This window comes from Apodemus sylvaticus, chromosome 1 (assembly GCF_947179515.1).
Source record: "Apodemus sylvaticus chromosome 1, mApoSyl1.1, whole genome shotgun sequence".
Taxonomy (NCBI): domain Eukaryota; kingdom Metazoa; phylum Chordata; class Mammalia; order Rodentia; family Muridae; genus Apodemus; species Apodemus sylvaticus.
In genome coordinates this window covers 181,567,759-181,639,153 of record NC_067472.1, presented here as the reverse complement: position 1 = coordinate 181,639,153, position 71,395 = coordinate 181,567,759, and the positions used below count along the sequence as shown (strand labels likewise).

The following is a 71,395-nucleotide window of genomic DNA, read 5'->3' as shown; positions in this document are numbered from 1 at the left end:
ACACACTGTGATACGCTGTATCTGCCACAAAGTGTGTACTGTGTGACACACTGTGATATGCTGTAGCTGCCACAAAGTGTGTACTGTGTGACACACTGTGATACGCTGTAGCTGCCACAAAGTGTGTACTGTGTGACACACTGTGATACGCTGTAGCTGCCACAAAGTGTGTACTGTGTGACACACTGTGATACACTGTAGCTGCCACAGTGAGCTTTTTTTTTTCTTTTGGGGGGAAGGTTGCAAGGGGATAGAATGGCTAATATAGAGGGATGGGAAGATGAGTGGGATTAGGTGCATAATGTGAAATTCACAATCAGTAAAAAGTTTTTAAAAAATTAAACTAGGGGCTGGAGAGATGGCTCAGTGATTAAGAGCACTGCCTGCTCTTCCGGAGGTCCTGAGTTCAGTTCCCAGCAACCACATCTGTAATGGGATCTGATGCCCTCTTCTGCTGTGTCTGAAGACAGAAGCAGTGTATTCCTATAAATAAAATAAATATTAAAAAAACCATTAAACTAGTAAATGATACATTACCTACAAATGTTTCACAAAGAGGAAGGGTCTTAGTAGACTAAACATCAAACATGGATAATAACAGAAAAGATAACAACACTGATATATAAATCCTGAATTTCAAGAAAGAGAAAATAGAATAGTAAGTAAAAAACAAACAAACAAACAAAAACAAAACAAAACAAAACAAAACAAAAGAAAACTTCCCTCTGTGAGGTGGTGGCACGCACCCAGCATTTAGGAAGCAGAAGCAGGTGGATCTCTGAGTTCAAGGCCAGCCTGGTCTACAGAGAGAGTTCCAGGATAGCCAGGGCTACACGGAGAAACCCTGTCTCAAAAAACCAAAATAGAAAAGAAGAAGGAGGAGGAAGTGGAGAAGGAGGGGGAAGATGAAGAGGAGGAAGAAGAGGAAAAAAGAAAGAAAGAAGGAAGGAGGGAAGAAAAGGAGGAGGAAGAAAAGGAGGAGGAAGAAAAGGAGGAGAAAGAGGAGGAGGAGGAGGAGGAGGAGGAGGAAGAGGAGGAGGAGGAGGAGGAGGAGAAGGAGGAGGAGGAGGAGATGGAGGAGATATTTCCCAGAACTGAGCATGAGCAGAGGAGTCATGGAGAACACTCAGCACAATTGAGAAGCTGTAGGAATTATAATATTTGAGAGCGTTCAGTCTGATTCCAGATGGTAGTTGAAAGGACATCGGAAACTCTGGGAAGAGGAGAAAAAAAGAAAAAGAAAAAGAGAAAGAAAGAAAGAAAGAAAGAAAGAAAGAAAGAAAGAAAAGAAAGAAAATATCTATTTAACTTAGACTTCCAGGCATCTACCAAGCAAGTGCAATTAGCCATTTGGGGGCAGATTACCTGTGAGCATTTTTCCCAGGAGGTTTCTGGAAGATATTTCTTCCACCAAAAAAAGGTGAGTGAACCAATGTGGCCAGAGGCTGCCTGAAAAACGACACAGCTGATTTGGAGACCATGCAGGCTGGCTGAGTGGAACCTTGTAATCGTGGACAGGGGGAGGGCCGCAGGCGGACAGCCAACATTACCTCAGCCTGTCTTTAGTCCCCTTAATGGCCAGGCATTTCCGACCTCCACATCTGACCTAACATCTTTGAGCTCTAGGTGATGCATTTAGGAATGTTACCACCCAGCGGACCACTAGCTTCCAGTCCCTAACACTAAGAATGGCAAAGACAGCGTCTGACACCTGTGGGAAAAATTGGTCCCTTCCTGGTGTCACCTGCTATCTTCAAGGTCCCACCAATATGTTTGGTGCAGGAATTGCTTCATCTTCTGTGGCTCTTAAAGTTTATATGACTACTTCTACCACGTCTATCATGCAGTGCCCCATTCGGGGTTGCGGCACAGTGGGTTCTGCTCCTGCCCTGGGGTATCAGGCACAGAAGGAAGGAGCGAAGCTTATCCGCATGGGTTTGCAGGATCTCAACCGGCTTGAGTGCCAGGGAGAAAAAGCCTTCTCGGAGAGGTCCTCAGTGAAGCAGCAATCCTTTATTGGGGATAATAAGAGGTAAATAAACTTTGGGGAGTGGATAAGGGTTTTGGGGGGTAAGCGTATATTATGGGCTGGTGCCGAGGTGCTGAGAATGCATGAAGGGGAGCTTCAGGTGTTTGCTGGACATGTCCTCACAGGGAGAGAGGAAATTAAACCTGTAATTTAGCCAGCAGGCTACGTGATTACTACCTCAGGGGTGGCAGAGGTGGGGGTCACACAGGCTACGTGCATCGGAGCACGCAGGCCCAGAACAGGGAAGGGGCTTTCCTTACTCCTGCTGGTCTCAAGATGAGATTTTTCGGGGTTTGGACATGTCTCAACCGTACCCAGAGCTCCATGTCCGCTCCCTCAGTCTCAAGGCCTTCTGGTTCCACACGGGGTAGCCGGCATCTGTGTTCCTGGACCACGGTCACCCGCATTTGGCTCAGAACAAATGATCATTTTTTTTTTCCTGTTTTGACTTTCCTTAGGCATGTGTTGTGTGTGTCTGTGCGTCTCTGCCAAGTGCAAGAAGATGCCCTCGGATGACAAGAGGGCGTTGGATCCTCCGGAGGTGGATTTACAGGCAGTTGTGAGCCACTTAATGTGGTGTTGGGAAGGAAACTCAATTCCTCTGAGAGCAGCAATCACTCCTAACCACTGTCCAGCTCCCTCTTTTTACGTTAAAAATAAAATTAGTATTGTGAGCCACTGTTGGACGTAACCCTGTGGCCATCAGTCACGTAGGGCCGCGCCCCAGGCCCCTAGTGTTCTGGCTGGACTCCACCCCCACAGTCACCTGGTTACAGCCAGTTTGCCCCGCCCCACAGTAGCCCGGCCCACTATAAAGGGGCTTCTTGGCCACTCCCTGCTCTCTTGCCCCTTTCTCTTGTCCTCGTTCCCCCTTGTCTCTTGCCCCACCCCACCCCCACTCCCCCTCTCTCCCCACTTTCTTTCCCTCTTTCCACGTGGTTGTGGCTAGCTCTCACCCCTCTATTTCTTCTTTCTCTCTTTACTTTTCTATCTCTTTTCTTTTCTCCTGTCCTTCTATAATAAAGCTTTAACAGTATGGGCGATCTCCTCTTATCTAAACCCTCCGTGTTGGAGAAATGGAACAGGCCTCACAGTGCTTCCAGCTGCCCGACCGGACCAAGGGCTCCCCCTCCTGGCCACACGGGCCGTCCCGGCCCATCACGCCACAGTGCAGGTGCGGGAGCCAGAGGGCGACTGTCCAGTTGGTCCTCTTCTTCCTTCCTTACGGGGGTCCTGGGGCTTGAACTCCGGTTCCCAGGCTCGCTCAGCAAGTCCTCTTACAGCAAGCTGCCTCACCAGCTCTGCAGGAATTACCGCTACTCCCTCTGGAGCAAGACTTTTTTGACTTGATCCCATGTGACAGAAGTGGAGGATGATGCGACATGGTCGTAGTGGGACATCGCAGTGCTCCATGGAGGAGAGGATGAGCGGAGATACCAGAGCTGCAGGCAAGAGGAGACGCTAGGAAGGTGCACGAGGACCCTCGTCATGATACAGCAGCTGAAAGTTAATTCAATAAGAAGTGGAGGGTATCAACTGGGGAGGGTGGTTGGAGGAAAGACGCCATGGTCCGAATGTTCCCTGTCTGTTGTCATAGCCCTGGGGGGATGGAGAAAGGGGTGGATCCCAGAGCCTCACGGGGCAGCCAGTCTAGTCAAAATGCCAAACTCCAGCCAGGCCTCGTGGTGCATGCCTTTAATTTTAGTGTTTGGGAGGCAGAAGCAGGTGGATTTGTGTGAGTTCCAGGCCAGCCTCGTGCTGGAGTTCCAGGTCTACACTGAGCTTTTTACAGAGTTCCTGGGATCCAAGTTCTGGTTCTGGTGCTTATACAATAGGCACTTCATTAACTGAGCCATATTTCAATCCTCCAAAATGTTTATTTTCCCCCCTTTCTATTGTTGTTGGGGCAGACTTGCTCTGTATAGCCCTGGCTGTCCTGGAACTCACTCTGTAGAACAAACAGGCTGGCCTCGAACTCAGAGATCCACCTGCCTCTGCCTCCTGAGTGCTGGGATCAAAGGCGTGCACTATCATCAGGGGTAAGTATAAACATTCTGTCTCACATAATAAGAACAATAAATAATAATCTCATCACATTCCAGACTAGGAAAGGCTGCTCTTCGGGGGCAGATGCTCAGGAATTGGAAATTTTTTAAAAAATTAATTACTTTAAATTTTATTTTCTTGAGGTATGGTCTTACTACACAGGTCCAGTTGTCTTGGAACTTGCTGTGTAAGACCAGGCTGGCCTGGAACTGAACTCTCTGCCTGGCTCTGCCTCCCAAGTTGTGCCGATTAAAGACGTCCATCACCATGCCTGGCTGAATTAATTCTGAAGGTTAGCACCCAAAGCGATAGGTTTTATTTTTGCATTTTCATAATATGTCTGCTCTATTATAATTTGTTTTTAATCATTCCCTCCCTTCTTGCACACCCCCGTCATCCCTATACCCCCTTTCTGGTTCCCGTTCTCCTCCCAAATCATTCCCCTTTCTCCTTTAGAATGACGTGATTTTAAACACGACAGGGGCTGAGGCTGGGAGTTGAAGGAGTGGAGACTCAGACAGAGTGATCTCAGTACTCCATGCTGGTCCTGAGGTCATTGTGACCCTTCCTTCCGCTTCACCTCCCCACATGCATGGCCACGTTTGACTTTGAATCAGGAGAAATAAATATTAAAAAAATAACATGTATATCTATTTGTGCATATGTTTATACATACGGGTACTGGCAGAGGGCAGAAGAGGGAGTTGGACCATCTGGAACTGGGGCTACAGTCAGTAATGAGCTGCCGTGTGGGTGCCGGGATCTGAATCCAAGTCTTCTACAAGAGCAGTAAGCGTTCTTAACTACTAAGCCATCTCTTCTGGCCAGAAACAGGAATTTCTAAAAACTCCGGCCCCTCTCACACATAGTCGAGGTTGAGAGTCACTGAATTCAGGTGTTCTTTTGTGTGCGCAGGGAATGCCTGAGAGTCGATGCATATCCATGCATATCCTTGCATATCCATCCATATTGAAGGTCTGGAATCAGGACCCCGAGGCTCTGCTTCTGGCACCTGCCTCTCAGCAGCAGAAAGGGAGGCACTAGCGGCAACAGGGATCGTGGTTCTTGCGCCCTCTAGTGGTTAGAATAGCCCTAGCAGCTCCTGGCGGAAACGCTAATTCAAGCCGCTCTGGGCAGTGCTCTTTGGAGCCTTTGAAGAGTTCTCCTTCCCTGCTCCTCCCCCGAGCCCAGCTAGACCACAACTTGACATTGGCCTTATAATAACTTGAGCAGAGCTCATCCAAGCTGTTCCAATTAAAAAAGTTATTTACATGTATGTGCGAGTGCCTGCCGTGTGTGTGTGTGTGTGTGTGTGTGTGTGTGTGTGTCTACACATACCCAGGGAGGACCAGAAGGGGGTACTGATTCCCCCGGAGCTGGAGTTACAGATGGCTGTGGGCCATCATACGGGCCGCAGAGAAACAAACCCAGGTCCACAGAAGGAGAAGCAAGTGCTCTTAGCTACTGAGCCATCTCTCCAGCTGGCCCATCCCAGTGCTCGACCCCAGCTTGTCACCTGGGTCTGTACTAGTACAGTCTGAAGTTCTAAGACCCTCGGCCCTTTCCTCCCCGCCTCTAGCGTCTCACAAGCGTCTGTGTGTTTCATTTCATTTTTATAGTTTTTGGAGCCATTTAAACTCCCAGTTTATTTTTACAAAAGAAAATCGAATTACAGTTGCAAGACAAAACAACAACTAACCTTCCAAAAAAGTTGTTGAATGCTAAGTGAGTGTTGTTTTCCCAAGATTATCTTCTGAACTTTGTAGGCATACATAGCATGCATTTGCTCTCTCTGTGTCTCTCTGTCTCTGTCTCTCTCTCACTCACCCTCTCACACACAAAGACAGAAATAAATGCATTAGTAACTAAATAGATAAGTGAAGTGAATGGGTGCTGTCTTAATCAGCTATATGTACGGTGATCTATTACATAGCCATAAGACATGGTCTTGTAGGCATCTCTGTCACAGGCCAACTGAGAATGGAAGCATGTCACAGTCGTGGCCAGTGACTCAAAGTGACCGCGGTCGGCCAAGGCCTGCTCTGGCCCCGGCATCCGGCGTCTGCGGGAGGATGTAATGAAGTTTTATGAGGACTGTCCCTACCACCTCCTCTCTCCGTGGCGCACCCCTCTTCGCTGTGTGGTGTTTACCGTCACGGCCTCCCACAAACCGCGAGATGGGGACTGGGTCCCGAGTGTCCCACCCCTGCCTCAGGTTGTATTTTCCCAGAGATGAATATTTTATAGGAAGGTCTCCCTGCCTGGTCTTCTTCCTTGAGAGTTGGGCCAGCCCTAGAAAGGTGAGTTCGCCTTAAGATAATGTGCTTTTCCTCCCCCAAAGAAATACAAAATGTACAGTTTAAAGAGAAAACAAAAAGAAACCAATAAATTTAATACAGCATCCAAGCTGGCCTCAGCTGGAAGAGAGACAGAGATGAGGGCAGTTAAGGACAGGCCCTGTGTTTCTTGTTAGGTGGCTGGTCACAGCAATCACAAAAACAGGTACTGCACAGAGACCCGGCTCACAAGGCCAAAGTGATGTCGAGTCCAGGAGATGAAGGGCCGTCATTTGCTCCTCCATCGCCCAGACCTCCACCAGTTGTCAGGTCTGTGTTCAGCTCAGATCCAGCTACACGCGTGTTTCTGTGAGGAGCAAGCTCGCTCCTGCCGAGGACTCGTTCGGTTCCCAGCACGCACACTGGGAGGCTTGCAAATAAAACAGCTCCTGGCCTCTGCGGATGAACACACACATGTGTATATACACGCACAGATCATTTCCTTAAAAAATAATAAAGCAGGCAGGTGAGATGGCTCAGAGGTAAGGACGACTGTCATCAAGCCTGAATAGCTGAGGGGATCCCTAGCATCCACGTGGTGGGAGAACAAAACCAATTCTTCCAAGACCTTCACACAGGTGTTCTGTCACACACACACACACACACACACACACACACACACACAGACACACGGACACACGCAGAATAAATAACTCTAATAATAGTTTCTAAATAGGAAATAAGACAAAAGTGGAGCTGTATTATGCAAACATTTATTCATTTCCAATGTGTCTCCTTGCTCAGTTATTACATTTACTTTTTGGCTATGTTTTTGAGACAGGGTTTGTCTTAGTCGGTATTCTATTGCTGAGGAGGGATACCACAACCACACAACATTGATAACGTGGGGCTTGCTTACACGTTCAGAGGTTTAGTTTATTATCGTCCGTGCGGGCAGATGTGGGGCTGGAGAGGTAGCTGAGGACTCTACATCTGGATCCACAGGCAACAGGAAGGGAGCCTCTGAACCTGGCTTGGGCTCTTGAAACTTCAAAGCCCACCTCCAGTGACACACTTCTTCCGGCAAAGCCACGCCTCCTAATCCCTCTCAAGGAGCTCCACTCCCTGACAAGCAAACATTCAGTTATGTGTGCTCATCGGGGCCATTCTTATTCAAACTACCAGATGGCCTCACTACATAGCCCCGGCTGGCCGCAAGCCCGCACCAGTGCCCCGACTTCAGCCTCCCAGATGCACTGCACCACCACATGCAGCTTAGTGGCCATTGCATCTCTCATTTTTATAAGTACGCTGCATGTCACGCCAGGGAAATGCTGGTTGCTGCCCTCCCACAGAGTTGGTGATGAAGATGTGGCCTCATGTGCATCCCTCCCTAAGGTACTCTAGGGCCCGGTAGTGTGGTCTGCGTGCTCTGAATTTCATGCACTAGCTTCGGGAGAGAGCATTCCCAACCGTCTTCAGTATGTCTGACTGTAGCGTGAGCTGAGATCCGTATCTCCGAGCACTGGTCAGTGCTTGCTGTCTGATTGGTAGTGGCCAAGGAGCCATCTTCCCTGGTTCAGCACGTATGGCACAGGTGTTCCTGGGTATAAGATCTCCTGAGGCCAGGGGTGTCCATGATTGATACAGAAGCGCCGGGTCAAGCATGCCTCCCACAGGCTCATATGCTCGACCCTTAGACCCCAGGTACCAAACAGTTGGTACAAGAGTTGGTAGAAAAGGATTGGGAGGTGTGGCCTTGATGGAAGAGGCGGTTCCCTGGGGATGGGCTTTGAGGATTCAGAAGCCCATACCACGCCCAGTGTGCTCGCTCTCTGACTTATACTTGCGGATGCGATGTACGCTCTCAGTTACAGCTCAGTTACAGCTCATAGCTATGCCTGCCTGCCTGCTGGCTACCATGCTTCCCGCCATGAAGGTCAGGGGCTCTAACCCTCTGGAATTGCAAGCCCCCAAATCAAAGGCTTTCTTCTATAAGTCTCTTTGGTCACGGCAGTGGAAAAGCAACTAAGACGTGGCGAGTGACGGCAGTGACTAGGAAAGAGTGTTGCGGATCAGTAGGAAAGGGGCCTGTCCTGACTGCACACATGCTGCGCTCCTTTGGAGGTGGCCAAGCAGGAGCCAGAGATTGCTGGAATCCTTAGGCCCTTCCATCTATTGTTCCATAACTAGGGGGTCCCAGGCTGAGCAAGGACCCTAAGGCTGTAGGCTACTGCTGGTTTCGCATGCCGAGTGTTTCAATGCCACTGCACTTCTTTCTGAGGTTCTCCATAGATGGAGCTCTGAGGTGGAGACGACCATTCCCCAGCGCCATATACGAATGAGGCATGGTGATGCACGCCTGTAATCCCAGCACTAGTGAGGTGGGGATGGGGAGGAGGAAGAGGAGGAGGATTGGAACATTAAGATTATCCTCGGTTACACAGCAAGTATGAGGTCAGCCTGGGCTACATCAAACCTTGTCTCAAAGAAAGAACAGTAATGCTCACTGTTGGGAACCAGAGAGCTTAGCTCAACGCCCCCAGCTGAGCTGTTTGCACAGGTTTCTTGAGAGCAAAACATCCCGTGGCTTAGCTTGATTTCTGCCTTCCTGCCCGGTGTGGTACGGACTTCCCAGGTGCCTGACCTATGGCTATCATTGTGTTTTCCTGTTCCCTTCCCTGGCCTCTAGTATAGATATTGCTGGCCTCTCAGCAAAGCTTGGGCATTCTCCTTGCAGAATGACCCGTGTCTGTGTTTTCTGTTAATCCCCCAGGCCTACGCTCGATACTCGGTACCGTGGCAGCGCGGGCGCTGTCAGCTCACCCTCCACAAACAACCCTACATACCCCTTCTTTTTGCAAAGTACTCAGAAGTGCCTAAAGGGACTTCAGAGTCCCAGGGAAAGGCACAGCTCTCACCATTACAAAAGAAGAAACAAATGTCACCAATAAGCTATTTTAAGGAGCCAGGCTCTGTGACATGCATTTGAAATCCCAGTGCTGGGGAGGCAGAGGCAGGAGAATGCTCAGAGCTTAGTGACTCATTGTTGAGCTCCGGCCAATGAGAGACCTTGTCACAAAGGAGGTGGAAGATGTTCCTGAGACTAACAGCTGAAGTTGACCTCTCACCCCTGATACCTATATCTACACACACACACACACACACACACACACACACACACACACACACACACTTTTTCCAATCAGTCCTTTAACTTAATACACATTTATATGTGCTCAAGTGTGGCATGCTTGTGTGTATGTGTGTGTGCACGTGTGTCTGTGCACAGGTAAAGATGCACTCTCTATTTTATTTTCTGTAAATCTGACACAAGTTAGAGTTATCTGAGAAGAGGGACCCTCAACTGAGAAACTGCCTCCATCACATTGGCCTGTAGGCAAGTCTGTGGGAGCATTTTCTTGAGAATTTACATGGGAGGGCTCAGGCCACTGTGGGTGGTACCACCCCTAGGGCCGGTGATCCTGGGTATATAAGAAAAGTAGCTGAACAAGCCATGGGGAGGAAAACAGTTAGCAGCACTCCTCAATGGCCTCTGCTTCAATCCTTCCCCCTGATCCTTGCCCTGATGGTTCCTCTAATGATGGATGACATATAACCTATAACCCAGTTACATCCTTTCTGTCCCATGTTGGTTTTGGTCATGGTCTTTATCACAGCCATGGACATAACACTAAGACATGAAATAGTCTCCCAAAAGATATCTGTGAGGAGGTAGATCGGGTGTTCAAGACTTAACTCTCAGCATTTGACCGTGTAGTTGGTTTCTGCTCTTTCCAACTGGTCTTGTTGTTAAGGTCTGGTCAGCCATCTCTCTAAGGCTTCTCTTCCTTTGTGCTGCAGGGGTCCCATAGCATGTCACACACAGGCTTGTTCTGTGACATCCGCATAATACATAAGAATTGGGTAGTCTAATAGATGGGAGAAAAGTCGACCAAATTTGTTCAGTGCCATCAAGTATGTTAAAATTCTGGACTTGCCAAACAATTACACGTATATATGTATACACATGAATGCGTGAATACATCTTTGGCATGGCATATGGCTTCCTGTCTCCTAGGTAGACCCTTGGAAGATTTTTGAATAGCTCCTTGGGGTCTGATGGAAAGTGACTCTTACCCTGGAGATGTCCTGTCAGGAGAGAGTACCAGGCCCTTGGAATTGGAGTTACAAATGGTTGTGAACTTCCATTTGGGTTCTGAGAGTTGAACCTGGGTCCTCTTAGCTGCTGAGCCATCTCTCCAGTCCCCAGTGTTTAATTCTAATAATCACCAAATTGTCAGGTTTCTCTTTTACACCTTCTGCTTTCAATGTCCTATCTGAAAAAACGACTCCCAAGTCCAATATCACTTTGGGTCTTTCATTTTCTTGAAGGTCACATGGTTTTGTTTTACATTTAGATTTTTATCCATTTGAGTTAATTTTTGTGAAGAGAAAAGGTTGACTATTTAAAAAATTGAGTTTAATTTTCTACTACGTATGTGTCTGTATGGATTTGCGCACGAGTGCACTTCCTGCAGAGACCAGAAGAGGGCAGAAGAGCCCTGGAGCTGGGGTTGCAGATGGTTGTGAGCCTTCTGACTTTGATTCTCAGAACCACTCAGGCCCTCTGGGAGAGCAGATAGTGCTCTTGTCTGCTGTTTATTCCACTTCTTCCACCTCTGTCCTCATCCCTCCACCTCCACTCCCATTCCCTCCCCGTCCTACCTCCTCCTCCATCTTCACCCCTGCCCCTCCATCCTCAGCCCTTGCCAGCATTTTCCCCAATGTACACTGTGCAACCTCTAAGAACACTCTGTTCACTTTTATCATTGTTTCTCTGTGTCTTTCTGTTTTGTTCTATTTGGTATTCAGTTCTTTTGAAAGGACGACATGAGCCCCATTTGTCTCCATTTTAGGACCATCCCCATTTTAAAAAGGAAAACCACCAGTCCCAGGAACTAGGCCACAGATTATCAGCTCCAGGAACAGACCATAAATTCCAGGAACAAATTCATACCCTGCCTCCAAGAAGCCTGGAGATGACCACAAGAATGGGAAAATATCTTGTCTCAGGATGGGTCATCTGTGCCGGGCAGCCCTACCTCATCCTGTGGTTAAAGGTTCATGATGTAGGAATGCAGACCCCTGACCACCTGGCAGAAGGCAAACAGAAGCTGACCCTGTGATCTCCCCAGCACCCACCAATCAAATTTTAGATTACCTAATGCACTCTCTAAATATAGAAGAACTAACATAATAGCCAATCAAAATTGTACTAATGTTACTGCTTTGGCTCCTAGAGATTTCCCAATCCTTCTAGAAAATTCCCCCAGCCCTGCATAAAAAGGGGCCTGCAATCTCCTTGGTCATCACCGTTTTGGTGAATTGAGTCTTTTGAAAGATATCCTCTGTGAGCACACCACCCAACCCATAGACACAATAAACAAATAAATAGATTAGAGTTATGCACGGGATTGAAAAAAAAAAAACCCTAATTCAAACCAAGCAACTGGAAGAAAAGACTGAACATAATATAGTAGAGAGGAGCCTGAGAGAAAGAACCAATGTGTCAAGAGCTAAGTAAAGTCAACTGTAGGTCAAGAGGCTGAGCAAACAGCAGGTTGATGGTGAATGAACATAAAGAAAGAGAAAGGAGGGTCTTTGAGTTGGAAGTTACTGAAGACAGCATGAAGAAGGACAAAGAGCCTCTTGCTTCTGGGGCCTTGGTGGAGCCCCACTCCTGGAACCAACTCACTGTTTAATCTTGTTTTAGTTAGAATTCCTCTGATAAAACACCACTACCAAAACAACTTGAATTAGCTTAGCTAGCTTACACTTCCATATCACAGTTCATCATCAACAGAAGTCAGGACAGGAACTCAAACAGGGCAGGAACCTGGAGCTAATGCAGAGGCCATGGAAGGGTGCTGTTTATCTGATTGCTCCTCATGTTTTTTTTTTTTTTTATTGAAAAGGGAAGTAAAAACACTTTATGATAAAATTAAAGATTTGCATGGAAAGTATTTGAGATAAAATAGAAGAGATACATAGAAAAACACGTTAAAATTGACAATTTTCATGGAAAATTAAAGAGTAAAGTGGTAGACATGTAAAACATTGCTAAATTCATTGAAATATGAAATAGAAACATTTTATGATAGAATTGAAGATTTACATGGAAAATATTTCTGATAAAATTGTAGAAAAATTGTATGTGTTAAAAATTTTAAACGTGTTAGAATTGAAGATTATCATAGAAAATTTTATATAGATGTACTAATGGTAGGCATAAAAATATTCCTAAGTTGATTGAAAGTGGAATTATAAACATTTTCTGATAAACTTGAAGATTTACATGGAAAATATTTCTGATAAATTGAAGAAATATATAGAAAAACATGTTAAAATAAAAGCTTATCATGGAAATTATACAGATAAAGTGATAGGCATAAAGATCATTCTAAGTTGATTGAAGGTGGAATTATAAACAGTTTCAGATAAAATTGAAGATTTACATGGAAAATATTTTTGGTAAAATTCAAGAAATATGTAGAAAAACATGTTAAAATTGACTATTTCATGGAAAATTTTACATATAAAATGGAAGATATAAAAACTCTTTCTAAGTTGGGCAGTGGTAGTGCACGCCTTTAATCCCAGCACTTGGGAGGCAGAGGCAGGCGGATTTCTGAGTTCGAGGCCAGCCTGATCTACAGAGTGAGTTCCAGGACAGCCAGGGCTACACAGAGAAACCCTGTCTCAAAAAAACAAAAACAAAAACAAATAAACAAAAAACCCTCTTTCTAAATTACTTGAAGGTGGAATTAGAAACATTTGTGATAAAAAGATTTACTTTGAAAACATTTCTGATAAAATAGAGGAGATATATAGAAAGACATATTAAAATTGAAGGTTATCATGAAAAATAATGCAGACAAAATGGTAGACATAAAAACATTACTAAATTAATTAAAAGGGAAATTACAAACATTTTCTGATAAAATTGAAGATTTACAGGAGAAATATTTCTGTTAGTTTATGTCTTTTTATTGGGGAGTTGAGTCCATTGTTGTTAAGAGATCTTAAGGGATAGTGATTTTTTGCTTCCTGTGATTTTTGATATTATTTATATGTTTGTGTGGGTATCTTCTTTTGGGTTTGTTGGAAGAAGATTACTTTCTTGCTTTTTCTAGGGTGTAGTTTCACTCCTTGTGTTGGCATTTTCCATCAATTATCCTTTGTAGGGTTGGTTTGTGGACAGATACTGTGTAAATTTGGTTGTATCATGGAATATCTTGGTTTCTCCATCTATGATGACTAAGAGTTTTGCTGGGATTAGTAGCCTGGGCTGGCATCTGTGTTCTCTTAGGGTCTGTATTAGGTCTGCTCAGGATCTTCTAGCTTTCATTGTCTCTGGTGAGAAGTCTGGTGTGATTCTGATAGGTCTGCCTTTATAAGTTCCTTGCCCTTTTCCCTTACTGCTTTTAATATTCCTTCTTTGTTTAGTGGATTTGGTGTTTTGATTATTATGTGCCGGGAGAACTTTCTGTTCTGGTCCAGTCTGTTTGGAGTTCTGCAGGCTTCTTGTATGTTCACGGGCATCTCTTTCTCTAGGTTAGGGAAGTTTTCTTCTATAATTTTGTTGAAGATATTCACTGGCCCTTTAAGTTGGAAATCTTTGCTCTCGCCTATACCTATAATCCTTAGGTTTGGTCTTCTCATTGTGTCCTAGAGTTCCTGGATGTTTTGGGTTACCAGATTTATGCATTTTGCATTTTCTTTGACTGTTGAATCAATGTTTTCTATGGTATCTTCAGCACCTGAGGTTCTTTCTTCTACCTCTTCTATCCTGAATTCATTCCAAGGTTTTCTATCTCCAGAGATGTCTCACTTCTACTTTTAGATCCTGGATGGTTTTGTTCAGTTCCTTCACTTGATTGTTTGTGCTTTCCTATAATTCTTTAAGGGATTCTTTTTTAAGGGCTTCTTCCTGTTGAACCATGATCTCCTGTATTTCTTTAAGGGATTTTTGTGTTTCCTCTTTAAGGGCTTTTACCTGTTGACTGATGTTCTCCTGTATTTCTTTTTTTTTTTTTTTTAAGATTTTATTTATTTTACATCATATATATATATATATATATATATATATATATATATGATGAGTACTCTGTAGCTGTCTTCAGACACACCAGAAGAGGCGTCAGATCTCATTAGGGATGGTTGTGAGCCACCATGTGGTTGCTGGGATTTGAACTCAGGACCTTCGGAAGAGCAGTCAGTGCTCTTAACCGCTGAGCCATCTCTCTAGCCCCTCTCCTGTATTTCTTTAAGGGAGTTATTTAAGTCTTTCTTGAAGCCCTCTATCAGCATCATGAGATACAATTTTTAAATCCAACTCTTGCTTTTCTGGTGTGTTGGGGTATCCAGGGCTTGCTGTGGTGGGAGAACTGGGTTCTGATGTTGCCATGTGGCCTTGGTTTCTGTTGGTAGGGTTCTTGTGCTTGCTTTTTTACCATTTTTTATCTCTGGTGCTAGTTGGTATTATTGTCTCTGGCTGGAGCTTGTTCCTCCTGTGGGCCTGTAAGCCTGTGTCCTTCCTCCTCTGAACTCAGAAGTGAAAGCAATGGTGGGAGATCACTCTCTCCTGGTGGGCTGTGCACAGAAGGCTTGGAGTCTCCCAACTCCCTGGTACAAATAGCTAGAACTTCATAACCAGGCCCTATCTAAAAAAAAAGTTGTTGTTGTTGTTGTTTTACTTCATTCTGTAGGAAAGAATCAGGGCTATTTTCATATTTCTTCTTCAGAATCCATTTTCCATTCTTCATATCATTCTTCCCAGTCAGGCTGTGGGTTGACTGAGTTAAATCAATTTAACTTAGAAGAACTGTCATTTTTACAAAACAGTAAGTCTCTTCATTAGTTCAAGTTCAGTTTTTGCTCTCTGGTAGGATTCTGCAGTTTTCTTCATATAATTCCTAATTTTTTCTTATTAGAGTTATTATTTGCTTTATGTTCTTGTTGCTACTGGGAATGGGATCTCCCGACATGGCTTTTACTGCCTGCTTTCTTATAGAACCCAGGACTACCAGCCCAAGGCTGCCTCCACCTACAGTGGGCCGGGCCCAGGCCCATCAATCACTAATTGAGACAGTGCCCCACAGGTGGCAGGCCTGTCAGCATGTACTTTTATTATTGACCAGCATTGCATCCTGAGTTTTGACCCAACTGACCTGGAGCAGAGCTACCTCTCTTCAGTGATAGATTCCTAAGAAGGAAGATCCAAGGGATTAAAGAAGATAGAACAGGTGGGCTCAAGAGGTCTTGCATTCGTTGTGTCTTGTGCCAAGCAGGCTTATTAAGAAGCACAGCATCTTTTTTTTTTTTTTTTTTTGGTTTGTGTGGAATTTTTTTTTATTCGATATAATTTATTTACATTTCAAATGATTTCCCCTTTTCTAGCCCCCCCACTCCCCGATAGTCCCGTAAGCCCCCTTCTCTTCCCCTGTCCTCCCTCCCACCCCTTCCCACTTCCCCGTTCTGGTTTTGCCGAATACTGTTTCACTGAGTCTTTCCAGAACCAGGGGCCACTCCTCCTTTCTTCTTGTATTTCATTTGATGTGTGGATTATGTTTTGGGTATTCCAGTTTTCTAGGTTAATATCCACTTATTAGTGAGCGCATACCATGATTCACCTTTTGAGTCTGGGTTACCTCACTTAGTATGATGTTCTCTAGCTCCATCCATTTGCCTAAGAATTTCATGAATTCATTGTTTCTAATGGCTGAATAGTACTCCATTGTGTAGATATACCACATTTTTTGCATCCACTCTTCTGTTGAGGGATACCTGGGTTCTTTCCAGCATCTGGCAATTATAAATAGGGCTGCTATGAACATAGTAGAGCATGTATCCTTATTACATGGTGGGGAATCCTCTGGATATATGCCCAGGAGTGGTATAGCAGGATCTTCTGGAAGTGAGGTGCCCAGTTTTCGGAGGAACCGCCAGACTGATTTCCAGAGTGGTTGTACCAATTTGCAACCCCACCAGCAGTGGAGGAGTGTTCCTCTTTCTCCACACCCTCTCCAACACCTGCTGTCTCCTGAATTTTTAATCTTAGCCATTCTGACTGGTGTAAGGTGAAATCTCAGGGTTGTTTTGATTTGCATTTCCCTAATGACTAATGAAGTTGAGCATTTTTTAAGATGAGAAGCACAGCATCTTCTATGCTATCTTCAGGGGAGAAACGGGACAAAGTCAGCAGAAACTATCATACAATGGGATCAAGTTACCAGGAAGCCATCAAAATGCTGATGCTTAGGGAGAACACCAGGTATTTCAAGAACAGACTGAGTACACACGACCTTGGTTCTGATAACCATAGCCTTGAATAGTGGCAAGAGTTGGGTTCTCACGACCCAGCATCACAGCTCCCCCTGCGCCCTGGTTTCAGGCCATTATCGGCTCTGCTGAGCATATTCTGGTTTAGAGAAGGGACTGTGTTTCTTCCCCATACATCAGGTCCTCAGGAAAAGTCCTGCCCTCAGCACTCAATCTTCCAGTTATAACTTCTAGTTGGAGAATGAGATCACTAACATTTAGACTTATTATAGAAAGATGTGTATTAATTCCTACTATTTTATCGATTCTGGAGTATTTGGTGTTTTCTCAATACTAGTTTGTTTAGTGCTATGGTAGCATCTTTGTTTATTAATCTCTCAAACCAAAAACTTTCTTCCAATATCTTCTTTAGAACTGGCTTAGTGATCAAAACTCCTTAAGTCCAATTTTAGCATGGAAAAACTTGTATTTCTCCATCAATTTAGACAGTTTTCTGGGTACATTAGCTTAAATTGGCAATTGTCTTTCAGAAATTTCTCTAAGCCCATGTGGCTTTTAAAGTGTCATCGGGTATTACTCTCATGGATCTGCCTTGGTTGTGAGAGCAGACACGGACTATTTTGACATGGGTTCAAGCCAATAGAAAGCCCTGGCCAGCACCTACCCTGGGTGGTCAGGACCTCAGGGCCGTCCTGCTCCTTTCTCAGGGTGCACTTTTAAACTCAAAAATCCTATCTTGGGTTGACACACTTCAGCAAGCACAGTCAGCCACAAGGGGAGTGACAGAAGCAGAAAAGCAACATTAGTGCATTTAGAGACTTTCCAAGAACTTTGTACGCCGATGGGTTAGGTCTTTGTTCTCATTTTGGCAGGTGCCACTGCCGACATGCGGGGCTGCAAGGCTCACATGGTGCTTCTGTCATGGCGTCAGCTGTGCTAAGCTCTGGAGGCCTATTAAGGCCCGGAAGCCAGTAATACCTTTATATATAACTTGATGTTTGTCTCTCATACCTCTCAATACATCCTCTTTGTTCTATATGTTCTGTATTTGTCTTAGATAGGCTTTCTATTGCTGTGATGAAACACCGTGACCAAAGCAACTTCGGGAGGAAAGGATTATTTCTCTCACAGTTTCATAAAACAACAGTTCATCATCAAAAGCATTGAAGGTAGGATCTCAAGTAGGGCAGGAACATGGAAGCAGGAACAGAAGCCATGGAGGGCGCTGCTTGCTGGCTTGTTCCTCATGGCTTGCTCAGCCTCCTTCCTTCCTTCCTTCCTTCCTTCCTTCCTTCCTTCCTTCCTTCCTTCCTTCCTTCCTTCCTTCCTTCTCTTTCTTTCTTTTCTTTTTTTTTTTTGGATTTTTTTTTCTTTTTTTTTTTGAGACAAGGTTTCTCTGTGTAGCCCTGGCTGTCCTGGAACTCACTCTGTAGACCAGGCTGGCCTTGAACTCAGAAATCCGCTTGCCTCTGCCTCTCAGAGTACTAGGATTACAGGTGTGTGCCACTACCCTCCGGCCTGCTTTCTTATAGAACCCAGGACCACCAGTGAGGGGTGGTCACACTCACAATGGACTGGGCACTCCCCCATCAATCACTAATGCAAAAAAAATGGCCTATAGATTCTTTTATCTTTTTTAATTGTTATTTTTATGAATTAAATTATTTATTTACTTTACATCCAATCACAGCTTCCACTTCCTCCTCTCTTCTCAGTCCCTCCCACCCACCCGTGCCCCCCCCCCCCCACTTCAGGCAGATTGTTTTGGAGGAATTTTCTCAACTGAGATTCCCTCCTTTCCAGTGACTCTATCTTGTATCAAGTTGACTTAAAACTAGCCATACAAATAAAACATGTGAGCTCTCTGGAACATCTTGAAAAACACCAATTCTGAGAACAGAAAAGAAGTACTCCACACTAAGAGCATATGAGATATTTTCAATAAAATCATGGCAGAAAATTTCCAGAATCCATAGAATGAGAGGCCTATATAAGTACAAGAGACATACAGGACACCAAAAGGGCAGGAACACAAAAGAAACCCATGTCATAGTCAGGGTCAGGGTCAGGGATCAGGGACCAGGGATCAGGGATCAGGGGGTCAGGGATCAGGGATCAGGAGTCAGGGATCAGGGTTGGGGTCAGGGATCAGGGATCAGGGGGGTCAGGGTCAGGGATCAGGGATCAGGGATCAGGGATCAGGGTTAGGGATCAGGGATCAGGGGTCAGGGTCGGGGTCAGTATTTTCAGGTTCTTAGCTTTTTAGCTAAAGAGTTGCACATAAGGGCTCACACAGATTTTAAAGAAAAAGTAGCAAGACAATTTTAATTCAGAGTACAGATTAAAAGAGGGACATACTGTCAAGACTAATAGTGAGCCGTGTGGGTAAGGGTACTCAGGGGCCCCAATTCCTGTTGAATAATTTATCTTATGGGGCTCAAGAGGAGGAGAAGGAAGTTTTTGCTAAGGGATGCAGTCCACTAAAGGGCAGGTCTCTATTTTTATGGGCAGATTAGGTCATATGTCCATTTTTGATTGCAACGTTGAGAAGGAACCACACCACGATGTGGTCTTTTCCCTCTGTCTAGGGCAGCAGCTCTATCCTCAGCTATACAGTAACAATCACAACCCAGGGGAAGACACACCATGAAAACATGGTGAAATGAAAATCTTAGTTATACAACAATCACCCCTTTAAAGAGAGTAAAGGAACAAGGGCAGCACTGGGTGTGTATATTACATTACATTAGTATTTGTGGGCATAAGTGAAGAGGGCACAGTGAGTCTAGTGGTTAGCGTTGGCACAGTAGATAAAAGGAAGAGGAGGAGAAAACCACGGACAAAAGCATCCAGGGCAAAGATAGGCTATGCCTGACAGCCTGACTCTCAGGAGGCTGAGGCACAGGGATGCTGCAATAGAGGCCAAACCGTGTTCTTTGTGAGAAAAAAAGAAAGCAGAAGACAAGATTAAGGAGAAAAGAGAAGAAAGAAGAAATGAGAGGTCAAGAACCAAAACCAACGGCTTTGGTGTTGAGCAGAGAGGCTGGGTGGAGATGCAGGATATGACAACTGACAGGCCTGTTGCCTGATGACATCTCTACCCTATGATGTCCCCTTGCCAGTGCTAGGAGGCCCCCCCTAGGGAACAGTCCATTCGTCACTAATCAGTCTTGAAGAAGTTAAAAATTTCATGCCGTCAATTAAAAATGAGACACAGCAAAGGTAGTTAGTTATGGGGGAAGTTTATTACTTGTGTGTTTGCATTTTAGAGTCAGAGAACAAAAAAATGATGGTGCACACCAAGAACCTATGGGGGGGGGCAGTAAGCATCCATGACAGCTGTGCTCTGAATCAGCAGGTGGGAAGGCTTAGTGAAGCTGTGCAAGAAATTTGGTTAGCCAAACTAGCCAAAAAAAGAGAAACATCAAACTGATAAAACTTAGAGACCAAATGTAGATGTTGTAACTAACACCAATAAAATTCAGGGGATCATTAGGGAATGCTTTGGAAAACTGAATTAAACAAGCCCAAGCTTTCCCACCTTCCCATATCATTGGAGCGCTACGGGCTTATGGTGTTGCGATTGGCTTGGACAACACCTCACAGCACCTGGCAAGTGGAGAGGTGCCTCTTGAAGGGGATCTTGGGCCTGGTGGATCCCACAAACGGAGTGTAGTGATTGAAACAGAGAGGAGAGTGCCGGCGGCAGACGATGTGTACTGCCCTGCCACCATTACCTCAGACCCTTCAGAAGTGCAGGCCACTTGGGAAATTGTCCTTGGAGCACCTCTACAGGCTCCTTAAAGTATTCTTAAAAATACTTGTACTCTCTGTGTGAGGGAAGTCTCACCAGATAGCTGTGGTCCAAAGACCCCAAAAGGATAAAATGTTGGAATTAAGCACATTCTTGCAAGCTAGTGTGGACCTGAATAGCTATGTCTATCCTTACCCGCAGGGATGATCAAAGGTATTATGCATTAAACTGTGTTCCCCTTAAACATAGGTTATATGGTCATTTTTTTTTTTTTTTTTGGTGGATGGTCTTTACACAGAATATTCAAGTTTAAATGAGGTAATTGGTATTGATCAAAAAGGGGGAGAGGTGTTTTAGGACTTGGAGAAAGACAATCAGAGGGAGATAGTCTAAGGATAGCCAGAGAGAAGTCTCCCAAGTGTCAGGAACGTCCCTTCTACAGGCATGTTTTACAGGGTACATGAAGTATATTCTGGGTACCGCTGGGATTTAGATACAACAACAACAACAGTAACAACAAACCAAACAACAACAGCAACAGCAACAGCAGCAACAACAACAACAATAACAACAACATTAACAACAAACCAAACTCAAAAAAAGTAAAAAAAAAAAAAAAAAAACCCAAAAAAACTCATCAGGCAATGTTGGCTCACACCTTTAATCTCAACACACTTGGTAGGCAGAGGTAGGTCGATCTCTATGAGTTTGAGGTCAGCCTGGTCTACAGAGTGAGTTTCAGGTCAGTCAAGGCTACACAGGGAAACCCAGTCTCGAAAAACAAAACTAAAACAAAAAGAAAAGGAAAAAAAAAAAAATCAAAACCTAATAGAACTCAACCGATGCGAACCGAAACAAAAGAAAAAACTGCATTTCCCAGAAGGCAGAGCCACAAGCTGGGAAATGACGCACTGCGTAGTGGGCGTTCCGGGGGCGGGGTGGGGTGGGGAAACACCCTGGGGGCGGGACTTCTGGCGTTCTGTCTGTCATTCTTGATTCACAGACCAGTCTCCCAGTGGTTCACCTCGCTGGCAGAAACAAGCCCCTATGAGTCGAAGAGAGCAAACAAGAAGGACCTCGAGGACAGAGGTCCCACTCTTACCTTCCGCGTGAGCCGTGCTCTCCTTCGCTGCCTAGCAGCGCTCCCCGCCGCACACTTTTCGGGGCCGCAGCACCAGTGGTTCCCATGGCGACGCGGTCCCTGGGGAGTGGAGGTTCCCTGCTCTCCGGCCATCTGCAGGGGGCGGGGGTGGTCCTGGGTCCTGGAACTAACTCTTCTAGATTAGTGTCCTGGGATCTGGAAACAGCCGGTTCCTCCTGTGTCGGCCTCTAACCTTGGGCTCCCGCTCTTCACCGCTCTTAGCCTCTCTCCCTGGGTCTGTAAAGGAACGCCCCGCTATAATTTCCTCTTGAGAGAACTGACCCGGTAAGCGCGTGGCTTGGGGCTTGTGCTCAGTAGGACCCAGACAGCATCACTGTGGGCGGCTTCAGGGGTTTGGGGGTTGCGGGGAGGACGCTACCACCGGTGTGCTAATCTGGTTCCTCGGGTCTTTGCTTGCTTCCCTGCCTCAGTTCCAGGGCAGAAAGTTCCATTTCAGAAAGTCCTTCCCCAATCGCTTTGTCTAAAGTTTCTCCCAGTTTTCCACATATCACCCCATTTTGTTTAGGAACCCTAAAAACTATGTCACTTAATTTAGCACTTATATTGAAATGCAACATCTGCTGTAGTGCTGAAGGTCTCAGACCTTCAAGGCAAGTGCTCTGTCACTGTGCTGTGTCCCCAGCTGGCTGCTTCCATATTGTTACAGGTCTGTAACTTTAATTTTTTTAAAGCCTATTTTTAATGATGGTTCTTAAACATTTTTAGCCTCCTTCCTTTAGCCCTCTACCCACCAGAGGTATAGAAAAGAAAGAATAGGGGGAAATGGACCTGTTTAGAAAGGTTCTTTGGAGCAGCTGCCATCTGTGTTGTCTGGAAAGCAGCAGTTCAGTTCACGGTCAGCATCAGCATCTTGATTCACTCGAAAACACGTCACAAGTATTTCAGCAGTCTAGTTTGGTGAGTCAGGATAGCAAACATGAATCAGCAGTGGTGGCATTACCTAGCAGAGACAGCCAGGCCTTAGCCTCAGCGTGAGTCAGCACGAGGGACCAGGAGGAATGCCTAGAGGAGGGCCTCTCTCAGGGAAGGGAAGATCAGCTGACCAACAAGCGTTGCACCACTAGCTCTATAAACAAGCCAAACTTAGTCTCCATCACTGTCCATTGAGTTCTATTTCTTCTCTTTCCAAACATCACATGTCCTCCACGGATCTTGTCTCTGCACATGCATCTCAGCGGACATCACTTTGTCCCTCAGCCTGAGTTCTCAGAAGCTGCAAGAAACTGCAGCACACCACCAGAAGTTTTTTGATGTCTTTTTCTTTATGGAGTCCCAACAAATGCAGCCAAACTGCGCAATGTAAGGCGGAGTAATACATGTGTGTTGTTAGCAAAGAATCCTGTATCAGGTGTCCTCTTGTGTGTTTTAGCAGAGCATCTTTTCTCCTATGTCTGATTCAGCTAAACATTCCTTTACGTGTTTGCCCAGCAAAATACCTTCCAACACAACTGACTTTCCAAAGAACCCTTAAGTTTCCATTTCACAGGCCCGTTTGCAACCCTGGAATAGGAGTTCCTTCAAAGTGTGGGGTTTGTGTTACTTCTTTAGTAAGTGGTTAATGAGTGAAAGACTCTACCCTCTGAGGCTGCTGTCACCCTCAACCTGTCACCATGGTTACAGTTTGTTTACCCCCTTTAGTCACTTTAAACCTGTTGTGTGACACCATTTCTGGAGACAAGAGAGCAAATGTCTCCTTACTTTACATAGGGAACTGACTATAGACCAAAGTGAATATAGTACCAAAGTCCAACTTGGTGAACCAATAGCCTTATTAGGGTTGTTTACAGGAACACAGGTACTGGTTATTTACTGGGACACAATGACTATAGTCAGCTGTATCTGTAACCTGACTTTTGGCTATTTTGTGGGTTCTTTCCCCCCCCACCTTTCTCCACCCTTTTTCTTCCAGCCTTTCAATCCCCTAACACTAGGTAGGAGAGAGAAAATGGTTGGAGGGGAAAGGGGGCAATGACATTGTTAGACTAATTCCTGGTGGTTAGGGGTATTGAGTTTCTTGAGACAACTTTTATCTTGGCCTTCAGGATATCTAATTTCTTCTGAACTTTTTGCTCGTGACTACTTGATAAACCACATCAAGTAGCACCCAACACCATCTAAGCAGCAACCGGCCAAACAGCCCATTCTGTTGGGGCATTTTTATAGCTTCTGAAAAGTCCCCAAATTCTAAATATCACATTCTGCAGCTAGCAAAGAAACTATCTGCAGCTGGCAAAATCATGACCCTACTAGAGCACGAGGCAAATCATAGTCACCTGCTGTGAAGCAGCCCCATCTCTCACACCTGGGATTAAAACAAAAACATGTAATATTTCTGTGTTTTTAACAAAACCATCATTTTCATTCATGTGTCACCACAGCCTACCCTAGCATGGGTGAAAGCTCTCAAGAGCTGGCACCCCAGGGTACACTGTACCACCTGCAAACATCTGAACAGTCAGGAGTAGAACTCTTTCAGACATGGATAATGATTTGAGCCTCCCCCAGTTAGCTCAACTGGTCTGTGTTTCTTGGCAGAACTTACGGCTTATACAGGCTTCAGGGAAGAGTAGAGTGGATCTAGTCAGTTCCAGGACTCCCCGAAGCCTTTGAGTTGTTTACTTCTGAGTGTAGGGAGCTTCCCTGCAGGGTGGAGTGTTGTGTCCTGGAGGAAATGGTTACAGCAGTCCTTAGATCTACTCCCAAGCTGCCTCTTGAATACATGCTGCTTTGCACTTTCCCACCTTCCTTCATGAGTACACAAAACTGTCACCTACAGTAGGGTGGTGAAGCCTATGGGTGATACGCAAAGCACACTTTGCAAGGTTTTCACTGGTGAGAATGGGAATGAGGGGGGACTTCAGGGATACTTCCAGGCTGAGGTGCCTCAGCAAAAAAGTTAGGCTTTATTCAAGGAGGCATGAGAGCACCCTCTGAGTCATGGGCTCTCATAAGTTGTGCTCATGTTTCTAAGAAAGGTGAGATTGAGTGGCTGGAAGATCCTTACCTATACTTTGTCCTTGCCCAAGACATACATCATACTCCAGGTTGCTACACATGTTCGTGGCACCTTGGTGGCCATTGTCCTTGGCCACTTGGTTATCAGATACTTAAGTAATCGTAGGGAACAGTGTGAATGATGGCTCATTTAAAAATGAAACAAACAAAAAGTGTGAGTTAGGCATTGTGTCTTAAGTTCCTGTTGCCATGATACAACACCATGACCAGAAACATCTTGGGGAGGAAGGGGTTTATGCTGTCTTATAGCTTATAGTCCATCATCCAGGGAAGTCAGGGTGAGAACGCAAGGCAGGAACCTGGAGGTAGGATCTGTTACAGAATTCACGAAGGCGGGCTGCTTATTGGCTTGCTTAGTTTGTTTTCTTATGTACCTCAGGACCACCTACCCAGGGGTAGTACCACTCCCATTTGGTTAGGTCCTCCCACAGAAGTCATCAATCAAGAGAATGCTCCACAAGCTTACCTATAGATTGATCCTATGGGGGCATTTTCTCAGTTGAGACTCCATTTTCTAAGATGACTAGCCAGTACACATAGTGACTCATGCCTTTAATCTCAGCACTCAGAAGGCAGAAGCAGGTGTGTGTGTGTGTGTGTGTGTGTGTGTGTGTGTACAGACATCCTCCTTCAGTCTCAGCTTACTGTGATATGACAGTCTCTTGCTTGGTTCTTTGGTGTCTCCATCAGAGATTATTATATAAGAAATGTGGTCCTCATTACTATCACTCAGTCAGGCATTGTGTCAATCTCCACAGAAGGGGTAGGGACCAGCTCAGCATCACTGAGTGAGATGTCTTCACAGTCTAGCCAGCAGGTCCCTCTAGAATGGGAGGCTTTCTAAGATGTTGATTCAGCTGTGTGTGTGTGTGTGTGTGTGTGTGTGTGTGAGTGTAGTGCTGCACACACTCAAATGTATGAGTAATGTCTTATCTGATGTCTGACATCAACTGCTGTACACCTAAGTTATTGAGGTAGTGTCTCCAGTTCATCAAGTTAGTCATTTTGCTTTGGAGAGCCTCTGCTATTCATCATATACATGGGTACTGTGAAACTGAAATCCTGTCTTTATGCCACAAGCACTTCACCCACAGCTATCTTCCCAGGCTGTTGGAACATGGATCCAAGAATGGACTCCTGTGAGGAAATTTCTGAGCTCTTATGGGAAAACCCCAAGAAACCAAGGGAAGAGTCTTGTGACCTCGATTTCTTCAAAACACAGAATTGTTCTTGGAATGTGTTTTCATACTTCTCCCAGGTATGACAGATAGGAGTGAGATTACTTCAGCCATTGTTATATATACCTCCATGGAAAACTGTTGTGCATAGCCTTTTGCTACCCAGCTCTTAGCTCTGGGAAGTGGCCATGCTACCAGCCCCCTTCCAGTTGCAGTTGAATCCATGGATAAGACACACACACACACACACACACACACACACACACAGAGTTGTTTATTTTCAACTTGCCTTCTTGGCACAAATGCTGGGCACTACTAGCTCCTGCCTGGAAAAGCATGCCCTTATAATTACTCTTAGCTCTGCTCCTCCCACCTGCCCTAACTTTAGTTGGACAGTTGAATCTAGTCCCTGCTAAACATGTCTGACTACCCACCTAGAGGAGTCACCACAGCCCATGCTCCTCCTGGGATCTCACATGGTTGCCTGGTTCTCCTCTCTTCAAAGCATGGTGAACTCCTCTTTCCTTGTGTCTCCCTTTTCCTCCAGGGACCAGGAAGTCCTGCCTATACCTTCTGCCTAGCAATTAGCCCATGGCTTCCTTTACTGTCAGATCAAGAACCAATTGGGGAACAGGACCTTAGCACCAGAACAGCCCTTATAGAAAATATGTTTTTGCCATGTGTGGCATGTCCTTGTGATTGTACACTACTAAGGTGACCCAACTCTTTTTTTAAGGATTAATTTACTTATTATATGTAAGCACACTGTAGCTGTTTTTTGGACACATCAGAAGAGGGCATCCAATCTCATTACAGATGGTTGTAAGCCACTGTTGCTGGGATTTGAACTCAGGACCTCTGGAAGAGCAGTCAGTGCTCTTAACTGCTGAGCCATCTCTCTAGCCCCTGTGACTCAATACTTTAGAGGATAAATTGTCTGATACTCTGAATAAAGTGGGATATTGTATGAAACTTTAGTCTGCCTCATTTTTAGGCCCTATTCTCCCAGGTTCATTCCATGAACTAGAGTGGTAAACACCAGCTCTGCCTTTAATTACCTTTTGTTTTCTTTATTTGAGACAGGGTTTCTTTTTGTGTAGTCTTGGCTGTTTTATATACTTTAAGTCAGCATATGATGGGCTCTGGCCGACAAGCCATGCAGACTAGTGAGGCTCAGTCGCAGTGGAGGTCATGTTTGAATTAGTGTCCTCATACCATCCCTAAACCCAGCTCCATGGTCACTGTTGGATCCTCTACAATCACACGCTGTTTTGTTTCACTATCCAGTGACTTCCCACACAGGATGCTTCTCTCTTACATACCTTTGGATTCCATCAAAGGCACCTCCATCTTGGCTTCCATGTAAAAGTTGGTCTTTAGCAGATGACCTTCAGCTCAGGCCTTGCTTCTGCATTCTTGCCCCAAACCAAGGAAGAGGCTCCAATCTTAAATGTGTTCTACATAGCCATCCAAAACCCTTTGTTTATTATCCCAGATCTTTATTTCAGTTGAAGATGTGGCTGGGATCTTCACCATAGAGGAATGGGGACATCTGGACCTGGATCAGAGGACTCTGTACCAGGAGGTGATGATGAAGACCTGTGGGCTTCTGTTCTTACTGGGTAAGCATCCATTTCTCTTCTGGGTGCAGAACTTAAAGCCATCTTTACTGCACCCTCTGTAGGCATTGCAGGTTTAGGCTACTGCCCAACCTCCTGAAGCCTCGGTTACTGTTATATGAGAGCTACGTGCTTGGTTTCTCAGTGTCTATATCAGGGGTTATTATGTAAGAAACATAGTCCTCAGCATTGTCATTCACTCAGGCATTGATCCATATCTCCAGAGAGTGGAAGGTGATCAGCTGAGCATGGTTAAGAGAGATGTCTTCATAACAGCCAGCAGGACCCTCCAGGAAGGGAGCTTCTCAAAAGGCTTATTCAGGTTGTAATCCAGGGGAGGCCAAGGCTTAGCTGTGTGCATAGTGCTGCAGACCCACGTGTGCAGATGTCTGTCTCTGTGCTGTGCTAACTTAGACACCTTTGGGTTTAAGCCAGGAATTGGGTAGCTGGACCAGTCAGTCCTATTCTTAGTGTTTTTGAATAACTGTGGTAGTTTGAATATGCTTGGCCCAAGGAGTGGCACTATTAGGAGGTATGGCCTATTAGAGGAAGTCTGGCCTTTTTGGAGGGAGTATGCCATTTTGGGCATGGGCTTTAAGACCCTCATCCTAGCTGCTGGAAACCAGTCTTCTCTTAGCTGCCTTTAGAACAAGAGGTCTCTCAGCCCTCCAGCACCATACCTGCCTGGATGCTGCCATGCTTCCTGCCATGATGATAATGGACGGAACCTCTGAACCCATAAACAAGCCCCAGTTAAAGGTTGTCTTTTATAAAAGTTGCTGTGGTGTCTCTTCACAGCAGTGAAACCTAACTAAGCCAGAAGTTGATACCAGTGACTGGGGTGTTGCTGGGATAGAACTAACCATGCTTTTGTTTGGAAGACTATAGGTATTGGGACTTTGGGATGCTTTTAGTGTGGCTTAATGGCTTATCCTAATAGGAATATGGAAGACTTTGTTATTCAGAGTGATTTGAACTGTGGAAGCCTGGTTCTAGAATTTCAGAGAAGAATTTTAATATGTGGCTGATAGACTGTACTTGTATTATTTTGGTTAAGAATGTGGCTGTTTTTTGACTTTCTCTGAAGAGTCTACCTAAGGCTAAGGTAAAGAGATATATATTAATGCATTAACAAAGGAAGTCTCAAACAAACAGACAAACAAACAAACAAACAGGGAATTTGTTGTGTTGTTAAGTCTCATGAAGAGCTTTTTGAAAAAAATGTAGCAACCTCAGAATGGAAAAAGATATAATGTATGATTCAAGTAATAAAGGGGAACCAGGAAGTGAAATGGAGCTGAACATCTTTTTTTTAATTCAATATATTCTTTATTTACATGATTTCCCCTTTCCTGAATCCTCCCTCCCTAAAAGTCCCATAAGCCCTCTTCCCTCCCTCTGTTCCCCAATCACCCCCTTCCCATTTCCCTGTCCTGATATTTCCCTAAATTGCTGCCCTGAGCCTTTCCAGGACCAGGGGCCTCTCCTTCCTTCTTGGGTATCATTTGATATGTGAATTGTTTCTTGGGTATTCTGAGCTTCTGGGCTAATATCCACTTATCAGTGAGTGCATACCATGAGTGTGCTTTTGTGACTGGGTTGACCCACTTGCCTAAGAACTTCATGAATTCATTTTTTGTAATAGCTGAGTACTATTCCATAGTGTATCTATACTACATTTTCTGTATCCATTCCTCCACGGAGGGACATCTGGGTTCTTTCCAGCTTCTGGCTATTATAACTAGGCCTACTATGAACACAGTGGAACTTGTATCCTTATTACATGCTGGGGAATCCTCTGGATATATGCCCAGGAGTGGTATAGCGGGGTCCTCTGGTAGTATTGTGCCCAGGTTTCTGAGGAACCACCAGACTGATTTTCAGAGTGGTTGTTCCAGCTTGCAACCCCACCAGCAGTGGAGGAGTGTTCCTCTTTCTCCACATCCTCACCAGCACCTTTTTTCTCCTGAGTTTTTGATTTTAGCCATTCTGACTGGTATCCTGAGGTGAAATCTCAGGGTTGTTTTGATTTGCATTTCCATGATGACTAAGGATGTTGAACATTTCTTTAGGTGCTTCTCAGCTATTTGATATTCCTCAGGTGAAAATTCTTTGTTTAGCTCTGTACCCCATTTTTAATAGGGTTATTGACTCTCTGGAGTCTACCTTCTTGAGTTCTTTGTATATCTTGGATAGTAGCCCTCTGTCAGAGATAGGGTTGGTAAAGATCTTTTCCCAATTTGTTGGTTGCTCTTTTGTCCTTTTAACAGTGTCCTTTGCCTTACAGAAACTTTGTGATTTTATGAGGTCCCATTTGTTAATTCTTGATGTTAGAGCACAAGCTATTGGTGTTCTCTTCAGGAAATTTTTTCCAGTGCCCATGTGCTCAAGGCTCTTCCCCAGTTTCTTTTCTATTAGTTTCAATGTGTCTGGTTTTATGTGGAGGTCCTTGATCCACTTGGACTTGAGCTTAGTACAAGGAGATAAGAATGGATCAATTTGCATTCTTCTGCATGCTGACCTCCAGTTGAACCAGCACCATTTGTTGAAAAGACTATCTTTTTTCCGCTGGATGGTTGTAGCTCCTTTGTCAAAGTCAAGTGATCATAGGTGTGTGGATTCATTTCTTGTCTTCAATTCTATTCCATTGATCTACCTGCCTGTCACTGTACCAATACAGTTTGTAACTGTACCATGCAGCTTTTAACACTATTGCTCTGCAGTACTGCTTGAGGTTGGAGATACTGATTCCACTAGAAGTTCTTTTACTGTTGATAATAGTTTTAGCTATCCTGTTTTTTTGTTCCAGATGAAGTTGAGAATTGCTCTTTCTAACTCTATGAAGAATTGAGTTGGGATTTTGATGGGCATTGCATTGAATCTGTATATTGCTTTTGGCAAGATGGCCATTTTTACTCTATTAATTCTGTCAATCCAAGAGCATGGAAGTTCTTTCCATCTTCTGAGGTCTTCTTGGATTTCTTTCTTCAAAGACTTGAAGTTCCTGTCATACAGATCTTTCACTTGTTTGGTTAGAGTCACACCACAATACTTTATATTGTTTGTGGCTATTGTGAAGGGTGTCATTTCCCTAATTTCTTTTTCAGTCTGTTTATCCTTTAAGTATAGGAAGGCTACTGATTTGCGTGAGTTAATTTTATATCCAGCCACTTTGCTGAAGTTGTTTATCAGCTGTAAGAGTTCTCTGGTGGAGTTTTTTTGGGTCGCTTAAGTATACTATCATATCATCTGCAAATAGTGATAGTTTGACTTCTTCCTATTTGTATCCTTTTGACCTCCTTTTGTTGTCAAAATCCAATCCAATCCATTGCTCTAGCTAGAACTTCAAGTACTATATTGAATAAGTATGAGAGAAAGAGCAGCTTGGTCTGGTCCCTGATTTTAGTGGGATTGCCTCAAGTTTCTCTCCATTTAGTTGGATGTTGGCTACCGATTTGCTGTATATTGCTTTTATTATGTTTAGATATGGGCCTTGAATTCCTGTTTTTTCCAAGACCTTTAACATGAAAGGATGCTGAATTTTGTCAAATGATTTTTTTCAGCATCTAATAAAATGACCATGTGGTTTTTTTTCTTTGAGTTTGTTTATGTAGTGGATTACATTGATTGATTTCTGTATATTGAACCATCCCTGCATTCCTGGGATGAAGCCTACTTGATCATGGTGAATGATTGTTTTGATGTGTTCTTGGATTAGGTTGGCAAGAATTTTATTGAGCATTTTTGTATCAATATTCATAAGGGAAATTGGTCTAAAGTACTTTTTCTTTGTTCGATCTTTGTGTGGTTTTGGTGTCAGTGAAATTGTGGCTTCATAGAACAAGTTGGGTAGTGTTCCTTTTGTTTCTATTTTGTGGAATAGTTTGAAGAATATTGGTGTTAGGTCGTCTTTGAAGGTCTGATAGAATTCTGCACTAAAACCATCTGGTCCTGTGTTTTTGTTTTTTGTTTTTGGTTGGGAGACTGTCAATGACCACTTCTATTTCTTTAGGGGTTTTGTGACCATTTAGATGATCTATCTGATCCTGATTAAACTTTGGTAGTTGGTCTAGGAAATTGTCCATTTCATCCAGATTTTCCAGTTGTGTTGAGTATAGGTTTTTTTTTTTAGTAGGATATGATTTTTTTAAATTTCCTTAATTTCTGTTGTTATTTCTCCCTTTTACTTTCTGATTTTGTTAATTTGGATACTTTCTCTGTGCCCTCTGGTTAGTCTGGCTAAAGGTTTATCTATCTTGTTGATTTTCTCAAAGAACCAGCTCCTGTTTTTGTTGATTCTTTGTATGGTTTTCTTTGTTTCAACTTGGTTGATTTCAGCCCTGTGTTTGATGATTTCCTGCCTTCTACTCCTCTTGTGTGTTGTCTTAGTCGGGTTTCTATTCCTGCACAAACATCATGACCAAGAAGCAAGTTGGGGAGGAAAGGGTTTATTGAGCTTACACTTCCACGTTGCAGTTCATCACTAATGGAAGTCAGGACTGGACTCAAGCAGGTCAGGAAGCAGGAACTGATGCAGAGGCCATGGAGGGATGTTTCTTACTGGCTTGCTCAGCCTGCTCTCTTATAAAACCCAAGAGCACCAGCCCAAAGGTGGAACCACCCACAAGGGGCCCTCACCACTTGATCACTAATTGAGAAAATACCCCACAGCTGGATCTCATGGAGACACTTCCCCAACTGAAGCTCCTTTCTCTGTGATAACTCCAGCCTGTGTCAAGTTGACACACAAAACCAGCCAGTACAGGTGTATTAGCTTTTTTCTGTTCTAAAGCTTTCAGGTGTGCTGTTAAGCTGATAGTGTATGCTCTCTCCAGATTCTTTTTGGAGGCACTCAGAGCTATAAGTTTTCCTCTTAGCACTGTTTTTATTGTGTCCCATAAACTTGGGTATGTTGTGCCTTCATTTTCATTACATTCCAAAAAAGTTTTGATTTCTTTTCTTATTTCTTCTTTGACCAAGGTATCATTGAGTTGCACATTGTTCAGCTTCCATGTGTATGTGGGATTTCTGTTGTTTTTGTTGCTATTGAAGACCACTCTTAGTCCATAGTGATCTGATAGGAAGCATGGGATTAGTTCGATCTTCTTATATCTGTTGAGGTCTGTTTTTGTGACCAATTATATCGTCAATTTTGGAGAAGGTACCATGAGGTGCTGAGAAGAAGGTACATTCTTTTGATTTAGGATGAAATGTTCTATAGATTTCTATTAAATCCATTTGGTCCAAAACTTCAATTAGTTTCTCTGTGTCTCTGTTTAGTTTGTGTTTCCCTGATTGGTCCATTGAAGAGAGTGGAGTGTTGAAGTCACCCACAATTATTGTGTGAGGTACAATGTGTGCTTTGAGCTTTAGTAACGTTTCTTTTACAAATGAGGGTGCCCTTGCATTTGGAGCATAGATGTTCAGAATTGAGAGTTCTTCCTGGTAGATTTTTCCTTTGATAAGTATAAAATGTCCTGTGTCTTTTTTGATGACTTTTGGTTGAAAGTCTATTTTATTGGATATTAGAATGGCTACTCCAGCTTGTTTCCTGGAATCATTTACTTGGAAAACTTTTTTTCAGCCTTTTACTCTGAGGTAGTGTTTGTCTTTGACACTGAGATTTTCCTGTATGCAGCAAAATGTTGGGTCTTGTTTACAAATTCTGTCTATGTCTTTTTATTGGGGAATTGAGTCCATTGATGTTAAGAGATATTAAGGAATAGTGATTGTTGCTTCCTGCTATTTTTGATGTAATTTTTATGTTTGTGTGGTTATCTTCTTTTGGGTTTGTTGAAAGAAGATTAATTTCTTGCTTTTTCTAGTCTGTAGTTTCCCTCCTTTTGTTGGTGTTTTCCATTCATTATCCTTGAAGGGCTGCATTTGTGGAAAGATACTGTGTAAATTTGTTTTCTGTCATGTAATACCTTGGTTTCTCCATCTATGGTAATTGAGAGATTTGCTGGATATAGCAGTCTGGGTTGGCATTTGTGTTCCCTAAGGGTCTGTATGACATTTGTCCAGGCTCTTATGGCTTTCATAGTCTCTGGTGAGAAGTCTGGTGTAATTCTGATAGGTCTACCTTTATTTGCTACTTGACCCTTTTGCCTTACTGATTTTAATATTCATTCTTTGCTTAGTACATTTGGTGTTTTAATTATCATGTGGCAGGAGGAATTTCTTTTCTGGTCAAATCAATTTGGAGTTCTGTAGGCTTCTTGTATGTTCATGGGCATCTCTTTTTTTTTTTATTCGATATAATTTATTTACATTTCAAATGATTTCCCCTTTTGTAGCCCCCCCCACTCCCCGAAAGTCCCGTAAGCCCCCTTCTCTTCCCCTGTCCTCCCTCCCACCCCTTCCCAGTTCCCCGTTCTGGTTTTGCCAAATACTGTTTCACTGAGTCTTTCCAGAACCAGGGACCACTCCTGCTTTCTTCTTGTATCTCATTTGATGTGTGGATTATGTTTTGGGTATTCCAGTTTTCTAGGTTAATAACCACTTATTAGTGAGTGCATACCATGATTCACCTTTTGAGTCTGTGTTACCTCACTTAGTATGATGTTCTCTAGCTCCATCCATTTGCCTAAGAATTTCATGAATTCATTGTTTCTAATGGCTGAATAGTACTCCATTGTGTAGATATACCACATTTTTTGCATCCACTCTTCTGTTGAGGGATACCTGGGTTCTTTCCAGCATCTGGCAATTATAAATAGGGCTGCTATGAACATAGTAGAGCATGTATCCTTATTACATGGTGGGGAATCCTCTGGGTATATGCCCAGGAGTGGTATAGCAGGATCTTCTGGAAGTGAGGTGCCCAGTTTTTGGAGGAACCGCCAGACTGCTTTCCAGAGTGGTTGTACCAATTTGCAACCCCACCAGCAGTGGAGGAGTGTTCCTCTTTCTCCACACCCTCTCCAACACCTGCTGTCTCCTGAATTTTTAATCTTAGCCATTCTGACTGGTGTAAGATGAACTCTTAGGGTTGTTTTGATTTGCATTTCCCTAATGACTAATGAAGTTGAGCATTTTTTAAGATGCTTCTCCGCCATCCGAAGTTCTTCAGGTGAGAATTCTTTGTTTAACTCTGTACCCCATTTTTTAATAGGGTTGTTCGGTTTTCTGGAGTCTAACTTCTTGAGTTCTTTATATATATTGGATATTAGCCCTCTATCTGATGTAGGATTGGTGAAGATCTTTTCCCAATTTGTTGGTTGCCGATCTGTCCTCTTGATGGTGTCCTTTGCCTTACAGAAACTCTGTAACCTTATGAGGTCCCATTTGTCAATTCTTGCTCTTAGAGCATACGCTATTGGTGTTCTGTTCAGAAACTTTCTCCCTGTACCGATGTCCTCAAGGGTCTTCCCCAGTTTCTTTTCTATTAGCTTCAGAGTGTCTGGCTTTATGTGGAGGTCCTTGATCCATTTGGATTTGAGCTTAGTACAAGGAGACAAGGATGGATCAATTCGCATTCTTCTGCATGCTGACCTCCAGTTGAACCAGCACCATTTGTTGAAAAGGCTATCTTTTTTCCATTGGATGTTTTCAGCCTCTTTGTCGAGGATCAAGTGGCTATAGGTGTGTGGGTTCATTTCTGGATCTTCAATCCTGTTCCATTGATCCTCCTGCCTGTCACTGTACCAATACCATGCAGTTTTTTTTTTTTTCCTGCTCAAGGCTCAAGTTTAATGGGGGTCTCCAAATATATAACTGGGGATGGGGGGAAACCCTTCCTCTGAAGGCTGGAAACTCTTGCAGAACAAGTTTGCTTGCTCCTCAGGTGACTAGTGTCAGGTGGCTAGTGCCTTTCAGGAAACTGCAGGTCCTTGGAGAACAATGGGCTTAGTCTTGGTCTGAGTGGTAGAGCAGGTTTCTGGCTAGCACAGGAATTCCTGCTCAAAGGCTGGGAGAGGAACTTCCCCTTGGTCAATGTCAAGTTCCTGCCAGGTGGCATAGCATCCCAAAATAGCTCTCTACGGGGAACTTTAGAGATAAAATCTCCTTTTATTTTAATCAGTTTATATGATAAGTAGTATTGCCCCTGGATAAAACTACTATTCTTTCAGTCACATTTCTTGACTGTTACTAGACACATGAAAATGTGTATGTTCTCAGATAAATAGGCTTGAGAACTAAATATTATACCATGCAGTTTTTAACACTATTGCTCTGTAGTATTGCTTGAGGTCAGGGATACTGATTCTCCCAGATTTCCTTTTGTTGCTGAGAATAGTTTTAGCTATCCTGGGTTTTTTGTTGTTCCAGATGAATTTGATAATTGCTCTTTCTAACTCTGTGAAGAATTGAGTTGGGATTTTGATGGGTATTGCATTGAATCTGTATAGTGCTTTAGGCAAAATGGCCATTTTAACTATATTGATTCTACCGATCCATGAGCATGGGAGGTTTTCCCATTTTTTGAGGTCTTCTTCCATTTCCTTCTTCAGAGTCTTGAAGTTCTTGTCATACAGATCTTTCACATGTTTGGTAAGAGTCACCCCAAGATACTTTATACTGTTTGTGGCTATTGTGAAGGGGGTCATTTCCCTAATTTCTTTCTCAGCCTGCTTATCCTTTGAGTATAGGAAGGCCACTGATTTGCTTGAGTTGATTTTATAACCTGCCACTTTGCTAAAGTTGTTTATCAGCTGTAGGAGCTCTCTAGTGGAGTTTTTTGGGTCACTTAGGTAGACTATCATGTCGTCTGCAAATAATGATAGTTTGACTTCCTCCTTTCCAATTTGTATCCCTTTGACCTCCTTATGTTGTCGAATTGCCCGAGCTAGTACCTCAAGTACAATATTGAAAAGATAAGGAGAAAGGGGGCAGCCTTGTCTGGTCCCTGATTTCAGTGGGATTGCTTCAAGTTTCTCTCCATTTAGTTTGATGCTGGCTACCGGTTTGCTGTATATTGCTTTTACTATGTTTAGGTATGGGCCTTGAATTCCTGTTCTCTCCAAGACTTTAAGCATGAAAGGATGCTGAATTTTGTCAAATGCTTTTTCAGCATCCAATGAAATGACCATGTGGTTTTGTTCTTTGAGTTTGTTTATGTAGTGGATTGTATTGATGGATTTCCGTATATTGAACCAACCCTGCATTCCCGGGATAAAGCCTACTTGATCATGGTGGATGATCGTTTTGATGTGTTCTTGGATTCGGTTGGCAAGAATTTTATTGAGTATTTTTGCATCGATGTTCATAAGGGAAATTGGTCTGAAGTTCTCTTTCTTTGTTGGATCTTTGTGTGGCTTTGGTATCAGCGTAATTGTGGCTTCGTAGAAGGAATTGGGTAGTGTTCCTTCTGTTTCTATTTTGTGGAATAGTTTGAAGAGTATTGGTGTTAACTCTTCTTTGAAGGTCTGGTAGAATTCTGCACTGAAACCATCTGGTCCTGTGCTTTTTTTGGTTGGAAGCCTTTCTATGACTCCTTCTATTTCTTTAGGCTTTATGGGACTGTTCAGATGGTCTAGTTGGTCCTGATTTAATTTTGGTATTTGGTATCTGTCAAGGAAATTGTCCATTTCCTCCAGATTCTCCAGTTGTGTTGAGTACAGGCTCTTGTAGTAGGATCTGATGATTTTTTGGATTTCCTCAGTTTCCATTGTTATGTCTCCCTTTTCATTTCTAAGTTTGTTAGTTTGGATACTTTCTCTGTGCCCTTTGGTCAGTCTGGCTAAGGGTTTATCTATCTTGTTGATTTTCTCAAAGAACCAGCTCCTGGTTTTGTTGATTTTTTGTATGGTTCTCTTTGTTTCTACTTGATTGATTTCGGCCCTGAGTTTGATGATTTCCTGCCTTCTACTCCTCCTGGGTGAAATAGCTTCTTTTTGTTCTAGGGCTTTCAGGTGTGTCATTAAGTTGGTAATGTATGCTCTCTCCATTTTCTTTTTGGAGGCACTCAGGGCTATGAGTTTTCCTCTTAGCACTGCTTTCATTGTGTCCCATAGATTTGGGTATGTTGTGTTTTCATTTTCATTGTGTTCTAAAAAGTCTTTAATTTCTTTCTTTATTTCTTCCTTGACCAAGGTATCATTGAGTAGAGTATTGTTCAATTTCCACGTGTATGTGGGTTTTCTATTGTTTCTGTTGCTATTGAAGACCACTTTTACTCCATAGTGATCAGATAGGAGGCATGGGATTAGTTCGATCTTCTTATATTTGTTGAGGTCTGTCTTGTGACCAATTATATGGTCGATTTTGGAGAAGGTACCATGAGGTGCTGAAAAAAAGGTATATTCTTTTGTTTTAGGATAGAATGTTCTATATATATCAGTTAAATCTAATTGGTCCAAAGTTTCAATTAGTTTCATTGTGTCCTTCTTTAGTTTCTGTTTTCCTGATCGGTCCATTGAGGAAAGTGCAGTGTTGAAGTCACCCACAATTATTGTGTTAGGTGCAATGTGTGCTTTGAGTTTTAATAAAGTTTCTTTTATGAAAGAGGGTGCCCTTGCATTTGGAGCATAGATGTTCAGGATTGAGAGTTCTTCTTGTTGTATTTTTCCTTTGACCAGCAAGAAGTGTCCCTCAGAGTCTCTTTTGATGACTTTGGGTTGAAAGTCAATTTTATCTGATATTAAAATGGCTACTCCAGCTTGTTTCCTGAGACCATTTGCTTGTAAAATTGTCTTCCAGCCTTTTACTCTAAGGTAGTGTTTGTCTTTGACCCTGAGGTGTGTTTCCTGTAAGCAGCAAAATGTAGGGTCCTGTTTACGTATCCAGTCAGTTAGTCTGTGTCTTTTTATTGGGGCATTGAGTCCATTGATGTTAAGAGATATTAAGGAATAGTGATTGTTACTTCCTATCATTTTTGACGTTATTTTTTAAATTTGATTGCTTAACTTCTTTTGGGTTTGATGAAAGGTTACTATCTTGCTTTTTTCAGGGTGAAGTTTCCCTCCTTGTATTGGTGTTGTCCTCCTATTATCCTTTGTAGGGCTGGGTTTGTGGATAGATATTGGGTAAACTTGGTTTTGTCGTGAAATATCTTAGTTTCTCCATCTATGGTGATTGAGAGTTTTGCTGGATATAGTAGTTTTGGTTGGCATTTGTGTTCTCTTAGAGTCTGCATGAGATCTGCCCAGGACCTTCTAGCCTTCATAGTCTCAGGTGAAAAGTCTGCTGTGATTCTGATAGGTCTTCCTTTATATGTTACTTGGCCTTTTTCTCTTACTGCCTTTAATATTCTTTCTTTGTTTAGAACATTTGGTGTTTTGATTATTATGTGACGGGAAGTATTTCTGTTCTGGTCCTGTCTGTTTGGAGTTCTGTAGGCTTCTTGTATATTCATGGGCATCTCTCTCTTTAGGTTAGGGAAGTTTTCTTCCATAATTTTATTGAAGATATTTGCTGGCCCTTTAAGTTGTAAATCTTCACCCTCATCTATGCCTATAATCCTTAGGTTTGGTCTTCTCATTGTGTCCTGGATTTCCTGGATATTTTGGGTTACAAGCTTTTTGCATTTTGCATTTTCTTTAACTGTTGAGTCCATGGTTTCTATGGAATCTTCAGCATCTGAGATTCTTTCTTCTATTTCTTGTATTCTGTTGTTGATATTTGCATCTCTGTCCCCTGATTTCTTCCCAAGGCTTTCTATCTCCAAAGTTGTCTCCTTTTGAGTTTTCTTAGTTGTTTCTACTTCTGATTTTAGATCCTGGATGGTTTTGCTTAGCTCCTTCACTTGCTTGTTTGTGCTTTCCTGTAATTCTTTAAGAGATTTTTGTGTTTTTTCTTTCATGACCTCAGCCTGTTGACCAAAGTTCTCCTGTATTTCTTTAAGAGATTTTTGTGTTTAGTCTTTCATGATCTCAGCCTGTTGACCAAAGTTCTCCTGTATTTCTTTAAGTGTTTTTTGCATTTCCTCCTTGTTGGCTTTTGTATTCTCCTGGATTTCTTTCAATGATTTTTGTGTTTCCCTTGCAAGGGCTTCTAACTTTTGATCCATTTTCTCCTGAATTTCTTTATGTATGTCCTTCATATGTTCCTGTACCAGCATCATGACCAGTGATTTTAAATCCAAATCTTGTTTTACTGGTGTGATGGGGTATCCAGGACATGCTGGTAGAGGAGAATTGGGTTCAGATGTTGCCATATTGCCTTGATTTCTGTTAGTGACGTTCCTGCGTTTGCCTTTTGCCATCTAGCTCTCACTGGTGTTACTTGGTCTTGTCAGTGCTGGACTCACCAGTGCAAGCTGCCCCTTCCCCGTTGGCCTCTGGTGCACAGCTTACACCCTGCACTGCCTGTAGACAGGGTGCTGCTGTCCAGGCTGTTCAGATCCCGAAGCAGGCACCTGAAGGCTCCCGCTGGGGCCCGCAGGATTTATTGGAGCACACCGACTTCTCCCACCTGGCCGCCCGGAAGCCCCCACTAGCCTCTTGAGGGACCTGGAGATGTGGTGTGGCTGCCCAGGCTGATCTGAAGTGGAGAGAGTTGACCTGAGGGCTTCTGCCTGAGGCCTTGCCCCAGATTGTGTCTGTGGACCAGATGGAACTCGTGTGCACCCCCAGGGAGCTCCGAAGGTGTATGCTGCTGTGACCTCCCCTGTGCTCCGCTCACTCCGCTGGGCAGCCGATTTCCCCAACCGTGCTGGCGCACACTAGGTTAGCCTTGTCGCCCAGGCCCTGAGTCCAGGCAAAAGCCTGGGAGGCCAAGGTCAGAGCAAAGTTCCCCTAGGGCTATGACTGTTAATTGGGTCTGCCAGGTGACCTGGATGGCGGGCGTGCGCGTCCGCGCTCCCTGAAAGCACCGGGAGAGTCTGTTGTGCTAATAACCTCCTGGGTGGGTTGACACACAGATGGCCCACCAAGCCGCCCAGTTCTTGGGGTCAGTCCTGTGCCTTTTGGGGCCTAGACCCCCGTTTTGTTAGCCTCAGGCTACGCTTGTTAGCAGTCTCTGCCCTCCCGAGCACTCTGGGTCCTGTAGGCAAAATGGCGGCTTGTGCGCCGGCCAGTGCAAAAAAAAACTCCTGGCTGGGTTGGCGCCCCGATGGCCACTCGAACAGCCCAGGGCCTGGGTGCAGGCCAACGCCCGTCAGGCTCAGACCCCTGCGGTGTTGGGCCTAGGATTATGTTTGTGTACCTCAGTCTGTCCGATCTCTGGAGCCCGGAATCAAGATGGAGGTGAGTCTCTCCTGACTGGCGGGAAGCCGAGTTCTGAAGTGGCTTCCGTGCAGCGAAAGGGTCCGCAGAACCGCAGCTGCTTGCCGCCCGGCTGGTCAGCGAAGGTCAGTGGTCGTGGGCGCAGGGCCTAACTGGACCCTGTGTCGCCTTGGTTCCACAGCTAATGGCCCTTCAGCTGGACCAGCTACTGCTGCCGCCGCAGCCGCCTGTCTCCCATCTCTTTCTTTAGGTTAGGGAAGTTTTCTTCAATAATTTTTTGAAGACATTTACTGGCCCTTTTAGTTGGAAATCTTCACTCTCTTCTATACTTATAATCCTTAGGTTTGGTCTTCTCATTTTGTTCTGGATTTCCTGGATGTTTTGTGTCAGGAGCTTTTTGCATTTTTCATTTTCTTTGATTGTTGTATCAATGCTTTCTATGGTATCTTCTGCATCTGAGATTCTCTCTTCTATCTCTTGTATTCTGTTGTTAATGATCGCATCTATGACTCCTGACTTCTTTCCTAGGTTTTCTATGTTTCGAGTTGTCTCCCTTTGTGATTTCATTATTGTTTCTACCTCCTTCTTTAGATCCTGGATGGCTTTGTTCAATTCCTTCACCTGTTTTGTTGTGTTTTCCCTTAGTTTTTCAAGGGTTTCTTCCTGTTTACTTGTGTTCTCCTGTATTTCTTTAAGGGAGTTATTTATGTCCTTCTTGAAGCCCTCCATGAAGTCCTCCATCAGCATCCTGACCTGGATTTTAAATCCAAATCTTTCTTTCCTTGTGTGTTGGAGTATCCAGGACTTGCTGTTGTGGGAGAATTGGGTTCAGATGGTGCCATATCGCCTTGATTTCTGTTAGCAATGTTCCTTCATTTGCCTTTTGCCATCTGGTTATCTCTGGTGCTAGTTGGTCCTGCTGTCACTGGCTGGTGCTTGCCCCTCCTGTTTGCCTGCAACCCTATCTCAGCAACCTTGAGTGACCTGTTTTCCCCTTGCACAGATTGCTATGGTGCTGCCGAGCTTCTGGATGCAGGCCGTGTCCTGGCTAGAGTGTTTCCCAAGTGATCCTCTACTCTGGTGATCCCTGCCTACCTGTCTACCCTTCCCCACTGTCAGAGGAGCAAAGGTGGTGGAGGCCTCACCTCTGAACTCAGTACTCCCTCTAACCGTGGGACTCCCTGCAGGTCAGATGCTCCATGGCATAATAGGTACCCAGACAGTTGTGGGGCTGCCCAGCTCCTGGATTCAGGTGGAGCCCCGGTGGACAGTGCACCGAGTTATCTTTCACTCTGGTGTTCCCTGCATACCTGGCTGACCTGGCTGTTGGTCACAGGAGTAAAGATAGTGGTGGCCTCAAGACATTGTTTTAAATCCTATCTTTCATAAGTTTGGTTTCTAATATAAGAATTATATAAAATATTATCCCAATTTAGAGGTATCTTTAGAGACTTGTTTTTTTGCATTGGCTCATACCATTTGTGTTGTCTAGAATGACTCCAACCATGAGTTACCAGTTTTAACCTAAATTTCTGTTACTGATATTAACAAAATTTTAACCATACCCAATATCTTATAAGCCAATAATCTATAACCAAGACACGTAGAACATATTTATACTTTAAGACAAGTCAGAAACAAACATGAAATGACTATACATATTTACTTATTTAGACCAGACAAAACTTTCTTACTTTTTCTGTAATCTCAAGGGAGGAGCACTTTGCTACCTGATGAACTCAATAAACAATCAGAGATTTTTCCATGAAAAACAGCCATCAGCTCCCTTACCATATAAACCAAGAAACTTCTGGCCCCTTTAATTGTGGCTTGTACAAACAATCAGCCCCTGGCCAGGTTTCTCCAGCTGTGCTAGACTCCTAGGTACAGGTGGAGGGGTCCAAATGCAGTTTATCAGTTTTTGTTGTGTTGAGACTGCCTTTTTTAAAAAAATGAATTAAGACTAAATGAAATGGTGAACAACCAGCAGATAAATTTTTACTTATTTTTTTCTTTTGAACATGAAACACAGAGCAACAAACAATTAACAATGAAATAAAAACACAGACATAAACTGGACAGATTGGCATGCCAAGGACAGACAATAGACATGGAAGAGAATTAGATGTGTCACCAAAATGATCCAGATATCTTATCTAAGGGACCCAGAATCAGAACTAAGCATTCCCCCAGAGGGAACCAGAAGGGAAACAGGACTTCTCCTGATCTTCTTCTGTCCCTAGGATAGCTCTGAAACAGCTTATGTTTCATGTTCCTTCTCTTTTCCCAAAGCATCCCGGATAGGAAGGGAGGATTGCTTTTTTGAAACCCATTCTCTCTCCCATATATAGGGTTTAAACTATCTCTAAAAAGCATCCAAAGACTAAAAGCATCTATGAGAATTATCTAGATTTTAGCATAACTCTAAACACATACACAGAAGGTAGCCTTCTACCATTACCTTATCCCTTTTTAAAGGATTTAGTCACTGATGGTTCAAATGTTCTTTATTTTCCTTTGTTTGAGCTTCCTTTCTATGGTGTCTTTCACTGTATCTGTCATACTTGAGCTCCAAAGTTGAAGCAATATCTGACTAAGTCAGGTCAATCAGTCAACATGTTCTCCAGGGAGGAAGTGAGGATTAAAAAGAAAAAGACAGTTAGATAATGTTGTATCATGACCCCAGTCAGTTCTGAAGCTGAAGCAGGTTCTTTTTCTTCACTCAGCTTTTATGCCATTCTAAATATATGCAAAGAATAAGGTCTGTTCTAGATTAAGGAACAAACAAGGCAACAAACAAAGTCTCATGGTATTCAGGGATTTATCAAGATGATCACGATCTTGAGCCTACTTCCTTGTCCTAGCTCAAAGTCAAATTCTTGCCTGAGCTTACTTCCATCAACTACAACTGAGGTGGCATTTCCACCAATGGCCTTCTCTGGTTTCCTACAGTGCCAAGTCTCAGCTGCTTTCTATATCACCTTATTGCCTTCAAAACCAGTACCACTTGAATGATTCTTACACATTACCAAGTGCAGCTGTAGCATGAGCACAACCTTGGCTATTTCTGGAACACAGCTCCTTTGTGCTCTCAGAAAACGGTTCCCAGAAGATTTCATCTCAGTTATGCTGGTCTCTTCATAATCACCACTAATTTCTTAGCTCCTGCTAACTAGCATCAATTGTCCCAGTGGTTCCTTCTATTTTTGACTCTAAAGCCAGAGCCACACGGCTGAGGTTGCTGAGTTCTGATGCTTGCTGGAGCTGGAATATGGCCCACACTTCTCTTACATTATCACCAGCTTTCTGTTTTCCAGGGCCTTTACTGGGTAAGCTTGGCTGTCCTGGAATTTGCTCTGTAGATTGACCTTGAACTCAGAGATCTGCGTGCCTATCTATGGAGAGCTCTTGGGGCTGCCTTCCAGGAATTGGCAGGAATTTGACATTGGGCCAGAACATCACCAAAAACAGCAGCAGCAATATAGTGGAGTCATCCAGAGTCTAGAGTGCTACAGAGAGCAGAACTGGAGAAGTGATACAAGCCCTTTGGAGGAGCCCAGAAGATCATGTGTAGATCTCAGACATTAGAATAAGAAACTGTAAAGTTGAGGCTGCCTTGGATACCCCAAAATGTTAGAGATGCCAGAGTCATAGGATACCTGCTAAAGGGGAGTGGCACCAGCCCAAGAGAATGAAGTTTGTTGCTGCTAAATGCCAGATGTGCCAACAGTAGTCAACAAGGATGAAAGGAGTTGAAGTTCTGAAGAACAATTTGACATCAGACATTGAGACATTGAGTTTGGAGTTTGCCCAGCTGGTTTTCAGTCTTGCTTTGGTCCAACATTTTTTGGCTTTATGTGGGATTACAGTTAAGTGATTGGATGAATCCCAGAAGAGACTTTGAATTTTGGACTTTTAACATCGTTGAGACTGCTATAGGCTATGGGGACTTTTGAAGTTAGATTAAGTGTATTTTGCATTATGTGGTGGCTAAGTATGGTACATAAACATAGGCTCATGTGTTTGAACAAGCTTATAGGGGGTGCAGGGAGTGGAATGTGGTGGTTTGAATATACTTAGCCCAGGGAATGACTGTATTAGGGGGTGTAGCATCATTGGAGGAAGTGTGTCATTGTGGGCATGGGTTATAATACCACTGTCTTAGCTGCCTGGAATCCAGTCTTCTTTTAGCTGCCTTCAGAACAAGAGGTAGAACTCTCAGCTTCTCCAGAATCATGTCTGCCTGGATTCTGCCATTCTTTCTACCAGATTGTTGAAGGGAATTCCACCATTCCAAAATGGACTGAATTTCTGAACCTTCAAACCAGCCCCAATTAATTGTGTTCCTGTATAAGAGTTGCTATGGTTATGGTGTCTCCTCTCACCAATAAAACCCTTTACAGACAGAAACCCAGTCTGATTTCCACAGTGCAGGCACTGATTTACATCCCAACCAGCAATGTGTTGACTGAATCCCCATAAGTATGTGCTATTGTTTGTAGCCTTGAGGATAGTTATTCTGTTGTAATCAGATGGTACTATATTGCATTTATAGATGCATTTGAGGGGAATTAATGATGTATTTTAACCTCCTTTCCTACATATTCTTACTGTTGTTCCTACTGTCAAGATTTGCCTACACATTGGGTCACTGACTTCGTGTAGTGCTATTAGCTTTGTGTCTGTTCTGTTCACTTAGTTCCTGATTCCTTGGGGCAGACCTGATGTGTCTGCCATTCTCACCCCCCTTCACTCTTGCACCTGCCAGAATCCTGACAGTGAGTGTTCTCTTTCCTACCTATCCCATTCTTCATCTCCATAGTTCTCACCTTCTTCACCTTTTGCTTGGTATTCAGGATTCTGGCCAGCCTTTGTACTTTGTCCTCATTTACACAGTGGTCATCTGTGTTGTTTCCCTGCCCCACTCCTCTCTTCTCTTACCTGGTAGCTCTTATTCTTCTTTAGAAATGAGATCACGCACCAGTTTTTCTGCACCCTCTGCTGATCCAGACCAAGTCAGTCCCAGTGTCTCTCTGTTGTCATAGCATCGTGATACTTCCTTATACCACATTGAGTGCTCACAGTATATCCACTGCTCTGCTCAACTCCCCTTTCTGGAATTTGGAGTGATCTCTCTGCTTGTGGTTTTCTCTTCTCTATCCTAGCTTTTCCTCCTATGTTTCCACTGAAAGATGTTAAGAGCCCAAGCATTAGCAAATACAAAATCAAACAAACAACAACAACAAAAAACAAACCAAAACCAAAATGTACACACATGGTTTTAAGATACAAGTGAATGCAATAATAAAGGACTTCAGGGGAAACATTTTCTTCTGCTACAGTGGGATTTTTTTGGCTCTCTTTGCATCACTAATAAATAGACACCCATTCTGGTTGGATTTCCTTTACGTGAAGAAGCAAAATTGGATGTTGTCTCAAAGCCCACTGCTTCTCAGCTGACTTTTTACCTCCAAGAACAATTATCACAGAGATCCTCAGAGGACTACAGATTAGGGCAGACCAAGGAGAAAGAAACATGGTCAAAAATATGAAGTGGGAACACAAGGACAATGGACTCCTCCATGGAGACATGTCCTGGAAACCTGAGGCAAAAACATACTTTGGAGAGACCTCTCTCTCTCTCTCTCTCTCTCTCTCTCTCTCTCTCTCTCTCTCTCTTTAAAAAAAGATTTATTTATTATATATGTAAGTACACTGTAGCTGTCCTCAGACACTCCAGAAGAGGGCATCAGATCTCATTATGGATGGTTGTGAGTCATCATGTGGTTGCTGGAATTTGAACTCAGGACCTTCTGAAGAGCAGTCAGTGCTCTTAACCGCTGAGCCATCTCTCCAGCCCGACCTGTCTCTCTTTACAGGTCTTATAGGAGCAAGCTACTCCACAAGATTCCACCCATTAACGTTATTCCCAAGGACCAGAAAAAGAGCATGTGGTTAATACAGGGAGCCCTTATCAATGTAAAGGATGTGGGAAAGTGTTTAGGAATAATTGGGACTTAGTATGGCCTCAGCAGATTCATGTTGGAATAAAGCCCTATGAATGTAAGAAGTGTGGGAAGATCTGTCAGTACATGGTTGACTTTATTCAGCATATGAGGAATCATACCCAGGAGAAACCACACCAATGCATGGAGTGCAGGAAGGCCTTCAAACACAGCTCTCATCTCACCAGTGGATGCACACTGGTGACAAACCCTACGAGTGCATAGAATGTGGGGGAGCCTTCTCCCATCACTCCACATTCATCTAGCACAAGATCCACTCGACAGAAAAGCCTTTCCTCTGCAAAGACTGTGGGAAAGCTTTTTACTACAGCTCTTCATTTGGACAGCACATGGGGATTCACACTGGAAAGAAGCTTTACAAGTGCAGCCAGTGTGGGAAGACCTTCACACACTTCTCCACTTTTATGAAACATAAGCAGCCCCACACTGGGGAGAAGCTCTATGTGTGCAAGGACTGTGGCAAGGCCACTCCACATTTCTCCACCACAACATGACCTACACTGGGGAAAAGCCCTTTGTGTGCAAAGAATGTAGAGAGACTTTTTGTGTTAATTCCTCCTTTATTCAGCACATGAGGATTCATACTGGTGAGAAGCCCTATGAGTGTGTAATGAGTGTGGCAAGGCTTTCACCCACCCCTCTGTCTTCATCCAACACACTCGAGCCCACAGTGGAATCAAACCGCTGGAGTGCAAAAAGTGTGCCAAAGCCTTTCACTATAGCTCTTCATTCATCTGGCACATGAGGATCCACATTGGAGAGAAGCCATATGTTTGTAGAGAATGTGGGAAAGCCTTTATGCAACCTGCAAAATTCCTTCGGCATAGTAGGATCCATACAAAGGAGAAACCCTTTGAATGCACAGTGTGTGAGAAGGCCTTTTATGACACCTTTGCCTTAATTAGGCACATGAGAAATCACACATTACACAAGCCCCTTGAGTGCAGCAACTGTGGGAAAACCTTTAGCCACAACTCATCCTTCATTCAGCATTGAAAGATCCAATCCAGGTCTTGAAAGATACAGCCCAGTCTTTTGCAGGTGTGTTTACCTCAGTTCACTTGAACAAGCACACACTAGCAAAATACTTCTCAGTGTTACTATTAGGAAAAATCTAATGACTGAAGAAATAACCTAGTTTCTGGAAATCCATATTGAAGAGGCACATGATTGTCATCGCTATAGCAGCTTCTTGTCACAGGTTCTCATATGTCATCTGAAGAATTTTATATTAGAAATCAGCCCAGCCTAAGCTTTGCACAGGATCTGGGAATCACCTGGAGTAAAATCCAGTTGTGTTATGTATAGGTTAAATGTCAGAAACAACCATTCTTTTACTTATACTGTAAACTTAACTCTGGCATTTTAAAGCATCAAGGGGCAGTAGAGACTGATGGGCAAAGGTGAAAAAGAGCTTGCAAGACTTCTCTCTGAGTTCCCTGTGAAGCAGTGAAAATCTGTCATGGAATGTCAATGTCATGGAAAATCGTGATGGGAGATTTAAAAGACCACCCCCTCATTATGTTTCCACACTCCCAGAGAGCTTCACTATTTTTTATTGAATATAATCTTCATTTACATTTCAAATGCTAAAACCTTTCCTGGTTCCCCCCCTCCTCCAAAACCCCCAACCCCTCCTCCCACAACCTGTCTCCAAGTATACGCCCTTCCACCTGATCAACTTCCCCCTCCCCCCTCGATTTCTCTTTGTTGGGGCATCTATTGAGCCTTTGCCAGACCAAGGACCACTCCTCCAACTGATGCCCAACAAGGCATTCCTCTGCCACAGTTTTGGCTGGAACCATGTGTACCCCTTGGTTGATGGTTTAGTCCCTGGGAGTCCTGGGGCGTCTGGGTGACCGTCATCGTTGTTCTTCCCATGGGGCTGTAAACCCCTTCAGCTCCCCCAGATCACTCATGCCCAGTCCAATGGTTGGCTGCTAGCATTTGCCTCTGTATGTGTAAGGCTCTGGCAGGGCCCCTCCGGAGACAACCGTGACATGGAGAGGTTCACTATTAAAGGCACTGTGCAGGCTTTTTTTTTTTTAATTGTTTTTTATTTTTTTGTTTTTTGTTTTTTGTTTTGTTTTGAGACAGGGGTTCTCTGTGTAGCCCTGGCTGTCCTGGAACTCACTCTGTAGACCAAGCTGGCCTTGAACTCACATATCTTCTTGCCTCTGCCTCCTGAGTGCAGGGATTAAATATGTGTGCAACCACTTCCATGCTTTAATAAAAAAATTTATAGAATATATCTTAATCATATTTTCCTTTCCCTCAAACATTTTTTTCTTCTGTGGTTTTGGTTATGTATAGCTTTGGGTTTTTTGTTTGTTTGTTTGTGTTGGTGTATGTGTGCCACTGTGAACACTTGGAAGTCAGATGACAATTGTCAGGAAATTGAACTCAGGCCATCAGGCTTGGGTGGCCAATGCTTTTACCCCAAGCCATAAGACTGGCCATCTTGCCAATATTTATTATAAGTAAACCCTGCTTTTTGCCCCTGATAAGTTCATGTAATGTGACAATAGAAAAAACCCCAGTCATAAATACATATATACATCTTAATATTTGCAGTGAATTCTTATTATTTGTGGTAGTTCTGATCTTTGAATTTACAACACACAAAATTCAGTATTGAACCATTGTTGCCAGGAAAAACTGAGGCTGCATCCTGCTTTTGTTTTGTTTTGTTTTTTTGAGACAGGGTTTATCTGTGTAGCCCTGGCTGTCTTGAAACTCACTCTGTAGCTAGGATTAAACACCATGTACCACCACCACCATCTGAGGCTGTATGTATATACACTTCAGTCAATCAGTACCTAAGCCTTTTCTTTTAAGCACATTCTACTAGTATATACATGTTGATATGTTTAAAACTGCTGTCTTTATAATGAAGATAATTGTGCTTGATATAATGGACTCAAGTGCATTGTCTGCTAATTTGTTATATAAATGCATGGTCAGTGCATATGTTTGGCATTTATGAATAGGAAATTGTACTGGTTACAAGGTTTTACTGTACAGTACAGCCATACAAATAATACTCCTGAAACTCTAAGCCAAAGTGAATAACTTGGCTTAAAACTCTAATTTGTTGGAGCTGCGGGGTGTGTTGTTGGAAAGTGTTGCACGTGATTAAACCTCTTCCCCTTGGCTTGCTTTAAGAGAGGGGGCCATGCAAGTGTGTACATGGAAAACAGTTGGGAGAATGACACATTCACGTGCTTTAGGAATTTGTTGACACTTGTTGTGACCTCCCCCTGCCCACTGCTCTCAGGAATAGAAGGGAGGAATTGTGACTTCCCCCTGCCTCAAGAATAGCAGCCAGCAACCTGACCACCCACCTTCTGAAGAACAAGAAGAACCGGTTTCCAGCCTTCAGGGGAGGGGCTTGGTCTGCCTTTGTTTCTTGGGAGAGAGGCATAATGATTAAAGATGGAGACTTGAACCTAAAGCCATGTGTTTTGTGTCTCTCCATGTAATTTCTCTTGCAGCCTGTTCCTTACCCATCTTTCCTTTCAGAGAACCCACGATTAAGATGTGTGAGCTGGCCTCTACATATGGCGCCAACGTGGCATAACTGGAAACGGAAAGGCAAAATGAGGTATGTTTGTCTGGATTTAGGAGTTCCAAGGAAAAAGAAAAGGAAAAAGTTTATGTATCGGGCACGGTAAGCAACAGGATATTAATTTAGTGCTAATAATGTCATTTATTTCTAAAGAATGTTGCTGCAGAAGTGTGTAAAGATACAGGCTAGACTGACTCAGTATGTAGGCCCTGTACTGAGATCAGCTAGGATGTGAAGATAACTATGGAACAGGGAATTTAGTTAGGCAATTGTCCACAGTCTAGAACTGCATCAGGCAAGAGAAATAGGGCATAAATTATAAAACAAAATAAAAACAGTAATAAACAAAAAAAACAAAAAATATTTCTAGAAACATAAAAGAAAAAAGGAAAATGGATTTGGTTACATTGCAGGCGCGCTTTAATTTCTATGTCTTCGGTGCACCGATTGTCCACATGTACGTTTACCTGTCTGTGTTTTGTGTGAATGAGTGTTTGTTTCATGTTAAAAATAAAAATTGATTAAAATTCTGTCTGCTGGGGCCTTGAGCCGACTGGCTGCAAGCTGATGTGAAGCCATTGCGCAGCAGCCACTGGCAATGGTGGCGCACGCCTTTAATCCCAGCACTTGAGAGGCAGAGCTCAGGGAATGAGTCCAGAACTCTGCGGGCCATGAGCAGGTTGCCCAGGTGGCTCACATCATGGCGGTGTGGCGCAGGGCACAGGCCGATAATGGCAGCGGCTAGAATGAACCCATAACTCTGAGGGTGGCCCAGGCGGTGCAGAAGGCGGCCCGGCTAGAAGGAGCCCAGTACTCCGCGGGCCCTAGGCCGATGGTCCCGGCGGCCGTGGCCAGGTTTTCCGAGTGGCCTGGCGGCGGAGCACGAGAGAGCCCGCGCCGGATCGCGGGCTGGCCGCGGAGGGGAGAGCGAGGGACTGTTTTTCCGCGGGACGGCCGGAGAGAGGTGTCTCCCCTCCGCTTTGTCCCTGCGCTGGCCCGCAAGTTTTCCAAGCGGCTAGCGGCGGAGCGTGAACGCCGCAAACGGCAGCATGGACGGCCTCAATGGCCAGCCTGGGTCAGCGGCTATGACTCTGGACTGGAGCCAAGTGGCCTCCGGGCATGGCCTGAGTAACTTAGTTTTTCTGCTGGACAACAGGAGAGAAGTGTCTCCCCTGCCACAGGCCGCGGGTTTTCCAAGCGGCCCCTAGCACCCCTTACATGAGGAGTGTTTTGTCTTTGCTTCAGTAAATGAAGCTGAGATCTTACATTTTTTAATATATTTTATTTATAGAACTCTCTTTTGTTTTATAAACATATTTGTTTATAAAAACAGGCCTTTGCTTTTGGGTTTTTAAAAATTTTTTTTAAATAAATAATTTTCAAAGGTTATTAAAATAAGTTAATTGGCTAAGACATCTCTTTAAGTTTGCCACAGGAGAACTATTGATATGATGTTAAAATGTTGTAGAGACACATTAAAGAAATGTTTTAAATGCCTAATAAAATGTTTATTCCTTGCTTCAAGCAGCAATCAAATTAATTATTATTAATGGTTGACCTATTACATGGCAAGCCTTTTTAGGCAAAATTAATAATTGTTATCCAAAAAATAAGTTGTTGCAATTTACTTTATATTTCTTATGTACATCCCATAAATTATACATCAACTATGGGACTAAAGTTTATATAACGTCTATTCCTTTAAGTTTTCCCTGCTTCAGCACATGGGTGCTATGGAAGCTATTTTTAAGTTGTTAAAAACCAATCTTTTAATAATAGTAAAAAATATATATATATAAAGCTCATAGTTTACAATTGCTTAAAATTGTTCTATTTTAATACTGCTAATTCTTAATTTTTACAATTGTTTATACAAATATAATTCAAATTTCAAAGGATATGTTCTCTAAATTACTATCCTTTAGATATTTATAAGCTAACCCAAAGGCTAGAGAGATAGCCATGGGTGCTGAGAGCTAGACACTTATGTTTTATGTTTATAAGCCTGGAGAGATAGCTCAGCCGCTAAAGGCTAGGTCCTCATTCATGGAGCATGAGAGCTCAAATCCCAGCGACCACATGGTGGCTCACAACCACCTGTGGTGAGATCTAACGCCCTCTTCTGGTGTGTCTGAAGACAACTACAATATACTTATTTATAATTTAATCTTTAAAAAGGTGCCTGGACAGGACCCCTTGGGTCAGGGCACATAAACTTTATATCACAAAGAGGGTATATAGAAACATTCAGATGTACAAGCACATTTATTATTTGTATCATCAAAAAGGTAATGGCTTAAAAAATAATTTTATATTTTTATGTACATCAAATTATAAAGATTTGTTCTTGATGTCCTCAATTTCTACTTCTACCACATAATGGTGCTGATTCTAGAGGACTTAATTAACTTTTACAGATAATTGATACTCATATTCTAATTTAAAAAATTAAAATATGTGCATATAACTATGATTCATTTTAGGGCATTCTAGTTGCAACCGCTCTAGCAAAGAGCAACTGAGAATGCTATATTTATTTTCTATAGTTACATAGTTATTACATATGTTATGGTATATGCTTGGTGTTCCAACTTAGATTAGAACAAACAATAAAACTGGCCGTTTAATAAATAAAGGCTATTCATTTGAGATATCTTTGACAATTTGATTCTTTATTATCCTCAAAGATGAGCTAATATAAAACATTTTTACAAAACAAAACAGTATCTTCTTAAAAAAGAAAAACAGAGGGGAAATGGTATCCCCGTGCATATAATTTGAATTATGCATATATATTTTTAAGAAAATTTTAAAATTTGGATGCCAAGGAAACCTTGCTAAATGTATATGGCATCCTATCACTAGGCATGCCAATGCCTAGATGAGATGGAAGAATTCACTTATTGGCATTGCTATTGTCCTCACGATAGATTAATAATGTTTCTTAGATATTCATGAGGTTGTATTTCCTAATATGATCTTTATAGCCTCTGCATAAAAATACTCTTGATTTTCATAGATATCTTATTTATAATCAACAGGTGGTTATAGAAACACCTGGGCTCAGCTCAGTTAGCAGAGCTGACAATGATATTAAATGTTTTTTAACCTATAAATAATACTTTTAATCCTTTTACAATTAGCTTGTATGTTGCAAAATTTATCCATTTATTGGAAACCTATGGAATGTTTAATTTTAATATGCGATCAAGATCTTTGTTTTCACTATGGTAAAACAATGCCCTAACTCCTTTTCTTATCTCCAGCTCCCCATTTAGGGGTTTATCTATGCGGCCTTATGCCCTATCATTTTTGACAAATAGATGTAACTTGCTATGCAAAAATTGGAAAAAAGATTTCTTTTCACTTCTCTACATTCGAGAGAAGCCTCTAAATGTAATCAATCATTGTTCACAAGTTTTTATACCAAGGGATTGCCATAGTTAAATGGCGGGACTCGTTAACAAATACATGGAATGGTCCAGACCCTGTTTTATTATGGAAAAGATGTTCTATTTATATTTTCTCCCAAAAAGAAGATGGAGCCCGATGGCTGTCAGAAAGATTGATCAGAAAGATTGATATGGTAGGTAAATAGAGACCCTAAATCAGCTGGTAAGTATGACTAATTCAATAATGTTCTTAAGCCTACTTCTCCCATATTGGGAAGGTAGGCTGCTTTTCCTCTAGCCATTAATCTGCAAGCAAGGTTTTATTCCTGAGCTACTAATTTATAACCAAATTAAATACCATGGGCCCTCCAGAGAAACAGTCCAAGCAGTTTTTCCTTTTAATCTCTTATTTTGTGTTTCAAGCAGATATCTTTCAGATACAATACTCGAAGGTGGGCTGCTACAGCAATGGCTTCCAGGACTCGAAGATGGGCGGCTATGAAAGCCAGCCAACTCATATTCACAGGGCATTTACTTTACCAGTGGATCTCCACAAATGGAGCTGCATAGAACTCAGATCTATGCATGCTTGTTAATTAAAACAAACATGGGCACCAGTTATGAGGTGCAAGGCGAGGCACTGCAAGGGAAAAAGGAAATGTCCTGCTTCTGAGTTTCCCTGAAAGTAAGCCTGACTGCATAGGGGTCGACGTTGAGAGACTGTCTTTTAAAATAATAAGGCAGTCTATTTCCCCTCCCCTGAAAAGGACATCAATTAATATTTAAGGGGGTTGAGGCCTCTTCTTTCCCTCACTGGTCAATGCCCATCGTCTTTTGACGAATATAGTTATCCACTGGTTTTTCTTAAAATTAAAAAAAAAAGGAGGAATTGTGACCTCCCCCTGCCCACTGCTCTCAGGAATAGAAGGGAGGAATTGTGACTTCCCCCTGCCCACTGCTCTCAAGAATAGCAGCCAGCAACCTGACCACCCACCTCCTGAAGAACAAGAAGAACCGGTTTCCAGCCTTCAGGGGAGGGGCTTGGTCCTCCTTTGTTTCTTGGGAGAGAGGCATAGTGATTAAAGATGGAGACTTGAACCTAAAGCCATGTGTTTTGTGTCTCTCCATGTAATTTCTCTTGCAGCCTGTTCCTTTACCCATCTTTCCTTTCAGAGAACCCACAATTAAGATGTGTGAGCTGGCCTCTACAACCTGTAGTCATCTGTTTTCCTCTACTAGCTTGAGAACTGGGCCATCCACGTCTGTCTGGCTCTTCCCTAAAATGTTGTGTGTGGTCAATCCTATGGGAGACAGGTTAGGATCACGGTCTGAGCCTGCATTCAGCCATGGGGTTTCATTTTTACCTATTTGAAAAGTGTGCCAGGACAGAATTGTGTGCTGATCTAACATCTTAGCTGCTGTTGAGAGGAAGGACTCATGGACTCAGGCTTGGTTTAACTGTTGACTTCTGAGCCTTACTTTTGATGTCATTCAGATCTTTGCTAGTGGACTCTGGTGTCTTCTCTGCTCAAAGGCCTTCCTTTTTATGCTCTTTCCATCTTTCCACTTAATTATAAACTGTGTGCCATCTGATAACTATTGAGTTTCCTGCAATTCCTTAAACAGCTTTCATGCAGAACAGGCACATATTTTCCAACAGTCATGTGTATTTGCTTAACAGTGACCCAAGGTGCCACAACACAGAATTTACTTCATACAGTGACTGTCTTTCATTAGTCTGACATGGTGAGTTTGGGTTGGTGTTGAGAGTCCTCCAGTCCTGGCTATAAAGTTTCCTCATGGTGAAACACCTTGCATACTTATAACCTGATGGTGAAATTGGATGACAAATATTGAATTAGAAGGAACGAAAACACTTTAGTTGTTGAGCTGTGAATTTTCTTTTCTTTTTTTAATATTTTTATTTTCTGTATTCTTTGTTTACATTCCAAATGATTTCCCCTTTCCCGGATCCCCCCTCCCCATATGTCCCATAAACCTTCTTCTCTCCATCCATTCTCCAATCACCTCCCTCCTTTTTTTCTCTGTCCTTATATTCCCCTCCAATGCTAGATCAATCCTTTCCAGGATCATACTTCTTCATGGGAGTCATTTGTTATGCGATTTGTGCCTTGGGTATTCAGGGCTTCTGGGCTAATTAATATCCACTTATCAGAGATTGCATTCCATGTGTATTCTTTTGTGACTGGGTTACCTCACTTAGGATGATATTTTCGAGATCAAAGCATTTGCCTAAAATTTTTGTGAATTCATTGTTTCTAATTGCTGAGTAGTATTCCATTGTGTAAATATACCACATTTTCTGTATCCATTCCTCCTTTGAGGGGCATCTGGGTTCTTTCTAGCTTCTGGCTATTATAAATAAGGCTGCTATGAACATAATGGAGCATGTGTCATTATTGCATGCCGGGGAATCCTTTGGGTATATGCCCAGGAGAGGTATAGCGGGGTCCTCCGGAAGTGTCATGACCAGTTTTCTGAGGAACCGCCAGACTGATATCCAAAGTGGTTGTACCATCTTATAGCCCCACCAGCAGTGGAGGAGTGTTCCTCTTTCTCCACATCCTTGCCAACACCTGTTGTCTCCTGAGTTTTTGACCTTAGTCATTCTGACTGGTGTAAGGTGAAATCTCAGGGTTGTTTTGATTTGCATTTCGCTAATGACTAATGATGTTGAGCACTTCTTAAGGTGCCTCTCAGACATCTGAATTTCTTCAGGTGAAATTTTTTTGTTTAGATCTGTACCCCACTTTTTAATAGGGTTATTTGGTTCCCTGGGGTCTAACTTCTTGAGTTCTTTGTATATATTGGATATTAGCCCTCTATCAGATGTAGGGTTGGTGAATATCCTTTCCCAATTTGATGGTTGCCGTTTTGTCCTTTCAACAGTGTGCTTTGCCTTACAGAAACTTTGTAATTTTATGAGGTCCCATTTGTCAATTCTTGATCTTAGAGCATAAGCTATTGGTGATCTGTTCAGGAACTTTTCCCCCATGCCCATGTCCTCAAGGGTCTTCCACAGTTTATTTTCTATTAGTTTCAGTGTGTCTGGTTTTACATGGAGGTCCTTGATCCACTTGGAGTGAAGTTTAGTACTTGGAGATAAGAATGGATCAATTCTCATTCTTCTGTAATCTGACCTCCAATTGAACCAGCATCATTTGTTGAAAAGGCTATCTTTTTTCCACTGGATGTTTTTGGCTCCTCTGTCGAAGATCAAGTGACCATAGGCATGTGGGTTCATTTCTGGATCTTCAATGCTATTCCATTGGTCCACTTGTCTGTCACTGTGCCAATACCATGCAGTTTTTAATACTATTGCTCTGTAGTATTGCTTGAAGTCAGGGATACTGATTCCCCCAGAATTTCTTTTGTTGTTGAGAATAGTTTTAGCTATCCTGGGTTTTTTGTTATTCCAGATGAATTTGAGAATTGCTTTTTCTAACTCTGTGAAGAACTGAGTTGGGATTTTGATGGTGATTGCATTGAATCTGTAGATTGCTTTTGGCAAGATGGCCATTTTAACTATATTAATCCTGCCGATCCATGAGCGTGGCAGATTTTTCCATTCTCTGAGGTCTTCTTTGATTTCCTTCTTCAGAGACCTGAAGTTCTTGTCATATAGATCTTTCACTTGTTTGGTTAGAGTCACACCAAGATACTTTATATTGTTAGTGACTATTGTGAAGGGTGTCATTTCCCTAACTTCTTTCTCAGCCTGCTTATCCTTTGAGTATAGGAAGGCAACTGATTTGCTTGAGTTGATTTTATAACCAGCCACTTTGCTGAAGTTGTTTATCAGCTGTAGGAGTTCTCTGGTGGAGGTTTTCAGGTCACTTAAGTAGACTATCATGTCATCTGCAAATAGTGATAATTTTACTTCTTCCTTTCCAGTTTGTATCCCCTTGACCTCCTTATGTTGTCTAACTGCTCTAGCTAGAACTTCAAGTACTATATTGAGAAGATATGGAGAGAGAGGACAGCCTTGTCTAGTCCCTGATTTTAGTGGGATTGCTTCAAGTTTCTCTTCATTTAGTTTGATGTTGGCTACCGGTTTGCTGTATATTGCTTTAACGATGTTTAGTTATGGGCCTTGAATTCCTGTTCTTTCTAAGACTTTTAGCATGAAAGGATGCTGAATTTTGTCAAATACTTTCTCTGCATCTAATGAGATGATCATATGGTTTTTTTCTTTGAGTTTGTTTATGTAGTGGATAGCATTGATGGATTTCCTTATATTGAACCATCCCTGCATCCCTGGGATGAAGCCTACTTGATCATGGTGGATGATCGTTTTGATGTGTTCTTGGATTCAGTTGGCAAGAATTTTATTAAGTATTTTTGCATCAATATTGATAAGAGAAATTGGCCTGAAGTTCTCTTTCTTTGTTGGATCTTTGTGTGGTTTTGGTATCAGCGTAATTGTGGCTTCATAGAATGAGTTGGGTAGAGTTCCTTCTGTTTCTATTTTGTGGAATAGTTTGAAGAGTATTGGTGTTAGGTCTTCTTTGAAGGTCTGATAGAATTCTGCACTGAAGCCATCTGGTCCCGTGCCTTTTTTGGTTGGGAGACTTTCTATGACCCTTTTTATTTCTTCAGGTGTTATGGGACTGTTTAGTTGATCTATTTGATCCTGATTTAGTTTTGGTGCCGGATATCTGTCTAGGAAACTGTCCATTTCCTCCAGATTCTCCAGTTGTGTTGAATATAGGCTTTTGTAGTAGGATCTAATGATTTTTTGAATTTCCTCAGTTTCTGTTGTTACATTTCCCTTTTTATTTCTAAGTTTGTTAAGCTGGATACTGTCTCTGTGCCCTTTGGTTAGTCTGGCTAAGGGTTTATCTATCTTGTTGATTTTCTCAAAGAACCAGCTCCTGGTTTTGTTGATTCTTTGTATGGTTCTCTTTGTTTCTACATGATTGATTTTGGCCCTGAGTTTGATGATTTCCGGTCTTCTACTCCTCCTAGGTGAAATAGCTTCTTTTTGTTCCAGGGCTTTCAGGTGTGTCATTAAGCTGTTAGTGTATGCTCTCTCCATTTTCTTTTTGGAGGCACTCAGGGCTATGAGTTTTCCTCTTAGCACTGCTTTCATTGTGTCCCATAGATTTCGGTATGTTGTGTCTTCATTTCATTAAGTTCTAAAAAGTCTTTAATTTCTTTCTTTATTTCTTCCTTGACCAAGGTATCATTGAGTAGAATATTGTTCAGTTTCCACGTGTATATGGGCTTTCTGTTGTTTTTGTTGCTACTGAAAACCACTTTTACTCCATAGTGATCTGATAGGAGGCATGGGATTAGTTTGATCTTCTTATATTTGTTGAGGTCTGTCTTGTGACCAATTATATGGTTGATTTTGGAGAAGGTACCATGAGGTGCTGAGAAAAAGGTATATTCTTTTGCTTTAAGATAGAATGTTCTATATATATCTGTTAAATCTAATTGGTCCAAAGCTTCAATTAGTTTCATTGTATCCCTGTTTAGTTTCTGTTTTCCTGATCGGTCCATTGAGGAAAGTGCAGTGTTGAAGTCACCCACAATTATAGTGTTAGGTGCAATGTGTACTTTGAGCTTTAATAAAGTTTCTTTTATGAAAGAGGGTGCCCTTGCATTTGGAGCATAGATGATCAGGATTGAGAGTTCTTCTTGTTGTATTTTTCCTTTGACCAGCAAAAGTGTCCCTCAGAGTCTCTTTTGATGACTTTGGGTTGAAAGTCAATTTTATCTGATATTAGAATGGCTACTTCAACTTGTTTCCTGAGACCATTTGCTTGTAAAATTGTCTTCTAGCCTTTTACTCTAAGGTAGTGTTTGTCTTTGACCCTGAGGTGTGTTTCCTGTATGCAGCAAAATGTAGCGTTCTGTTTATGTATCCAGTCGGTTAGTCTATGTCTTTTTATTGGGGCATTGAGTTCATTGATGTTAAGAGATATTAAGGAATAGTGATTGTTACTTCCTGTCATTTTTGATGTTATTTTTTAAATTAGATTGGTTAACTTCTTTTGGGTTTGATGAGAGAAGTTTACTATCTTGCTTTTTCCAGGGTGAAGTTTCCCTCCTTGTATTGGTGTTTTCCTCCTATTATCCTTTGTAGGGCTGGGTTTGTGGATAGATATTGGGTAAACTTGGTTTTGTCATGGAATATCTTAGTTTCTCCATTTATGTTGATTGAGAGTTTTGCTGGGTATAGTAGTTTTGGCTGGCATTTGTTTTCTCTTAGAGTCTGCATAAGATCTGCCCATGATCTTCTAGCTTTCATAGTCTCAGGTGAAAAGCCTGCTGTGATTCTGATAGGTCTTCCTTTATATGTTACTTGGCCTTTTTCTCTTACTGCCTTTAATATTCTTTCTTTGCTTAGTACATTTGCTGTTTTGATTATTATGTGACGGGAGGTATTTCTGTTCTGGTCCAGTCTGTTTGGAGTTCTGTAGTATTCTTGTATATTCATGGGCATCTCTCTCTTTAGGTTAGGGAAGTTTTCTTCCATAATTTTATTGAAGATATTTGCTGGCCCTTTAAGTTGTAAATCTTCACTCTCATCTATGCCTATAATCCTTAGGTTTGGTCTTCTCATTGTGTCCTGGATTTCCTGGATATTTTGGGTTACAAGCTTTTTACATTTTGCAGTTTCTTTAACTGTTGAGTCCATGGTTTCTATGGTATCTTCAGCATCTGAGATTCTTTCTTCTGTCTCTTGTATTTTGTTGTTGATTTTTGCATCTATGTCCCCTGATTTCTTCCCAAGATTTTTCTATCTCCAAACTTGTCTCCCTTTGAGTTTTCTTAGTTGTTTCTACTTCTGATTTTAGATCCTGGATGGTTTTCCTTAGCTGCTTCACTTGCTTGTTTGTGTTTTCCTGTAATTCTTTAAGAGATTTTTGTGTTTCGTCTTTCATGACCTCAGCCTGTTGACCAAAGTTCTCCTGTATTTCTTTAAGTGATTTTTGCGTTTCTTCCTTATTGGCTTTTGTATTCTCCTGAATTTCTTTCAATGATTTTTGTGTTTCCCTTGTAAGGGCTTCTAACTTTTGATCCATTTTCTCCTGAATTTCTTTAAGTATGTCCTTCATGTGTTCCTGTACCAGCATCATGACCAGTGATTTTTAAATCCAAATCTTGTTTTACTGGTGTGATGGGGTATCCAGGACATGCTGTTAAAGGAGAATTGGGTTCAGATGCTGCCATATTGCCTTGATTTCTGTTAGTGACGTTCCTGCATTTGCCTTTTGCCATCTAGTTCTTACTGGTGTTAGTTGGTCTTGTCAATGCTGGACTCACCAGTCCAAGCTGCCTCTTCCCAGGTGGCCTCTGGTGCACAGCTGACCTCCTGCACTGCCTGGAGACAGGGTGCTGTGGCCCATGCTGTTCAGATCCTGAAGCAGACACCTGAAGTCTCCTGCAGGGGCCTGCTGGACTCACCAGAGTACACTGACTCCTCCCAGCTGGCCTCCCGGATACCCCTCTTGCCTCTTGCAGGATCTAGAGATGTAGCATTGCAGCCCAGGCTGTTCTGGATCCCGAAGCAGAGATCTAAAGGCTTCTGCCTGAGGCCTCAGGACTGGAACCTAAGCTCTGTGCCGGAGCAAGCCGTGCACTCCCAGTCTGCTTCTAGGTGCACACCAGGCCTCTTGCACTTCCTGGAGACTGGAGTGCTGCGGCCCAGGCTGTTCAGATCCTGAATCAGACACCTGAAGGCTCCCGCAGGGGCCTGCTGGACTCACCAGAGCACACTGACTCCTCCCAGCTGGCCTCCCGGGTGTCCCTCTGGCCTCTTGCAGGACCTAGAGATCAGTTGGCAAGAATTTTATTGAGAATTTTTGCATTGATATCCATAAGGGAAATTGGTCTAAGGTTCTCTTTTTTTTTTGTTGGATCTTTGTGTGGTTTCGGTATCAGCGAAATTGTGGCTTTATAGAACGAACTGGGTAATGTTCCTTCTGTTTCTATTTTGTGGAATAGTTTGAAGAGTATTGGCATTAGGTCTCCTTTGAATGTCTGAAAGAATTCTGCACTAAAGCCATCTGGTCCTGTGCTTGTTTTGGTTGGGAAACTGTCAATGACCACTTCTATTTCTTTAGTGGTTATGGGTACATTTACATGGTCAATCTGATCCTGATTAAATTTTGGTAATTGGTATCTGTCTAAGAAATTGTCCACTTCATTCAGATTTTCCAGTTTTCTTGAGTATAGGCTTTTGTGGTAGTATATGATAACTTTTTGGATTTCCTCAGTTTCTGTTGTTATATCACCTTTTCCATTTCTGATGAAAACTTGTTAATTTGGGTACTGTCTTTATGACCTCTGGTTAGTCTGGCTAAAGGTTTATCTATCTTGTTGATTTTCTCAAAGAACCAGCTCCTACTTTTGTTGATTCTTTTTTTTTTTTTTTTATAATTTATTTACATTTCAAATGATTTCCCCTTTTCTAGCTCCCCCACTCCCCGAAAGTCCCGCAAGCCCCCTTCTCTTCCCCTGTCCTCCCACCCACCCCTTCCCACTTCCCCGTTCTGGTTTTGCTGAATACTGTTTCACTGAGTCTTTCCAGAACCAGGGGCCACTCCTCCTTTCTTCTTGTACCTCATTTGATGTGTGGATTATGTTTTGGGTATTCCAGTTTTCTAGGTTAATATCCACTTATTAGTGAGTGCATACCATGATTCACCTTTTGAGTCTGGGTTACCTCACTTAGTATGATATTCTCTAGCTCCATCCATTTGCCTAAGAATTTCATGAATTCATTGTTTCTAATGGCTGAATAGTACTCCATTGTGTAGATATACCACATTTTTTGCATCCACTCTTCTGTTGAGGGATACCTGGGTTCTTTCCAGCATCTGGCAATTATAAATAGGGCTGCTATGAACATAGTAGAACATGTATCCTTATTACATGGTGGGGAGTCTTCTGGGTATATGCCCAGGAGTGGTATAGCAGGATCTTCTGGAAGTGAGGTGCCCAGTTTTCGGAGGAACCGCCAGACTGCTTTCCAGAGTGGTTGTACCAATTTGCAACCCCACCAGCAGTGGAGGAGTGTTCCTCTTTCTCCACACCCTCTCCAACACCTGCTGTCTCCTGAATTTTTAATCTTAGCCATTCTGACTGGTGTAAGATGAACTCTTAGGGTTGTTTTGATTTGCATTTCCCTAATGACTAATGAAGTTGAGCATTTTTTAAGATGCTTCTCCGCCATCCGAAGTTCTTCAGGTGAGAATTCTTTGTTTAACTCTGTACCCCATTTTTTAATAGGGTTGTTTGGTTTTCTGGAGTCTAACTTCTTGAGTTCTTTATATATATTGGATATTAGCCCTCTATCTGATGTAGGATTGGTGAAGATCTTTTCCCAATTTGTTGGTTGCCGATTTGTCCTCTTGATGGTGTCCTTTGCCTTACAGAAACTTTGTAATTTTATGAGGTCCCATTTGTCAATTCTTGCTCTTAGAGCATACGCTATTGGTGTTCTGTTCAGAAACTTTCTCCCTGTACCGATGTCCTCAAGGGTCTTCCCCAGTTTCTTTTCTATTAGCTTCAGAGTTTCTGGCTTTATGTGGAGGTCCTTGATCCATTTGGATTTGAGCTTAGTACAAGGAGACAAGGATGGATCAATTCGCATTCTTCTGCATGCTGACCTCCAGTTGAACCAGCACCATTTGTTGAAAAGGCTATCTTTTTTCCATTGGATGTTTTCAGCCTTTTTGTCGAGGATCAAGTGGCCATAGGTGTGTGGGTTCATTTCTGGATCTTCAATCCTGTTCCATTGATCCTCCTGCCTGTCACTGTACCAATACCATGCAGTTTTTAACACTATTGCTCTGTAGTATTGCTTGAGGTCAGGGATACTGATTCCCCCAGATTTCCTTTTGTTGCTGAGAATAGTTTTAGCTATCCTGGGTTTTTTGTTGTTCCAGATGAATTTGATAATTGCTCTTTCTAACTCTGTGAAGAATTGAGTTGGGATTTTGATGGGTATTGCATTGAATCTGTATATGCTTTAGGCAAAATGGCCATTTTAACTATATTGATTCTACCGATCCATGAGCATGGGAGGTTTTCCCATTTTTTGAGGTCTTCTTCCATTTCCTTCTTCAGAGTCTTGAAGTTCTTGTCATACAGATCTTTCACATGTTTGGTAAGAGTCACCCCAAGATACTTTATACTGTTTGTGGCTATTGTGAAGGGGGTCATTTCCCTAATTTCTTTCTCAGCCTGCTTATCCTTTGAGTATAGGAAGGCCACTGATTTGCTTGAGTTGATTTTATAACCTGCCACTTTGCTGAAGTTGTTTATCAGCTGTAGGAGTTCTCTAGTGGAGTTCTTTGGGTCACTTAGGTAGACGATCATGTCGTCTGCAAATAATGATAGTTTGACTTCTTCCTTTCAAATTTGTATCCCTTTGACCTCCTTATGTTGTCAAATTGCCCGAGCTAGTACCTCAAGTACAATATTGAAAAGATAAGGAGAAAGGGGGCAGCCTTGTCTGGTCCCTGATTTCAGTGGGATTGCTTCACGTTTCTCTCCATTTAGTTTGATGCTGGCTACCGGTTTGCTGTATATTGCTTTTACCATGTTTAGGTATGGGCCTTGAATTCCTGTTCTCTCCAAGACTTTAAGCATGAAGGGATGGTGAATTTTGTCAAATGCTTTTTCAGCATCCAATGAAATGACCATGTGGTTTTGTTCTTTGAGTTTGTTTATGTAGTGGATTGTATTGATGGATTTCCGTATATTGAACCAACCCTGCATTCCCGGGATAAAGCCTACTTGATTATGGTGGATGATCGTTTTGATGTGTTCTTGGATTCGGTTGGCAAGAATTTTATTGAGTATTTTTGCATCGATGTTCATAAGGGAAATTGGTCTGAAGTTCTCTTTCTTTGTTGGATCTTTGTGTGGCTTTGGTATCAGCGTAATTGTGGCTTCGTAGAAGGAATTGGGTAGTATTCCTTCTGTTTCTATTTTGTGGAATAGTTTGAAGAGTATTGGTGTTAACTCTTCTTTGAAGGTCTGGTAGAATTCTGTACTGAAGCCATCTGGTCCTGTGCTTTTTTTGGTTGGAAGACTTTCTATGACTCCTTCTATTTCTTTAGGCATTATGGGACTGTTTAGATGGTCTAGTTGGTCCTGATTTAATTTTGGTATTTGGTATCTGTCAAGGAAATTGTCCATTTCCTCCAGATTCTCCAGTTGTGTTGAGTATAGGCTCTTGTAGTAGGATCTGATGATTTTTTGGATTTCCTCAGTTTCCCTTGTTATATCTCCCTTTTCATTTCTAAGTTTGTTAATTTGGATACTTTCTCTGTGCCCTTTGGTCATTCTGGCTAAGGGTTTATCTATCTTGTTGATTTTCTCAAGGAACCAGCTCCTGGTATTGTTGATTTTTTGTATGGTTCTCTTTGTTTCTACTTGATTGATTTCGGCCCTGAGTTTGATGATTTCCTGCCTTCTACTCCTCCTGGGCGAAATAGCTTCTTTTTGTTCCAGGGCTTTCAGGTGTGTCATTAAGCTGGTAATGTATGCTCTCTCCATTTTCTTTTTGGAGGCACTCAGGGCTATGAGTTTTCCTCTTAGCACTGCTTTCATTGTGTCCCATAGATTTGGGTATGTTGTGTTTTCATTTTCATTGTGTTCTAAAAAGTCTTTAATTTCTTTCTTTATTTCTTCCTTGACCAAGGTATCATTGAGTAGAGTATTGTTAAGTTTCCATGTGTATGTGGGCTTTCTGTTGTTTCTGTTGCTATTGAAGACCACTTTTACTCCATAGTGATCAGATAGGAGGCATGGGATTAGTTCTATCTTCTTATATTTGTTGAGGTCTGTCTTGTGACCAATTATATGGTCGATTTTGGAGAAGGTACCATGAGGTGCTGAGAAAAAGGTATATTCTTTTGTTTTAGGATAGAATGTTCTATATATATCTGTTAAATCTAATTGGTCCAAAGCTTCAATTAGTTTCATTGTGTCCCTGTTTAGTTTCTGTTTTCCTGATCGGTCCATTGAGGAAAGTGCAGTGTTGAAGTCACCCACAATTATTGTGTTAGGTGCAATGTGTGCTTTTAGTTTTAATAAAGTTTCTTTTACAAAAGAGGGTGCCCTTGCATTTGGGGCATAGATGTTCAGGATTGACAGTTCTTCTTTTTGTATTTTTCCTTTGACCAGCAAGAAGTGTCCCTCAGGGTCTCTTTTGATGACTTTGGGTTGAAAGTCAATTTTATCTGATATTAAAATGGCTACTCCAGCTTGTTTCCTGAGACCATTTGCTTGTAAAATTGTCTTCCAGCCTTTTACTCTAAGGTAGTGTTTGTCTTTGACCCTGAGGTGTGTTTCCTGTAAGTAGCAAAATGTAGGGTCCTGTTTACGTATCCATTCAGTTAGTCTGTGTCTTTTTATTGGGGCATTAAGTCCATTGATGTTAAGAGATATTAAGGAATAGTGATTGTTACTTCCTATCATTTTTGACGTTATTTTTTAAATTTGAATGCTTAACTTCTTTTGGGTTTGATGAAAGGTTCCTATCTTGCTTTTTCCAGGGTGAAGTTTCCCTCGTTTCCCTCCTTGTATTGGTGTTGTCCTCCTATTATCCTTTTTAGGGCCGGGTTTGTGGATAGATATTGGGTAAACTTGGTTTTGTCATGAAATATCTTAGTTTCTCCATCTATGGTGATTGAGAGTTTTGCTGGATATAGTAGTTTTGGTTGGCATTTGTGTTCTCTTAGAGTCTGCATGAGATCTGCCCAGGACCTTCTAGCCTTCATAGTCTCAGGTGAAAATCTGCTGTGATTCTGATAGGTCTTCCTTTATATGTTACTTGGCCTTTTTCTCTTACTGCCTTTAGTATTCTTTCTTTGTTTACAACATTTGGTGTTTTGATTATTATGTGACGGGAAGTATTTCTGTTCTGGTCCAGTCTGTTTGGAGTTCTGTAGGCTTCTTGTATATTCATGGGCATCTCTCTCTTTAGGTTAGGGAAGTTTTCTTCCATAATTTTATTGAAGATGTTTGCTGGCCCTTTAAGTTGTAAATCTTCACTCTCATCTATGCCTATAATCATTAGGTTTGGTCTTCTCATTGTGTCCTGGATTTCCTGGATATTTTGGGTTACAAGCTTTTTGCATTTTGCATTTTCTTTAACAGTTGAGTCCATGGTTTCTATGGAATCTTCAGCATCTGAGATTCTTTCTTCTATCTCTTGTATTCTGTTGTTGATATTTGCATCTCTGTCCCCTGATTTCTTCCCAAGGGTTTCTATCTCCAAAGTTGTCTCCCTTTGAGTTTTCTTAGTTGTTTCTACTTCTGATTTTAGATCCTGGATGGTTTTGCTTAGCTCCTTCACTTGCATGTTTGTGTTTTCCTGTAATTCTTTAAGAGATTTTTGTGTTTCGTCTTTCATGACCTCAGCCTGTTGACCAAAGTTCTCCTGTATTTCTTTAAGAGATTTTTGTGTTTCGTCTTTCATGACCTCAGCCTGTTGAGCAAAGTTCTCCTGTATTTCTTTAAGTGTTTTTTGCATTTCCTCCTTGTTGGCTTTTGTATTCTCCTGGATTTCTTTCAATGATTTTTGTGTTTCCCTTGCAAGGGCTTCTAACTTTTGATCCATTTTCTCCTGAATTTCTTTATGTATGTCCTTCATGTGTTCCTGTACCAGCATCATGACCAGTGATTTTAAATCCAAATCTTGTTTTACTGGTGTGATGGGGTATCCAGGACATGTTGGTAGAGGAGAATTGGGTTCAGATGTTGCCATATTGCCTTGATTTCTGTTAGTGACGTTCCTGCGTTTGCCTTTTGCCATCTAGTTCTCACTGGTGTTAGTTTATCTTGTCAGTGCTGGACTCACCAGTGCAAGCTGCCCCTTCCCAGTTGGCCTCTGGTGCACAGCTTACCTCCTGCACTGCTTGTAGACAGTGTGCTGCTGCCCAGGCTGTTCAGATCCCAAAGCAGGCACCCGAAGGCTCCCGCTGGGGCCCGCTGGATTCACTGGAGCACACTGACTTCTCCCAGCTGGCCGCCCGGAAGCCCAGCTAGCCACTTGCAGGACTTGGAGATGTAATGCGGCCGCCCAGACTGATCTGGATCCGGAAGTGGAGAGAGTAGAGCTAAGGGCTTCTGCCTGAGGCCTTGCCCCAGATTGTGTCTGTGGACCAGATGGAGCCTGTGTGCACCCCCAGGGAGTGCCGACAGTGTATGCTACTGTGACCTCCCCTGTGTTCTGCTCACTCCGCTGGGCAGCCGATCCGCCAACCGGGCTGTCGCACACAAGGTTAGCCTGGCTGCCCAGTCCCTGAGTCCAGGCAAAAGCCTGGGAGGCCAAGGTCTGAACAAAGTTCCCCTAGGGCTATGACTGTTAATTGGGTCTGCCAGGTCACTAGGATGGCGGGCGTGCGCGCCCGCGCTCCCCGAAAGCACCGGGAGAGTCTGCTTTGCTAACAATCACCTGGGCGGGTTGACTCACAGATGGCCCACCAAGCCGCCCAGTTCTTGGGGTCAGTCCTGTGCCTTTTGGGGCCTGGACCCCCGCTTTGTTAGCCTTAGGCTATGCCTGTTACAGGTCTGCCCGCCTGAGCTCTCTGTCGTCCTGCCGGCAAAATGGCGGCGGCGCGCTCGCAGGCCTGAGCAAAAATCCTCCTGGCTGGGTTGGCACCCCGATGGCCCCCCGACCCGCCCAGGGCCTGGGTGCAGGCCACCGCCCGTCGGGCTCAGACCACCGCGGTGTTGGCCTCGGGTTATGTTTGTGTACCTCAGTCTGTCCGATCCCTGGAGTACGGAACCAAGATGGATGCACCTCTCCTGACTGGTGGGAGGCCGAGTTCTGAAGTCTTGTTGATTCTTTGTATAGTTCTTTTTGTTTCAACTTGGTTGATTTCAGCCCTGAGTTTCATGATTTCCTGCCTTCTATTCCTTTTGGGTGTATTAGTTTCTTTTTGTTCTAAAGCTTTCAGGTGTTCTGTTAATCTGCTAGTGTATGCTATCTCCAGCTTCTTTTTGGAGGCACTCAAAGCTATGAGTTTTCCTCTTAGCACTGCTTTCATTGTGTACCATAAATTTTGGTGTGTTGTGCCTTCATTTTCATTAAGTTCTAAAAAGTCTTTGATTTCTTTCCTTATTTCTTCCTTGACCAAGGTATCATTGAGTAGAGAATTGTTAAGCTTCCATGTGTATGTGGGCTTTTTGTTGTTTTTGTTGCTATTGAAGATGACCCTTATTCTATAGTGATCTAATAGGAGGCATGGGATTAGTTCGATCATCTTATATCTGTTGAGATCTGTTTTGTGACCAATTATATGGTCAATTTTGGAGAATGTACCATGCCGTTTTGAGAAGTCATATCATTTTGATTTAGAATGAAATGTTCTATAGATATCTATTAATTCCATTTGGTCCAAAACTTCTCTTAGTTTCACTGTGATTTTGTTTAGTTTGAGTTTCCCTGATCTGTACATTGGAGAGAGTGTGATGTTTAAGTCTCCCACAATTATTGTGTGGGGTTCAATGTATGCCTTAAATTTTAGTAAGGTTTCCATTACAAATTCAGGTGCCCTTGTATTTGGGGTATAGATGTTCAAAATTGAGAGTTATTCCTGGTAGATTTTTTCCTTTGATGAGTATAAAGTGGCCTTCTGTATCTCTTTTGATGACTTTTGGTTGAAAGCCTATTTTATCTGATATTAGAATGGCTACTCCAGCTTGTTTCCTGGGACCGTTTGCTTGGAGAACTGCTTTCCAGCCTTTTATTCTTAGGTAGTGTTTGTCTATGACACTGAGATGCATTTTCTGTATGCAGCAAAATGTTGGGCCTTGTTTACTAATCTAGTCTGTTAGTCTATGTCTTTTTATTGGGGGAATTGAGTCCACTGATGTTAAGAGATATTAAGGAATAGTGATTGTTGCTTCCTGCTGTTTTTGATGTAATATTTTATATTTGTCCTAGCATCAACAACAAAATACAAGAGATGGAAGAGAGAATCTCAGATGCAGAAGATACCATAGAAAGCATTGATACAATATTCAAAGAAAATGAAAAATGCAAAAGATTCCTGACCCAAAATATCCAGGAAATCCAGGACAAAATGAGAAGACCAAACTTAAGGATTATAGGCATAGAAGAGAGTGAAGATCTCCAACTGAAAGGGCTAGTAAATGTCTTCAACAAAATTATAGAAGTAAACTTCCCTAACCTAAAGAAAGAGATGCCCATGAACAGAAAAGAAGCCTACAGAACTCTAAATAGATTTGACCAGAAAAGAAATTCATCGTGTCATATAATAATTAAAACACCAAATGTAGTAAACAAAGAAAGGATATTAAAAGCCGTAAGTGGAAAAGGTCAAGTAACATATAACGGTAGACCTATCAGAATTACACCGGATTTCTCACCAGAGACTATGAAAGCGAGAAGTACCTAGGCAGACGTCATGCAGACCCTAAGGGAACATAAATGCCAACCTAAACTGCTATATCTAGCAAATTTTTCAATTACCGTAAATGGAGAAACCAAGGTTTTTATGACAAAAACAAATTTACACAGTATCTTTCCACAAACCAGTCCTTCAAAGGAAAATGAATGGAAAACACCAACAAAGGGAGGGAACCTACACGCAAGAAAAAGCAAGAAAGTAATCTCCTTTCACCAAACCCAAAAGAAGATAACTACACAAACATAAAAAGACAGTGTTTTAAAATGTGCTGTTCACTACCTCTGAAGATTTTCATTAACTAGTCATACAATTTATGGATGCAACTAGAATTGCATACTATAATAGAGAGACTTTAAAGCATAACCTAATAAAAACTTATTTTTTATTAATGCTTTCTTAATGCTTTCTAAAACATTTTTATGAAGTTGTTCTTATTGTTCAGATAAGATTATTAAGATTATGAATGATGTTCAAGGCCACAGAACCAGCAAGAAGATGTTCAAGTTCTGGAAACTATATCTTCTGTCTGACAGTCCAGTATAAGTTCCCCCACCTTCAGTTAAGCAGGATCTATAGTATAAAATGGATTTTTAAAAATGTACTATTGACATCTGTTCTATGTGCAGTTTTTATGTTTATTCTCTCCTCTGGCTGACATAACTGTTTTTGACTAGGACAAAAAAACAGATGAAACAGATTTGTACAGTTTTATACATGTACAATGTATAAGTTCTAATAAGTTCTTTTTTATGAGCCTATAAAAATTTTATGTCAGTAAGATCTGAAAGTGGCATTTCTCACCCCCCTTCCCCCCCACCCCATGGTCATTCAGTTTTGTTCTTTATTTATCTGCTGAAAATATACTTGCATATCCACATTGTCCATTGTAATTATATCATCCCCAAAGAGAATGAGTCTGATTTCTAAGTGAAATGATGATTTAAGAGACACTCCTCTTAAAATACTTACCTAAGAAATATAAATATTTCCAAAGTAGATGATTTCCAAAAAGTGAAAGAAAGCAAGCCATTGTGGGCTGAAAACAAGAGATTACTTAAAACACCAGAGGAGCAAAGTTGTGTACGAGCTTCTGGAAAGTTCCAGCTTGGTTGGCTTTGTAAAAGTATTTGCCCCATTAGTGTCAGAGATAGTCAATGGGCAACATTAAAATATAATTATATGAGGGGCTCAGTACAGCTCCATTTATAATGACAAGGCCATGGTGAAGCCAATTATTTTATTTATTTATTTATTTATTTATTTATTTATTTATTTATTATTTTATATCAACACTTTTTTGGTTTAGTGGCTTAGGTTTTCAAGAGAATTCCACTGCTCAAGTCAAATCTATATGAGTTTTGATGGGATGCAATGTTTTAATTTCCCGAGGAAATATAAAAAAAAATCTCTGTACCAAGTGCAAAACTTTTGAGGGATTTCATTCTGATATTTA

At 42.5% G+C, this 71,395-nt stretch overlaps 2 protein-coding genes and 1 long non-coding RNA gene across 3 annotated transcripts; 2 read left to right on the top strand and 1 right to left on the bottom strand.

Moving 5' to 3' along the window:
- Positions 1-21,086: 21,086 nt before the first annotated feature.
- On the bottom strand, positions 21,087-22,500 carry LOC127682773 (uncharacterized). The gene is made up of 3 exons (XR_007977423.1): positions 22,380-22,500; positions 21,552-21,827; positions 21,087-21,235 (listed from the first exon to the last, which is right to left on the bottom strand). It is a non-coding gene; the product is annotated as an uncharacterized LOC127682773 (long non-coding RNA).
- A 3,034-nt stretch (positions 22,501-25,534) lies between these two features.
- LOC127671072 (zinc finger protein 316-like) lies at positions 25,535-44,985 on the top strand. Its single transcript, XM_052165744.1, has 3 exons — positions 25,535-25,884; positions 27,300-27,426; positions 43,847-44,985. The coding sequence occupies exons 1-3, from the start codon at positions 25,666-25,668 to the stop codon at positions 43,894-43,896; spliced, it is 396 nt and encodes a 131-aa protein (XP_052021704.1). The 5' UTR covers positions 25,535-25,665; the 3' UTR covers positions 43,897-44,985.
- A 1,080-nt stretch (positions 44,986-46,065) lies between these two features.
- Positions 46,066-47,572, top strand: Znf599 (zinc finger protein 599). The gene is given in 5 exon segments (XM_052198947.1): positions 46,066-46,137; positions 46,409-46,700; positions 46,703-47,017; positions 47,020-47,159; positions 47,162-47,572. Coding segments are annotated over 5 exon segments (1,230 nt in total).
- Positions 47,573-71,395: the final 23,823 nt, after the last annotated feature.

What these genes read in the sequence shown, in the direction of transcription:
- LOC127671072 (XM_052165744.1), top strand. Translation starts at nt 25,666, where the DNA reads ATGGGTACTGTGAAACTGAAATCCTGTCTTTATGCCACAAGCACTTCA. An exon ending in TGTTTTCATACTTCTCCCAG is followed by an intron (nt 25,885 to 27,299) that starts GTATGACAGATA and finishes TTATTATCCCAG; the next exon opens with ATCTTTATTTCAGTTGAAGA. An exon ending in TGGGCTTCTGTTCTTACTGG is followed by an intron (nt 27,427 to 43,846) that starts GTAAGCATCCAT and finishes TCTGTTTTCCAG; the next exon opens with GGCCTTTACTGGGTAAGCTT.